General features: G+C 47.9%; 2 protein-coding genes across 3 annotated transcripts; both read left to right on the forward strand.

Moving 5' to 3' along the window:
* Positions 1–9023: 9023 nt before the first annotated feature.
* Positions 9024–36426, forward strand: CEP43 (centrosomal protein 43). 2 transcript variants are annotated; one of them, XM_043457232.1, is made up of 13 exons: positions 9024–9219; positions 10058–10111; positions 10700–10754; positions 11224–11312; positions 11747–11884; positions 15943–16023; positions 18647–18706; positions 28081–28307; positions 30375–30487; positions 32106–32174; positions 32778–32817; positions 33666–33762; positions 35231–36426. In XM_043457232.1, the coding sequence occupies exons 1-13, from the start codon at positions 9118–9120 to the stop codon at positions 35303–35305; spliced, it is 1200 nt and encodes a 399-aa protein (XP_043313167.1). In that variant the 5' UTR covers positions 9024–9117; the 3' UTR covers positions 35306–36426. The 2 variants fall into 2 exon arrangements, with proteins under 2 accessions (XP_043313167.1, XP_043313168.1); XM_043457233.1 differs by lacking the exon at positions 18647–18706 and having other exon boundaries at positions 9026–9219.
* Positions 36427–41012: 4586 nt separating this feature from the next.
* LOC122434109 (translation initiation factor IF-2-like) lies at positions 41013–55833 on the forward strand. The gene is made up of 3 exons (XM_043457276.1): positions 41013–41631; positions 42935–43000; positions 55379–55833. Exons 1-3 carry the CDS (start codon positions 41385–41387, stop codon positions 55417–55419), a joined length of 354 nt encoding a protein of 117 aa, XP_043313211.1. The 5' UTR covers positions 41013–41384; the 3' UTR covers positions 55420–55833.
* Positions 55834–70386: the final 14553 nt, after the last annotated feature.

Below are 70386 nucleotides of genomic sequence, written 5' to 3' on the forward strand. Positions count from 1 at the left end.
CGAAGCAGCTGGAAAGTTTGACCATCAACAGTAGAAACCAGTGAGGAGGGGCCTGGCTGGCTCACGGCTCATTGTGAAACATTGAGGAATCCTGCAAACTGGTTGTTGCTGTTGGTAACTTAAAACCAGCCCCAGTGAGCCATACACCACGGAGATCTGCAAATGTTAGGAATTAGGACGGCCCACCCCTCACCCCACCAGCATGCCAGCTGACAGTCGTATGGTAACAGTGGTCAGTTTCCTGATGAGAATCTCTCTACCGTGTGGGGAAAAGTTCTTATTCTCAGCAAGTCCACAGTGAAGTGTTTGAGGGTAAAGGGACCCAGTATCTGCTACTCACTCTCAAATGATTCCGAACAGATCAATGAACTGATCAATATATAGATAGACACTGATAGGTGATGGATACAGTGATACAGTTAATACAACAAAATGGTGACCATTGCTAAGTCTGGGTAAATGGGTCTGTCACATTCTGTAAGTTTTAAGTTGAAAACCAAAACCAGAACCCTCCGGCACTTGATATGCTGTCGGCGGTTAAGACGCGGATACTTTGCTGACTTAGCAAAGTCACAGAGGAAGCAGATCTTCCGTCTAAGGCTCTCAGAGCAACTTGAAGTGGCCTTTCTTAAAGCTGTAACATTTTCCTTAAAGTTTCTTATAATAAAATGAATGTGAATACCTTTCTATTTTAAAAAATAACTTGTTCCACATACATTTTTCTGTTAAAAGCAAAATTATTTTGCTTCCTTTTGGCTTTAGAGTCTCACTGGGCAAAGTTTCATCGGGTTCTGAACACAAAGCTACTAACAGCTGGCAGTGGCTTCAGCCGGTGAGGAAGGGGGCTTGTGTTAAGAGGCAAAAGGCATTTAACCTGGACCGGAAAACTTACAAAGGTCACAAGGTCGGTCACTTGCAGTTACATCACACTGAGGTTAGGGTGTTATTCTGCAATGTGATGTCTCAACACGGGCTTGACTGATGCTCTGATCCTGACAATGCTTTGCTGTGGGGTGCTCTGGGCACTGAAGGATGTTTCACAGCGTCCCTGGCCTCCACCCACGGGACCCCAGGAGCAGGGAGCCCTCTCCTCATCAACCAGAATGTTTGCAGATGTCCCCGAGGAGAGCAAAATCGCCAGTTGAGAACCACTATTTTAGAGTCAGGAGTATAAGAAAAGGCAAAAGCAAAAAGAAGAGGTTGGTATATGTATATAGACACATATATATATATATGAGGGATATTTTAAGAGGCTAGGATTTCTTTCAGTGAGTATATCCTGATCTTTGGATGTTGTGTATATGTTAGTCTTCTTGTGTATTTTTTAGATTCATCAATTTAATCAGCCTAATTTTCTGTCTCACCCATGTTTAGAAAATAAATTCACATCCATTTTGGACTTATAATAGTATCAATTTCTCTGTGTGTGTGTGTGTGCACACACGCATGCACATGCATGATCTCAGTCATGTCTGACCCTTTGTGACCCCACAGACTGTAACCCGCCGGGCTCCTCTGTCCATGGGATTCTCCAGGCAAGAATACTGGAGTGGGTTGCCCTTTCCTCCTCCAGGGGATCTTTCTGACCCAGGAATAGAACCAGGATCTCTTATGTCTCCTGCATTGGTAGGTGGGTTCTTTAACACTCAGTTCAGTTCAGTAGCTCAGTTGTGTCCGACTCTCTGTGACCCCATGGACTGCAGCACACCAGGCCTCCCTGTCCATCACCAACTCCCGGAGCTTGCTCAAACTCATGTCCATCGAGTCAGTGATGCCATCCAACCATCTCATCCTCTGTTGTCCCCTTCTCCTCCTGCCTTCAATCTTTCCCAGCATCAGGGTCTTTTCCAATGAGTCAGGTCTTTTCCAATAAGTCAGGTCTTTTCCAGTGAGTCAATTCTTCCCATCAGGTGGCCAAAGTATTGGAGTTTCAGCTTCAGCATCAGTCCTTCCAATGAACACCCAGGACTGATCTCCTTTAGGATGGACTGGTTGGATCTCCTTGCAGTCCAAGGGACTCTCAAGAGTCTTCTCCAACACCACAGTTCAAAAGCATCAATACTTTGGTGCTGGTCTTTCTTTATGGTTCAACTCTCACATCCATACATGATCACTGGAAAAACCATAGCTTTGACTATACGGACCTTTGTCGGTAAAGTAATATGTCTGCTTTTTAATATGCTGTCTGGGTTGGTCATAGCTTTTCTTCCAAGGAGCAAGTGTCTTTTAACTTCAGGGTTGCAGTCACCATCTGGAGTGATTTTGGAGCTCAAAAAAGTCTCTCACTGTTTCCATTGTTTCTTGTTTCCCCATCTATATGCCATGAAGTGATGGGACCAGATGCCATGATCTTAGTTTTCTGAATGTTGAGCTTTAAGCCAGCTTTTTCACTCTCCTCTTTCACTTCCATCAAGAGGCTCTTTAGTTTCTCTTCACCTTCTGCCATAAGGGTGGTGTCATCCACATATCTGAGGTCATTGATATTTCTCCCTGCAATCTTAATCTCAGCTTGTGTTTCATCCATTCTGGCATTTTGCATGATGTACTCTGCATATAAATTAAACAAGCAAGGTGACGATATACTGCCTTGACGTACTCCTTTCCCAATTTGGAACCAGTCCATTGTTCCATGTCTGGTTCTAACTCTTGCTTCTTGACCTGCATACAGATTTCTCTTTACCACTAGTGCCACCTAATTTCTATAATAGTATTAAATTCTATTTCCTTCAGTTACATCTAATGGTTTTAATTAATTAATCATAGCTCTGATATAGTGATCAAATTCTGAACTTCAGCATCAAAGGTATTTAACTAATGGGTTAAAATAATGAATCAAAATGGTAACAACAATTTACAGTAATTTTTAAAAATCTCAGCTCTTCAAAAAGCTTCTGAAACACAAAGAATGCAAGTTTCCAAGGTTTGAATGTACTATACACTGATAGGGTACCATAGCGATGGCTTTTTGTATCAACCACTTATGTGTAGACATGCACTTAGCAACAAGATAATTAAATTCATAAGGAGGGCTAAGCATTATAAAGCTAAATTAAAAAACCTCAGAGAAGTCCTGGGGTAGAAGAAAACCACTTTCATATTGTTCTCAGGACTGAAGGATATCTAATTAGAAGCCATCAACTAAGTGGGGAGTCCATTAACTCCCCATGATACGATTAGCTATCATATCTTTGAGTGATTAATGAAAATGAAAAATGGGATCCTTGCAAGTTGTTCTGGGGCACGCCGCCCCCTAGTGGCTGTGAGTGGTAGAAGCGCCTTCCCTATTGCCTGCACGCCGCAGCTTCTTCATCCAACCATTTTTCCTCTAGTTCTTTAATTCCATTTGATTTAATTAAGTTCCGTTATATAAATATTGAGAGGAGTATTTCCATAAAGTATCGTGCAAGCCAGGTAGACTTGAATTGTTCATCGTTGCTGCCGTATGACTGTGGGCAAGCTGCTTACCTTCTCTTGAGTATTTCTTGTCTCATCCGTAAAATGAGCTAAAAACAACAAACACAAAAAATCAGCTCAGAGGATCATGGAAAAGGGGGCCGCCCTGGTGGCTCCGAGCCATAGAATCCACTTGCTAAGGCAGGAAATGTGGGTTCGATCCCCGGGCTGGGAAGAACCAGAGGAAGGAAATGGGCACCCACTCCAGTATTCTTGCCTGGGAAATCCCACGGAACAGAGGAGCCTGGTGGGCTACAGTCCATGGGTTCGCAAAGAGTCTGACATGACTTCGTGACTAAACAATAACAAATCATGGAAATAAAAATGTCATGAGGCTGTATATAACAACTAATAATAGTTAATATTCTTATCGTGATTTCTGTGTTTCAGACCTTCAATATGATCTAAGCAATCCCTCTATACATATGCCCACATATGGAGACTTTGACCCTGTTTACAAATCAGAAACCAAGGCACAGCGAGATTAAGGAACGCCCCAGTTAGCTCAACTAGTAAGAGGATTTGAACTCAACATGGCTTAAAAGTCCATACTTTTAACCATGACACAAAACTGGTTAGTAAATCCTCATTGAAATAATGAATGAAGTAGCTTCAGTAACGTGATGAACATGCCGGGAGGGGAAGCCCGGCTTCCCTTTCCCAGGACATCAGTGTCTTTCGCACAATCTATGAAACATTTATAAGAGCTCACAGGTCACGAAGCACTGTACTTACCCCCCACCTCTGTCTAAACTATCCTGACTCTTTTCAAGCACAGGATGGCTGACCTTGAGAATGAAAGCATGAATACTCCCAAGTGCAGATGGAAAGAGGGGCCCCATGAGTCAGTATACATTTTCAGTGTTTTAATATTAAACAAACAGTGACTTTCTATGCCAAGAATATGCAAGTAGGAAATCAGAAGGCATTTCCCCTAGTCCAGCTCCTGAATTTATTATCAAAATCTAATTAAAGGGTTTGTTTCTATAACATATTCACATCTCTCAAGTCCATCTTGTCTGCACGCTCAGTTTGTTTGTTTTTTTGACCACATCGCAGCAGGTGGAACTGCCCTGACCAGGGATTGAACTCGTGACTCCTGCAGTGGAAGCCCAAAGTTTTAATCACTGAACCACCAGGGAAGTCCCTCTGCACCCTCACTTCTGCACTTCTGAGCCCAAGGTCCTTTTTCACTTTTTTTTTGGTCACATTATCTTTATTTTTAGGTGTCAGTAAGAAATACAGTGAATAATACATGTTCACACAAAGACTTGTACATGAGTGTTTATAGCAGTGTTTTTCATAATAGCCCAAACTAGGAAGCAATCCAAACGTCCACCGACTGATGAATAGATAAACAAGTTATAACCATGCAATGCAATATTACTGCATATTAATAGTAATAGGAAATGAAGTACAGATTCAAGCCACAACATGGATGAACCTTGAGAGCATCACACTAAGAGCAATAAGCCTGGCACAAAAGGTGACTCCATCTGTAGAAACTGACCAGAGTAGGCTAAATGCAGAAACCTGAAGTAGATCAGCAGTTGCCTGGGGCTGCTGGTGGGGTGGAGAGTGACTGCTCATGGGTGAGGGTTTCCTTTAGGGAGGACAGAAATATTCTAAAATTAGGATGTGGTGATGTTGCACAACTCTGCAGATGTACTAAAATCATTGACTTGTATGATTTAAATGGATGAGTGTATGATATGTGAATTATTTCTCAGTAAAGCTGTGAAAATTATGATAAATTAAATAACTCTTATAAGGAGGTGAATTAAACAATGCAAACTCATCAACTGTGCACTGGTTTTCTTAAACAGAACAGGGAAGCTAAATTAGTAAGTACAAGAATCAGCTAAATGTGAGCACATAATTGCCACATCTAAGGGCATCTTTTTTATTATTTCAAATATTTTTTAGCCTTTAATCCATCAATTTTGGTGATATGAAAATTAATACATGAATAGCTCTCTTATCTCCCAAGTCAAGTAAGAATGCATTTCCCATTTCTTTGTGCTTAATTTAAGGGTTATTTGGGATATTTAGAAAACGTAATAGTATGTTTCCTTTAATTATGAAAGTAAGCCGGGAAGGCTGGTGTGCTGCGATTCATGGGGTCGCAAAAAGTCGGCACAACTTATCGACTGAACAACAACATTAAAAATCCCACGTTTACAAATTATAAATAGTGACATTTTCTGCATTAAAGTGCTGAAGGAAATGAATATTTTAACAGAGCTTCCACTCTATGGACTTTATGACAGGAAACACCCGTACATTTTTAAGGTAAATTCCCCCACTGTATAAATGACTCCCTGGGAGCAAGTGAGGAGTTATATTAACTTTTTTGATAGAGTAGTAATTGAAATTCGGAGAAGGCAATGGCACCCCACTCCAGTACTCTTGCCTGGAAAATCCCATGGAGGAGGGAGGGAGGGAGGAGCCTGGTAGGTTGTAGTCCGTGGGGTCGCAAAGAGATGGACACGACTGAGCGACTTCACTTTCACTTCTCACTTTCATGCATTGGAGAAGGAAATGGCAACCCACTCCAGTGTTCTTGCCTGGAGAATCCCAGGGACAGCGGAGCCTGGTGGGCTGCCGTCTGTGGGGTCGCACAGAGTCACACACGACTGAAGCGATGCAGCAGCAGCAGCAATTGAAATTATACCCTAGTGACTTAGAAGGTTATCTTCGAAAGCTGCTAAAAGAATCGAAATGGAGAAGCGCAGCTCAGCTGAAACAGGAACTTCAGCTGCCGACCTGCCGAGGCCAAATAACGATGTGTACCGTGGCCTACCCACTGCCTGCAGGTTCCCTCTGCCCACGTTCATCTCGCCCCCGCCAACAGACCAGATCCTCGTCTATGTTATTTTAAATGACAGAATTCTGTGAGGTAGGTTAATGCTCTATCGCTGAGGAAACTGAGGCTTAGAAAGGCCAGGAGGCCTTGAGAATTAACAAGCAGTTGAAATCCTCAGGAAAAGGAGGAGGAGAAGGGGGCAGCAGAGGGTGAGGCGATGGCATCACTGACTCAATGGACAAGAGTTTGAGAAAACTCTGGGAGATGGTGAAGGACAGGGCAGCCTGGTGTACTGCAGTCCACGGGGTTGCAAAGAGTGGGACACGACTTCGAGACTTTACAACAACAACCACAATAAATCCTCAGACTCAGGAAGCCCAGTGAAGGGAAGGGAAATGTGCTAGGAAGTGTTTAACAACTGGTTTTTTCCCTTAAGCTCTAACTTATGTACTTGCCCATTTCCTTAGTGTTTTCTACCATAGTGGCTTCAAGCTACCAAAGTGATTTCATGGGCACACACTCTGGGCTGATGGTTGGCTGTCGTATTCTTCCTTCTGCATTTTTCTATTATTAAAAGAAAAAAGCAAACTGACTCCACAGTCTTTAAAATTACCATTGCTCCCACTTCCCCGAATGTAGGAGGGATTGCACAAGTCAGTACCCCCACCCATGCACCCCCTTCCCGCTTGGTCACAACCGCGAAGCTGTGGTACCTTTCCAGGGTTACCATCACCCCGCTTATCACCACGGTGGGTCCTCGCTGCCATCTGACTGATGAGGAACCGAATTCCAGACCCCATCCCTGTGTCTGCTTCGCACGACTCAGTCTGGCGGGACTGTCTTGGCTTGAGGGCCTTGGGAGGGGATCCCAGGAAACACCAGAGAGTAGGGACACCGGACCAGGCGGTGAAGGAAACTCATAAAGCCTGTTTCCATTTAACTAGAACGTGAACCTGAACACTGGGAGCTAGTGGACACACCTGAGATGTATCTCCTGCCCCCAGGGGTGACAGAGCTGGGGTTCCTCACCTGTTCACTGTCTGTGATTGCAGGCACTCTCAGGAGGTACAAATCCCCTGGCACCTCAGGCCTTCTCCCAGTGCAGGCAGACCAGGCTCTGGTGGCGAAAAAAGCCAAAGCTGGAGGCTGGCCCGGGGGCAGAAAAGGTTCATCTGAAGGGTATATGGGCTCTGCCTACAGACCTGATATACCCCGAATACTGTGAATGCTGCTGACTGTTTTCCATCAATTACAGACAAAGTTTGAAATGTAATTATAAGTACAGAAGGGAATGCAAGTTCTTGATGATATAAAAATAAAACTTGAACTAATAACATGGGTGGAAAAGAGTATAGATACACTAACTTCCTCATCTACCTTTGCAGAGAGCCAATAGGTAATATGTAAATTTATAAATAATAACTTAGGTAAATAATTTAAAACTCACAAAATCTTCCACTATTAGTAAAAGTATGTAATTTTTAAAACTGGTAGTTGAAAGAAAAGATGAATTTTTATTCTTTGAAAAGATTTTTTTATGGTTGATGGGTCAGGGTATATGTTGTTTGGAGTTAAAAAGAACCAGAAGAACTAAAAAAAAAAAACTAAAAACAAACTTAATTAATAGCTGGGGGAGACCTTGGTTCAATCCCTGGGTTGGGAAGATTCACTGGAGAAGGGAAAGCCTACCCACTCCAGTACTCTGGCCTGGAGAACTCCATGGACTGTATAGTCCATGGGGTCCCAAAGAGTCAGACAGGACCAAGTGACTTTCACTTTCAGTAGGGTATGGTAACAGGTGAGGCCTAGGAGAGTAGGGAGGATGTAGATACTTTTAGCATTTCCCCCTTTCTTTTGATTTTCAACCACTGGTATGAGTAACTTCCATAACAGACAAAACAAATGTAAATAGATCAGAGCCTAATTACAAAGAATAGCTGTGAACACCCTTAAAGAGAATACTACATAGGAGCTAAAAACAGAGGCAGAATGTTTATGTAACCGTCAGAAAAATGATCAGGATTTATTAAGTGAAGTTAGTAAATTAAAAGGTGGTAAGCATAGCATCCACATTAGGGAAGTGAGAAAAGGACTATGTGTATGTAACATACCCACATGTAAAAGGCTGTGTGGAAAGGCACATGTCAGTTTGAACAGACCTGCCAGGAAACCGCGCCTTTGCCTTTCTCACTCATTTGTATCTCAGAGGGTCACCTGCAGACAAGAGCGTTGGAGCCCCCAGGCTCCTGGGAAAGTAGACTCTGAGGACGGGCTGCAGACCCGCCGAGCGGGAGTCCGGGGATTCTAGAGTCCACAGCTTTCCCCTTGAACTGCTAGTGGTTTAGGATCACCTTCCTCCACACGTGACAGCGCAGCTGTGCCAACACGCAGGGTGGAACGCGCAGCAGCGCAGCGCTTGCACGTCCACACACCCTCCAGTGCACGGCGCGGGGAGGCCTGCGCTCCCGGCGAGCGTGCACACACACCAGTCCTGCACACACACTTCGGCCGCGCCTCGGGAAGCCACGGGGGGACCCAGGACTTCAGCCCTTCTTCCACAGCAGCGACCCTCAGGCGTGCACCTGACACCTTCCAAACGCCGCTGTTTCCTCCTGCCTCCCGGCTGAACACCACTCTCCACCGGTGGCCCCGCAAGCCTCCGGCCTCTGGGGACCGCGACGCACAGCCCACCTCACGGCGCCCGAGGCCCCGCCCACCTCGCGGCGCCCGAGGCCCCGCCCCGACGTGAAGGAGGGCTGCGCGCCGGCGCCGGGGGCGTGGTCTCGGCCGCGCGCCCTGCGGGCTGAGGCGACCGGCGGCCGTTGGCGCGGCTTGGGCGGTTGTCTTGGAGAAGCAAGATGGCGGCGACGGCTGCCGCGGTGGTGGCGGAGGAGGACACCGAGCTGCGGGACCTGCTGGTGCAGACGCTGGAGAACAGCGGGGTCCTGAACCGCATCAAGGTGAGGCGAGGGGCGGGGAGCTGGGGGCGGGCGGCGGGCCGCGCTCGCGGGCCGCGGGGCCCGTGTGGGCGCGGGCGTCACAAAGGGGCGCGGGGCGCGACGGACGGGCCGCCCGGGCTGGGGTCAGAGCCGCCGGCCGCCTCGGGGGCGGCCCGCGCGGGGGTCGGGGGTCAGTCACGGGGAGCCCCGGGCGGTGCGGCGGTGAGCGGACGAAGGGGCCCTGCTGGCTTTAGTCGGAGGACGCCGACCCCGGCGTCCGGGGTCCGGTCGCCTGCAGCCCCTGCACGTTTGAGGTCCAGCTACTCGCGGTCCCCTCTGATCCCCACGGCACGTTTGGTGGTCCAGTTGTCCACTGCTCCTCCGTGGTCCCCGCCCCGCCGCCGATGGTCCAGCCGCCCACAGTCCGGTGGTCGAGTTGTTCCCCACTCCTTGGGTCTCCCTCGCCCCTGGCCTGAGCCGCCGGTCGGCCAGCCCCTCCAGCTGGCTGTACCGGGCGGGTTGTGGATGTCCAGCAGCTTGTTTCTTGGAGTGTATTTCTCATTCATTCACAGTACTGGTGGGCATGATTAAGGACTGGACATCACAGCTTAGACCAGAGAGAAGGGTGCTGAGAGAGACAGTGCCTGGGGCACGAACAGTGGGCCTGAGAGCTTGCGTCACTCTTCAGAGTGTGTCAGGATGCCCTCTGACCTCTCTCTGCACCTGCCTCCTGAGCATTATAATCTTGCTGGTTTTCGTTTTGACTTTGGAAATTTCGGTGTTTGTGCTTCTTGCCATGAAAATTGTCTGGAGATAATTTTTTTTCCTTTCCTCCCCCCGCCCCCCACCCCCCTTAAAGGCTGAACTCCGGGCAGCTGTGTTTTTAGCACTAGAGGAGCAAGAAAAAGTAGAGGTATGAAATCTACAAACTTTAATGACCATGTTCATTTTCATTTAAGGTCTAATTGCTGAAAAACCATTCTGAAATGCTGTTTATAGTAGTGTATAGCTAGGGATAATTTTGAACTAAAGATTATGCTCCTTTACTGTTAGGGGAGAGTCAAGATTATCCTCTTTTCATGTATATTTTAGAGTTTTGGAGTAACCTAAAGAAAGTTATCACAGGAACTCTGAAGTCAGTACTAAATCTCATCGATTCCTTTTCTTAGGGGAAATTGGAAACACTTGAAGAAATGGTTTCATAGTCCCTTATGCTCCAGGGACCCTCTAATTCATTAACATTTAAAATCCATTACTATTACACCTAAAAATTTCTTTTGCTGCTGTCAGGACGAATCTCCTAATTCAGTATCTCAGTCCTTAGCTTAACAGAAAAACAGTTCCTGTAATAATCAGTAGTTACAGAATGGGTTTAACCATGATTTTTTGTGTGACAGTATTTTACTTAATATCTTGCCAAAAAATTAAACTTTAGTCTACATTTTGTAGTGGTTTTGGGGACGAACATGTAATGCTTAATGATATTTCATTTTTTTAACAGAACAAAGCTCCTTTAGTTAATGAGAGCCTGAAAAAGTTTTTAAATACAAAAGACGGTAAGATGTTTGTTGTTTATTTTGTCTGTCTCTGAATTTTTCAATCTTGACTCCATTTGAGATAAGTCAGGAATTTCAGATTATTTTTTGAAATGTCAATTATTAGAAGTTGTCGTTTTAAATTGTATATGATTGTACAACTGTTGATTTGCTATTGAAAATCTTTGGCTATGGAACATTATTGGTTAAAGACAGTTTTATTACAGAAAGCTGATGTACTGTAAAGTTATAAGCAAAATAGTCTAATCCATTTATGGAACGTTATATTGTCTTATTTATTGTTTCAGCCTGACAATCCTAATGAGGGAGACTGAGACATTTATCCCTTAATTGTATTATTCAGAGAGAAGAAATTGTAATTTAAAACCCTGAGAAACTTTATTCCCTTTAGCTATCTTACTTCCAGTGTCGGTGACGAGGCCTTGGGTTCCTAAAGATCCTCTCCCACCTTCTCTTTTGCTCTTTGCAGGCCGGCTGGTGGCCAGTCTCGTTGCCGAATTTCTTCAGTTTTTTAATCTTGACTTTACCTTGGCAGTTTTTCAGCCTGAAACTAGCACAGTAAGAATGATGCTTTTTAATGTCTGTCCTTGAAACCGCCTTTGACACAGATGGGTTCATTACAAGTTGAAAGTTAACAAAATTGGACAATTGAGAGTGTCTTGCATAAAGATTATTTTTCATAGTTGATTATGTCTTAGTTTCTTAAATGCCATTTGAGCTGTTAGACAGCTGGCACCAGTGTCCCTGCTTCACAGAACTTGACAGAATTGTTATTGTAGAGTACGTTTGTTCCAGTGTTAGCCTGCACCTGCTCATGGGGACTTTAAATGTGGAGATGTGTAGTCTTAAAAATGGAGACATTAGGAAAATGATGTCTTTGAGATTAGGGATGTTTTTAAGTTTGAAAATACTTTTCTTTCGCCTCTGAAAATAATTTTGCTATATTTCTGTGCATTTCTGTTTTACTTTCTTACATCTTATTTCTTTCCCAGTTTCAAGGTCTTGAAGGTCGAGAGAATTTAGCCCGAGATTTAGGAATTATTGAAGCCGAAGGTACTGTGGGTGGACCCTTATTATTAGAAGTGGTCAGACGCTGTCAACAGAAAGAAAAAGGGTCAACCAGTGGGGAAGTGAGTACAGTCCTGTCCTTTGTTATCTGTTTCTGTTTTCCACTCATTGCCTATCTAGGGCGGCTGTGCGGATTAGTTGACACGTGTTGAGTCAGGTTGAAATAAAAAGAGGACACTCCTTCAAATCAAACCAGACATACTCAGAGATTGTATAAGTGCACAATTTCATGAAAACTGTAGACGCAGAAGCTCTGGGGCTGCTGCTGTTGCGCCTTTTCTGGGGAGGGACCCTCAGAGGGCGGGGTTCAGGGGCCGCGTGTGTGGAGCCCCTGCCAGCTCCCCCGCCAGCCGAGTTTGGCCTTGGTCACGTGACTCCCCTCCCGGCGGCTCCTCTGTGGACGGGAATGGTGGACTTCACTCGGGCATTGGGAGGCTTACACGCATGAGTTGGTGCATGTGAGATGCTGAGAACACCCAACGGATTGCTGGTCGTTGTTTCTGTTACTGCTTCTAAACGTAGGCTGAGCTGTAGGCTTGTTAACAATTTTTTGAACTTAAAATCTTTTTAAAACTAGGCTGAAAACTTTAAACTGTTGATTCTGCAGTTTCCAAACATTCTTGTAATTTTTAAATTAGCCACTGTATTTCTGATTCTTAGCCTTTTTTTTAGAAATCACACTGATGAGATTAACAGTCTGATTTCCTTTACAAACAATAATTTTCCATCAAGATGCTGGTTCACTGACACAGACAACATTGTGAGTGTCTCAGATACCTGGTTGAAGAGAAGTGGGTAGGTGGGAACCTGGAAGGTTATGGGCTGCATTACTCCATTGGGAGAGTCTCAGAGTGTATTTCCCAGTAGAATCTTTGAAAATCATTAAAGCTTGACTGAATACCTGTAGCATCAAAGGCATACTAAATAGATTGTTTAATTAAAAGATAAAATATAAGCAAGTCATCTGTTCTAGAGGGGTTGGGAGCTAGTCAAGATGTGCTCACATAAGGAAATGGACGTTTAAATTAGGGCTTCCATGGTGGCTCAGCTGGTAAAGAATCCACCTACAATGCAGGAGATGGTAGAGACATGGGTTCCAATCCTGGGTTGGGAAGATCCCCTGGAGAATGGCAACCCACTCCAGTGTTCTTGCCTGGAGAGTCTCCTGGACAGAGGAACCTGGCGGGCTACAGTCCACGGGGTTGCAGAGAGTCGGACACTGCTGAGCACTGAGCACACCCAGCCACCACAGAGGACAGATCCCGTGGTCCGTGATGAGTTCCGCGCTTCTTAGGGGTGGTGATTTTAGTTAGCAGAGAGCAGTAGCTGTTTCAGGAAGGGCGTTGGAGAAGGCGGTGAGCCCCGACTGCAGCTCATGCGCTGGGGGCTCAGTCATCCGTCACAGTCAGGCAGTTTTTGGTGTGAACTTTTTCCATGAGGCTGCTGTGCTAGCTTCTGGTGAACTAAAAGGTGGCCTTGGTCCCTGCTGTCTCTGGGCCTCAGTCTGGGTGGAGGTGACGCGTCCTTGGCTTCTGTGGCCTGCCTGCTGGGTCTGTCCGCTTGCCCCTTTCGTCCTGTTTCTCTCTGCTCTCTGGCTCCCCTCCTGCGGTGCTGGCTGCCCGCTGTCTCTCTGGCTCGCTCTCCCTGCCTCAGCGCCTGGCAGTAACCTGGGCTCTGGGGCCAGACTGCCTGGGCGACAGTGTACCTCGTTTCATCCTGTGTGTGCCTGTCTCCAGCCACTTAACCTCCGCGTGCCTCGGGTCCCGCCCCTGTGAGATGTAGAGAGTCAGGTGTGTTTGTGGTCGCATCGAGGACTAAGGCTTCCGCGCCACGGAGCTCTGGGAGCCGTGCTGGGCAGGCCGTGACCACTGTTCCTGTTCCTTCCTTTGCTGTTAGGACTGAACACAGGACTCCCAAGCCCAGCCCAATCGTTGTCACAGGCTTGAGACCAGAATTTCCAGCCCTTCACCTGGTTAACTCACTGGCCTGTGTGAATCTTAGTGTAAGAAAACTGACTTTGTTGTCTTTACGTCTAACACAGTGAAAGCTGCACCAGACCAGAAGTGACCCCCACCCCCAACCCGCCTGGCCCTTCTGCACGTCCCGTCTCAGTTTCTGTAGGTTCTGTCCCTGTGACGTGGCTCGGGCCCGGCCCCGTTTCTCAGTAAGAGTTGTCGCTGTCCTTCCTGGGCCCTGTGGCTTTGGCAGCAGCTCCTGAAAGAAAGGCTGGTTCCTGGAAGCTCTCTGTGCCCTGCTTGGCAGAATGTCTGCCTCAAAGACCCAATAGGAGCTTTCCTGTCTGGTTGGTTAGATTTGGAATCGAGACTCAGTAAATGCGTTTTCCATCTGTAACTCTTGACAGGTGGGTCCAGAGCTTCCCACTCAGTTTGCCTGGTGTGGTTGAGGTCTGTCCCGTGGACTGGGCGTGGGGTCTCTGTGGCTCCAGAAGCGGATCCCCCCTCAGGACGCAGAGCCTCCCATTGGGCTGGATGTGTCAGCTCTACTGCTGGCTGGTTTTCCCCACTTCATACCCGGTGTTGTCTTTTAGTAGTTCATGGGTGTACATACACGCACACACACAGTGGGTTGACACTTAAAGCAGGGCACTCACAGGTATCTGCTTTGGCCCTTTTGTCATTTACTAGTCCGTACCACTTTGAGGGGAAACATTCTGTTATTTTTATAGTGAAATAAAAAATCGTAGGTTTCATTGACCTCATTTTGACTTTTGATGCTGGAGAAGAAAACTAGCTGTGGATTAGCCCACTGTACTCAGAGATGCTTTCACCAAAAGTGCACTGTGTGTGTGTGTGCATGCCAAGTTGCTTTAGTCGACTCTGTGTGACCCCTGGACCATAGGCTGCCGGGTCCTCTGTCCATGGGATGCTCCAGCAAGAATACTGGAGTGGCTTACCCTGCCCTCCTCCAGGAGATCCTCCCAACCCGGGGATGGAACCTGCATCTCTTATACCTCCTAAAACGCGGGCAGGTTCTTCACCACTAGTGCCACTTGGGAAACCTCAAAACGTGCATTTTAAACCTTCCTTAAGACCAGGTTGCTGGGCCCACATCTTTTCAGTCTTTTCTGTTCATGATTGCTGAATTAATTCTAAAATTCAGCCCTTTGTCTATTTTGTCCCTATTTTGTCCCTCTTTAAACATTGCAGTGAGTATGGAATGACACTGCATAATCTTCAGGTTCCTCAGCTGTGGGCTTCCCCAGTGGCTCAGCTGATAAAGAATCAGCCTGCAATGTGGGAGACCTCGGTTCGATCCCTGGGTTGGGAACATCCCCTGGAGAAGGGAACGGCTACCCTCTCCAGTGTTCTGGCCTGGAGAATTCCATGGACAGAGGAGCCTGGAGGACAACATGCATGGGGTCACAGAATCAGACACAACTGAGCAACTCTCACTTCCTCAGCCATAAGACCCTGCATGATGTGCTCCCACCCTGGCTTTCTAGCCTCATGCCTGGTTTTGAAATCTGGAAGCTTGTACTTAGGCCAGACAGAGCGTACCCTAGAGTGGCCCTTGCTTCCTTGCCTTGTCCTTTTTCTCTTCTCTTTTCCACCTGAAACGGCCGTCCTCTTCCCCCACCCAGCTGTGCAGTGTGCGGTCCCCCTTCTCTCCTTCCTCTCTCACTCCTGGCAGCCCCTGTAACTGAGTGCCTCATCCTGCATTCTTGAAATAGTTACTTGTTTTTATGAGTTTGTTTGTTTGTTTTTTTTGAGACCAAATGAAGTAAAGAAGTAAGTCCAGGGAGGGAAGAAAGAGACGATCTTTGAGAATCAGAGGACAGTGTTTTTGTGGAGAGCAGGGAAAGCAAAGTGAGAAGGTTCACTTGGAAAGAACGCTAGGGGCGTATTTATTAATACATGTGGTCTGAGGAGCCTGTTCCAGGTGCTTGAGGGAAATACTCAGCAGGTAATTAGAATCCTAAGTCTGTTTATTTGTGGTTTTGGTAAAATTTGGAGAAAATCTAAGGATATTTATATTAATAGGAAGAAAAAATGGCAACATTGTGTAGTGGTTTTAAACGTTTAAATTCTATTGAGGTATAACTAGTATTTCATGCTTTGTTTTTAAATGTGTCTTAATTTTCAACCATGTAATATTTCAGGGTGCACTGGACCTGTCTGATATACATTCTCCACCAAAGTCACCAGAAGGAAAAACAGGTGCACACACTCCTCCCAGTAAGGTGAGTGGGCCAAGGCTCCTGTCTCTAGTCTTGGTACGAGTGTCGTTGTTGAAAGTGCTTTTTATCCTTTGTTGAAATCTTTATTTATGAGGATCTTCTGAAACTTTAATAAGCTCCTTTGGGACCATTATACAAGTCAGTAGGTTTTTTAAAATGCCATGTAAATATGTTCTTAAATTGTTTCATCAGTGATTTATATGCTGAGCCATATGAGATTTGTATCTTAGTACTATGCATTTTTAAAATACTGAATTTACTTTTTCTAATGAAAAATTTTTTTAAATTAATTCTTTTGCTTTGTTGATAGTGTTTTGAATATTGTACCATAGAAAGAAATATGCTCTTAAATAACAGAATTGTAGGATATTTGGATTCATTTCATACTTTGAACATTTGGTCCAATTGACAGAGGAAGTTTACTTATTTTTCACTTTTAAATTCCTATAATTTCGGAATATTAAGTTCCAGAATATAAAATTGTTGTGTTAAATAGTATAGACAGGTGCTCAGATTTGGAATTGTACATTATTATGATTTTTTATATTGATGAGCTATTTTGAGAATTTACAAGAACGTTTATGTACTCTGGTTATCTTTGTGTGGGTGTGCATGCATATGCGTGTGAGTTGTGTGTGTCTCTGTGCATGTGTGTGTGCGTCTCTGCACATGTGTATGTATGAGGGGGGTGTGTGTGTGTGAGTTGTGTGTTGTCTATACGTGCATGTGTGTATGAGTTGTATGTGTGTTGTGTGTGTGTATCCGCACACGTGTGTATGTATGAGTTGTGTGTCTGCGTGCATGTGTATGAAGGTGTGTGTCTCAGTGTGTGCATGTGTGTGAGTTGTGTGTATCTATGCGTGCATGTGTCTATGAGTTGTGCATGTGTGTGTGTGTGTGAGCTGTTGAAGTTAAGACCTTCTGACTTCAGGGATTTGGATAATGGAGAAGAAACGGAGTGGGACCACTGCTGGAGTTTAGACTCAGGGCTGCCCGTCCTAGCGGGGTGGATGGCAGGGTGACCGTCAGGAAGGGCGTCCTCCCCTGCGCTGGGTGGCGCTCCGCCCGTGCGGTGGGCGAACCCGCTGGTCCTGCCCCGCGGGGCGTGGGTCTGCAGTGCTGTGTGCGTGCCTCTGGTGGAGCACGTCCTCCCCGACGGCCCTGGTGCCGTTGTTCACGGTACCAGCTGTGTCTTTCTGAATCAGGTGAGCTTCTGGAGAGCAGCGGTTTCACCACCGGATTCCTTTCTTTTCCGGATGCCTGGGAGTAGACACCAGTGAATGGTTCCAGTTTTTTGTTGCTGGTTCTTTGATTTTGTGGCTCCTTTTTATTTTTTAAATTCAGGAGTCCGAGGAATGTTGTGCATTATTCCTGATCAGGAATGAGGCCATCATGCTGGTGGTAGGTGTCCTGTTCCCTGAGGTCCAGTTAGCCTTTCCTGGGGCGAGGGGCAGGTGTTGGTCTAGGAAGGATTCTCCCACGATGCTCATCAGGCTGGAACTGCTGTGCGGGGAGAGCGAGGTTGTGAGTCTGATGCTTTCTTCGGGTTAGGTGCCACACAGAGCCGCAGGGAAAGAAAGCTTTGCTTTCTGTGGGAATATCTGGCTTTAGTGGGGTTAAAATTAATGCATGTTCCAAAATACTTACTAGTACCTGTAACACTGAGTTATTTGGAAGTTCTCTTTTTAGATATTATTTCTTAAAGCATGTTAGCAATACGGACTTTCCACATATTATATGTCTTCAGGATGATATATTAATGTCTGTTGTATGTATTATGTATTTGTATTCTCTCTACATAAAAATGTTTTAAGCTGTATCATGAGAATGATCATGAGACTCTTAAGTTTTAAGTCAGGAAATGAGAAGCGATGGTAATTTTTAAGGTGAACCTGGAGACACTTGATTGTTTCCAGGTGATCCCCATCCACCTTCTGATGGTCCTCAGCCTTGCCTGAGCTCTCCCTCAGCACCTAGGCCTGTGGGGGCAGTGGGCACTTCGGACACCAAAGCTCGTCTCTAGTGGGGCTGGCTGGGGCTATTTGAAGACAAGGCATTCTGTTGGCAATTAAAATGAGGTTCCTCTCTAGTCCTACAGGATCTTGATTCGGGGTCCCAGTACTTTGCCCATCCCTTTCTGGCCAGCTTCCTTCTCTCTCTGAGGTCTCCGAGTGTCTGGGGCTCGAAGAAGGGCACCTCATCAGCCTGAAGAGCTCTAGGAGTCCCAGGAAGCTGTGGCCAGGCCCAGGGTTCAGCCTAGCCTGGACGCACTTGCTCTGCATCCCCCTGAGAAAGTTGGTTCCTAAAGGAAGCTGCGAGGATGGAAGGCTGGCTTTCTTGGGGTGCCACTGTCCAGAGTGGGACGGAATGAGTCTCACACAGGGAGCCAGGCGGGGTGAGGCTGCGGGCCCTGTGTGTGACCCTGTGACTGCTGGACATGAACTGCAGCGTGAGTTTAGGAAGAGTGTCAAGAAAAGGCAAAAAACTGTTTCAAAGAAGAATATATTAATTAGATTTTCCATTTTTAAGACATTTTCTATAGGAATCTTATTTAGTTTGGTATGAATTAGTTTACTTTTAAAGATTTCTATTTTGTGGTAAAATGTCATTTTATTCTCATGCTCAGATACCAAGGTATAGAGGACAAGGTAAGAAGAAGACAAGCGGGCAGCAGTCTGGTGCCAAGGTAACACGCGGGAGGGTGAGGAGGAGGGCGGCTGGGCGGGCATACCGCCAGCCCCCTGCGGGCCTCCCCAGGGGTCCAGTTCCCCTTGGCCTAGGGTTATGTTTCCTTTTGAAATACCGCTTTCTTTGTCTATGAGCAGAATGTGCCAAAGTCATGGTGACATAAAAGAAAAAGTAGTTTGACTTAACTTTCTATCTAGGTGAAAATCATATTGTTGTATTTTAAAATTCTACTCTCAGTTTTGCTTTGAAAATTCCTTGATTTGTCGGCAACAGAAAAAGTTGAAAATACCTTCCGTTTACTTTACTCTCCTCTTAAGTGGATGCTCACCTATGTGTTCTTAACCCGATGATTTTTATCTGAGGTAAATAGAGCATCAGACTGCTTTCTGGATAAGCTCTAGTTGGCAACTGAAAGGCCAGCCCTGGTGTCTTTCAGGACACTTCTGCTCATGTTGAACAGCTCTCAGCCCTGCGCGTCCGTTAGCCTCTCCGAGCCCAGGCTCTCCAAGTGCCAGCCCGCAGTGGACTCGGGGACCCTCCATGTCGCTGCCTTGGCTGCTTTTTTTCCTCCCCAAAAGGTCTCAGACTTTGAGTAAGTTGGTAGATGCGCTGCTTATAATATTTAAATATTAGAGTTCTCAGGAGAATTATTAGTTGCCAGTGTAGTTCTTACACTTATTTAGAGTAAAATCAAGTTATTTAACATTCAGTTCTGAGAATCACTAGTCCTTGTTGAGTCTTAGTTTATGTACAGATTTTTTTCACTAAGTTCAAGAGTTCCAAAATTGAAGGATTTTGAAAAATTGTGTTGGCTATGTTAGCTGGCTTTAGTTCTAGTGGTTTCCATGGTAAGCTCCTATTATTATATTTGTTCACACTGTTCTTTATGCACTGCTACATGAGAAGATGTTTTAAAATGTATTGGAGTATGTTTGAACATTTACATAGTGAAAGTTTTAGTGTTGAGTGCTGAGAGCAAGACAAATTTAACATGGGTCCTCCCTTAAGCAGTTTATGATCAAATGGCAGAGGTGAGACAGACCTTAAGAAAAATAATTGAAAGTATGAATTGGAATTTTTTTTAGATGTCTTAAATCAGCTTCTTGTACTTTTTGAAAAGTATATTTCATAGTATCACATTTTAAAATCGTGTTGGTGTGGTGAGTTTTAGAGAAGCTGAGACGTTTGAAGGAAGTTGATACGTAGAACCAGAGCCCCTCTCACGCTTCACCTTGTGTGCTGGTCGCGGCCTTGGGGCCCCAGGCCTCCCCCTTCCTCTGCTCCGAGCAGGGCCTCGTGTGCTCTGAGGAGTGACGGGAGAGTCTGTCCGCCCGGATGCTGGAGTTGCAGGCTGCAAGTTAGCCCCTCCTGAGCCCAGAGCACTTGCTCAGTTTCTTGGAAACTGCTTTCCCCTCTCCCTCCTGCTCGTGTCTCTGAGGCGCTTTCACAGGGAGCCTGTGCTGTCCCCGTGTTGCCTGCTTCCAGCCTGAGAGAGGAGCCTGTCCCTCTCCCGCCCTGCCTTCCTGCTCCGCCCTGTGCATGCAGCAGGCGCCCAGGGCCCTGGCGTAGCCCAGCGTCCTCCACACCCTTACAACCCAGATCCCAGGCTGCCTCTGGTCTGGGCTGGTCCGCAGCTGGGCTCCAGGGGGAGCCCTTCACACCGTAGGTGGTGGCATCTTCGTCTGGGAGTGCTGCCCTGGCCGTGAGGAGCCCGTGCCCTGGGCGCCCTGCAGGAAGAGCTGCTCTGCCTGCGGTGAAGCATAGGTATTAATTGCTCATTCAGAAACTTTCGGCTATTTTCAGAGAAGCTATAGTCATATCAGAAATAAACTTTAAAAAATCAGTTATATGGATAACTAATTTGTACTTACTACTCTTGTAAACCTGTTAATGTACATAGCAAAATCTAAGGTTTTGAACTAATCTAGTAGAAATAAAAGTTATGTTCCTGTTTTTGTTATGTTGTGAGACAGGGAAGGATGGATATTGGAGGTGGAATACAAGGTGCATAAATTCTGGATGGGAAGGTGTTTCTTTACTCAGACATTTTCAACGTGTATTAACATTGCCAACGTATCTGTAATAATTTGTTTAATTGTAAACTGTTTTGTTGTACCAAGCATGGTGCTAGTTGTCTGAAAAAAAATACCAAAAATTAAAATTGACTTGTTACGCTCCACAAAGGTTTTTACCATTCAGATGAAAAAACTGAATAAGTTATTAGATGGTTTGTTGGTTTTTAACATTAAGCAGTTTTAATCATCACACTAAATGGAGCATCAAAGGTTATCCTTTCTGTCCATCATTGTTTTCACGTGTTTTAAAGCTAATTTTTGTTGAGATTTTTTTTTTTTGGCCTCAAGTTCTTAATAAATGACATTTCTTAATTTGTTCCTTGTTTTTGGAATTCTGGGATAAGCCCAGCCTTATGTTGATGTGCCTCCCCAGGTGGCCCAGTGGGAAGACCCCGCCTCCCCGTGCAGGAGAGGCAGGAGACACAGGAGACACGGGAGTGGGGGAGCGGAGATGAGGCGTGGCACAGAAGAGAGTTAAAATCCGACAAATGCTTCTGAATGTTGCAGAGCTGGGATGGTGCTTAACCTTTATGTTTCTCTCAGGAACAGTGCTGATTAAGCCTTTAGTTTAGAAAAGCAAGTTTTTGACCCCCCCCCCAGGTTTTTAAGACCTGGAATTAATGATAATTGAGTTTTCAACTACTGGAAAAACAGTAATTTCTCTCTGAAACTTCTCTATGATGCTAATTTTCTGTTAATCTAGAAATGATTAAAATCTTGAATGTGTAAGTGCACTAGAGAAACTGAATCATCCACTAAAGCTTTCTCACAGTTTTGCTGTAGTTCACCTTAAAGTGTGTTAATCCTGACATTCACCCAGGGGCGCTTAGTGACTGCCATGGTGCTGTGCAGTAGGCCTCTCTCTGTTAAGAAAAGACACAACTTCATTATGTTTCAGATGTTTATTATATATACCTCTTAGTTCCCAGGGCTGCTGTAACAAAGTCCCCCAAACGTGGTAGTTCAGAACAGTGGGCGTGCATCGTCCCCGGCTCTGGAGACTGGAGTCTGAGCTCAGGGTGTCTCAGGATTGGCTCCTTCTGAGGTGGGAAGGAGAGTCCTTGCCTCTCTGCAGCATCTCGTGGCTCCCGGCTGTCCTGCATGCTCCTCGGTGTGTAGACACGTCACCCCCATTTTGCCGTCACATTCATGGGGCCGTCTCCCTGTGTTTATCTGTCCTCTCTCATCAGGACACCAGGGGTATTGTGTTAGGGGCCTATCCACCTCCTCCATGACCTCCTCATAGCTGGTTACATCTGTAGTGAACCTGTTTGTAAATGAGGGCACATTCTGGAGTCCTGGGCGTTAGGCTTACAATGTCCCTTTTTGGGGGACAGTGGAGAATCAGTGGAGAAATAACTCCAGAAAGAATGAAGGGATAGAGCCAAAGCAAAAACAACACCCAGTTGGAGATGTGACTGGTGGTAGAAGCAAGGTCCGATGCTGTAAAGAGCAGTATTGCATAGGGACCTGGAATGTTAGGTCCATGAGTCAAGGCAAATTGGAAGTGGTTAAATAGGAGATGGCAAGAGTGAACGTCGACATTCTAGGAATCAGTGAACTAAGATGGACTGGAATGGGTGAATTTAACTCAGATGACCATTATATCTACTACTGTGGGCAGGAATCCCTTAGAAGAAATGGTGTAGCCATCATAGTCAACAAAAGAGTCCAAAATGCAGTACTCGGATGCAGTCTCAAAAACGACAGAAGGATCTCTGTTCATTTCCAAGGCAAGCCATTCAATATCAGGGTAATCCAAGTCTATGCCCCAACCAGTAATGCTGAAGAAGCTGAAGTTGAACAGTTCTATGATGACCTACAAGACCTTTTAGAACTAACACCCAAAAAAGATGTCCTTTTCATTATAGGGGACTGGAATGCAAAACTGGGAAGTCAAGAAACACCTGGAATAACAGGCAAATTTGGCCTTGGAGTATAGAATAAAGCAGGGCAAAGGCTAATAGAGTTTTGCCAGGAGAACGCACTGGTCATAGCAAACACCCTCTTCCAACAACACAAGAGAAGACTGTACACATGGACATCACCAGATGGTCAGTACTGAAATCAGATTGATTGCATTCTTTGCAGCCAAAGATGGAGAAGCTCTATACAGTCAGCAAAAACAAGACCAGGAGCTGACTGTGGCTCAGATCATGAACTCCTTATTGCCAAATTCAGACTTAAATTGAAGGAAGTGGGGAAAACCACTAGACCATTCAGGTATGACCTAAATCAGATCCCTTATGATTATACAGTGGAAGTGAGAAATAGATTTAAGGGACTAGATCTGATAGAGTGCCTGGTGAATTATGGATGGAGGTTTGTCACATATAGGGATCAAGACCATCCCCAAGAAAAAGAAATGCAAAAAAGCAAAATGGCTGTCTGAGGAGGCCTTATAAGTAGCTGTGAAAAGAAGAGAAGCAAAAAGCAAAGGAGAAAAGGAAAGATATTCCCATTTGAATGCAGAGTTCCAAAGAATAGCAAGGAGAGATAAGAAAGCCTTCCTCAGTGATCAGTGCAAGGAAATAGAGGAAAACAATACAATGGGAAAGACTAGAGATCTCTTCAAGAAAATTAGAGATACCCGGGGAACATTTCATGCAAAGATGGGTACAATAAAGGACAGAAATGGTTTGGACCTAACAGAAGCAAAAGATGTTAAGAAGAGGTGGCAAGAATACACAGAAGAATTGTACAAAAAAGATCTTCACGACCCAGATAATCACAATGGTGTGATCACTCACCTAGAGCCAGACATCCTGGAATGTGAAGTCGAGTGGGCCTTAGGAAGCATCACTATGAACAAAGCTAGTGGAGGTAATGAAATTCCGGTTGAGCTATTTCAACTCCTAAAAGATGATGCAGTGAAAGTGCTGCACTCAATATGTCAGCAAACTTGGAAAACTCAGCAGTGGCCACAGGACTGGAAAAGGTCTGTTTTCATTTCAATCCCAAAGAAATGCAATGCCCAAGAATGCTCAAACTACCGCAGAGTTGCACTCATCTCACACACTAGTAAAGTAATGCTCGACATTCTCTAAGCCAGGCTTCAGCAATACGTGAACTGTGAACTTCCAGGCGTTCAAGATGGTTTTAGAAAAGGCAGAGGAACCAGAGATCAAATTGCCAATATCCACTGGATCATCGAAAAAGCAAGAGTTCCAGAAAAACATCTATTTCTGCTTTATTGACTATGCCAAAGCCTTTGGGTGGATCACAACAAACTGGAAAATTCTTCAAGAGATGGGAATACCAGACCACCTGACCTGCCTCTTGAGAAACCTGTATGCGGGTCAGGAAGCAACAGTTAGTACTGGACATGGAACAACGGACTGGTTCCAAATCAGGAAAGGAGTATGTCAAGTCTGTATATTGTCACCCTGCTTATTTAACTTATATGCAGAGTACATCATGAGAAATGCTGGGCTGGAAGAAGCACAAGCTGGAATCAAGATTGCCAGGAGAAATATCAATAACCTCAGATATGCAGGTGACCCAACCCTTATGGCAGAAAATGAGGAACTAAAGAGCCTCTTGATGCAAGTGAAAGAGGAGAGTGAAAAAGTTGGCTTAAAGCTCAACATTCAGAAAACTAAGATATGTCACCCGGTCCCATCACTTCTTGGCAAATAGATGGGAAAACAGTGGAAACAGTGGCTGACTTTATTTTTTGGGGCTCCAAAATCACTGCAGATGGTGATTGCAGCCATGAAATGAAGATATTTACTCCTTGGAAGGAAAGTTATGACCAACCTGGACAGCATATTAAAAAGCAGAGAAATTACTTTGCCAACAAAGGTCCGTCTAGTCAAGGCTATGGTTTTTCCATTGATCATGTATGGATGTGAGAGTTGGACTGTAAAGAAAGCTGAGCATCGAAGAATTGATGCTTTTGAACTGTGGTGTTAGGGAAGACTCTTGAGACAGTCTCTTGGACTGCAAGGAGATCCAACCAGTCCATCCTAAAGGAAATCAGTTTTGGGTGTTCATTTGAAGGACTGATGTTGAAGCTGAAGCTCCAATACTTTGGCCACCTGATGCGAAGCCTCTTTGGCTACCTCTTTTGAAAAAACCCATATGCTGGGAAAGATTGAAGGTAGGAGGAGAAGGGGACGACAGAGGATGAGATGGTTGCATGGCGTCACCGACTCAATGGACATGGGTTTGGGTAGACTCCGGGAATTGGTGATGGACAGGGAGGCCTGGCGTGTTGTGGTTCATGGGGTTGCAAAGAATTGGACACGACTGAACTGAACTGAACTTTTTGGAGGATCACAATTTAACTCATAATAATCGCCAGGGCCTCTGGGGCTGTCCTGGGATGAATTCTAAACCATTGTCAGAGGATTGTTTTTCTGGTCACACGTCATTTTAAACAATTCTTAATCTTAGCTGTTAGATTCATCCACATCTAGGTGATAGAGACCCAAGTAACTGAAGTTTATAAGACTTGTCTTAAACCATGATAAAAGTTTTTTTAAACAGATCCCAGGGTATATACATCGTGAGTTGATGTTGCTCAAAAAGTGTGGGCTCTCTTGATGAAAATTGCTCTTGAAGTTTTGCAGTACTTTTGTTTTAATCTACAGAATGTTTTGATTAATGTTTCTCTTGTTAGTGTGGATTTCTTTTTTTGTTTAATAGCAAAAAATACTTGGAATCAAGTTTAGTGAATTCATTAGTGACCCAGTTAGGTAATGGTCTTTTTGGTTTAAAAAAAAAAAAAAAGAACCAGTTATAAAGTAATGACACATTCCTGTGTGATTTAGAAATTTATTTTGGAAACACTTCCAAAGAAGTTTGAGTGTTTTTAAAGTTTAATTTTTACTCCATAGATAAATAGAACTATAATGTTAAAACAAGTTACTATTTTTAAAAGTATGTATTATGTTGAGCATCATAACGTGCTATGCCATGAAACTTGTCTTCCTAAAACTAGTCTTTTGTTTCATAGCAAGAATATTGCTAAAACCTGTCAAAAATAATCATGGACATATTAGTTATTCAGTTCAGATAATTCAATGTATGAACTTACGTTATGTTGATGATGTGAATTCATGGGAAGAGAGACTGAAATGACGATTGTTTTTTGTAATGTGCTTTTACATTTGTGTTTGTCTGTCTCAGGTCAGGCATCCTTTTGAGATTTCTCAGGGGTGTTTTGAAGGAGATACTATCTCAGTATCTCTAATCATAAATGTGTTTAAAAAGCACAATAATTCAGGGTATTTATTTCCAAATGTATATTCCTTTGAAAAGATATAAATCTTTTAAAACATTTGTAAATCAGAAATTATAATGGGAATGAATCTTATTAAGAAATACATAAGTGGTTGGTGTGTCTGTAACTGATGATAACAGGAAAACTTCAAGAGGGTTGTGAGGAAATTTGAAAAATGTCTGCTTCTTTGAAAATATCCTATGTTGTCTGAAAGGGTGATAACTTGGTATTTATCTCTCCAGACATCTCTTTACAACCATTTATTTCTTTGCATTAATAACATGGAATGTACAGCGTGTGTCTTACCCGCTGTTACTAATCATGGCTTCTAGCTCGTGTGAAAATGTCGGCGTGTATCTTACTGCACCGTCCCCGCCATACCCGTGTCAAAAGTACAGCCCTCCTAGTGTCTCGCGGAATCAGTTATAACACGTGCTGTCACTGCCCTGCTTCAGCAGTCAGCGACTTTTCCCCAACCACGTATCCCCTTTTTCTTAACTCCTCGTGGTAACTTGACTTGGAAAAGACTACTCTGGTTCAGTTCTTGAGGGAGTTCATGCCTGAGAACATTAAATTTCTTAAAATTACATAGTTAGTAGTAGAGTACAGGGCCTTCCCTGGTGGTTCAGTTGGTAAAGAGTCTGCCTGCAATTCCAAGAAACCCGGGTTCAATTCCTGGGTCAGGAAGATCCCCTGGAGAAGGGAATGGCAGCCCACTCCGGATTCCTGCCTGGAGAATTCCATGGACAGAGGAGCCTGGCGGGCTCCATGGGATCCATGGGGTTGCAAAGAGTCAGACACGACTGAGCACGCACACACACACACAGTACAGACTGCATTACATGTTCCGTGTTTCAGGACAGCGCTCGCCTCACGCTCCTGGCGTCTTACTCAGTGCTGCTCTCTAGTGTCGGGGCTAAATCTCTGACCCATACGAACTGCAGTTTCATAGGACTCCACTGAGTGGAGAGTATAAGCCTTTTGCGCTAACCTCTGGAATCAGACTTTGATAGCAGACCCCTTGACACCCCCCCCCGCCCCGGAGGCCTGGGCAGGTGACTGAGATGCCTCTGCATTTCCTTTTCTGCAGAGGAGACAGAGCCCGTCCACATACCATAGAGTTACTTTGAGGATCAAAATCAGGTAATCATGGGAGACATTTGAAGGCTTTCTGTAAATGCTCCTTTTATTATTGCTGTCCTGGTTTTTTGGTTTCATTATTTCTATTGTTGACATAGAAATGTCTAAAGGCAGAAAGAAATCTGACCAAGAATAGAACACAATCTGGTTGTGAAGGGCAGAGCTGACTGAAAACACGACCCACGCTTTGTGCTAACATCCCCCGGTCAGCAGAACAAGAGTGAGAATGGATGCTGGAGAGAGTTGTGCTTTGCTTTACGGTGTATAGAAACAGGGGACTCCCCTTGTGGCCCAGATGGTAAAGAACCTGCCTGCGATGTGGGACTCGAGTTCCATCTCTGAGTGGGGAGTATCCCCCAGAGAATGGAATAGCTATCCACTCCATTATTCCTGCCTGGATAATCCCACGGACACAGGAGCCTGGTGAGCGACCGTCCGTGGGGCCGCAGAGTCGGACGTGGCTGAGCAATTCGCACTTTAGCTTTCACAGAGACACACATACACATGTGTCCTGGGTGCACAAGGAAGGTGTGGGTTAGGGAGTCACTGAAAGTCTGAATTAAGACCGGTAGTTTCGCTTGCAAAACTTTCATCTTGATGCCCTTGGTAGAAAATTGTGAGTTTTCCTGACGAGCACTCTGTTTATCTCCTGGGTTCAATTATGTGATGTACTAATGATGATGCTCCTCCTTGCCTCTTTATTATGCTCTCCATTTGCCATTTGAAAACATAGTAAGGTAATTTATGAAGCAATGATACATATGTAGGAGGAAATGGGAGAGTTTATGAATGGGCCGGGTAAAGGTATTTCCACGGAGGGAGGGAGGAAAGGGATGGTATAAACATGTTTGACATTTTTCCCCTTCAGAAGTTAGTTATAAACTAACTTTCATGTCACCAAGAACTTTTGTCTTTTCCTCTGTTTTCTAGAAGGCCAGCAATGATGCCAGTCACAGCGATACCAGTATCTCATCATCAGAGCCAAAGAGCAGAAGTAGTCTTCACTTACTGGCCCATGAAGCTAAAATCGGGTCCTTGTTAGGCAGCAACAGTCTCGATGTCAACGCCAAAGCGGGTCCCAGTCCAGATGAAGATGACCTGGAAGGGGATTCTTTCTTTGATGACCCTGTTCCTAAACCAGAAGCAGCGTACGGTTGGTGAGTAACCTGTGCTTTTATGTTATCAGACCAGAGGCTTAGAAATGGAGTTTCTACGTGTTTTATTTTGTGTTTAAGAAAATGAGCTACCAATGGTTTGTAATTATTGAATTCGTAAGTCTGATTTTGTGTCCTGAAAGCCATTTAGGGCTTAAAGAGTCCAGGTTTTGAAAGACCTGGACATTAACGATTTCAGCAGGTAGGTGTGTGGTGCATGCCGGCTGCGTGCCAGGTGCAGCAGTGATGAGGCAGGCAGGCTCTGCCTCTGGGAACTCACACTCGGATGGCAGCATCAGCGAGGGCCCGTCAGGCGCCGCCGTGTCTGGGGGACGCAGCCGTGTTGGGGAACTGAGCTTTGAGGGCAGGAGTGCGAGTGTGGAGGGCCGCTAGGTCTCGAGGTGTCAGAGAATGCTTCAGCCCCAGGGTGGGCTCTCGGAGGGGAGAGGAGGCCAGGCGCGGGCCAAGGCGCCTGTGGGAGGTGGACTCGGGCCGGGGGAGCGACATGGCCAGGCCTGGCCCCACTGTGAGGGTCCCGGAAGCCCTGGGGTCTGAGAAGCAGAGGGACCAGAACACAGCTGCTCTGTGACGGGATCTCCTGGCTGCTGGGTCTCCAGATGGAAGCTGTGGGGTTAGCCAGGTGGAAGTGGTGAGGATAGTTGGCTAGGGATGTAGTCTAAATTTAGATCCAAAGGGATTTGCTGGTAATTTGCTTCGTAGCATCCCTTGCTGCGCCTGTACCTGCAAATCCCTTCCTGGGCTGAGCCACTGGTGTTGCTGCTAAGTCGTGTCAGCCCACCAGGCTCCGCCGTCCCTGGGATTCTCCAGGCAAGAACACTGGAGTGGGTTGCCATTTCCTTCTCCAATGCAGGAAAGTGAAAAGTGAAAGTGAAGTCGCTCAGTTGTGTCTGACTCTTTGTGACCCCATGGGCTGTAGCCTACCAGGCTCCTCCATCCATGGGATTTTCCAGGCAAGAGGACTGGAGTGGGGTGCCATTGCCTTCTCCGGCTGAGGCACTAGAAGGTTGGAACTGCCGTCGCTGAGGTGAAGAGTGGAGGGAGCCAGGCTGGCTGCGCAGGGGGCTGTGTGACCGTCCAGCCTCACTCCCACCCGCTCTTTTAAGAAGGTTGTCAACAGGAGGAAGTCTGTTTTCAGGTGTGAGTGTGGGTGTGAAGGCAGAGGTCTGGGCTAGAGGAGACAGGAAGGACTCATCCCTCTGAGCTGAAGGGCCCCTGAGGCAGGGGCGCGGCGGGAAGGGAACCTGGAGGAGGGTGGACGTGTGCTCAGCTTGTGCAGGCCGCCCGGGGCCTTCCCGGGCAGTCTGCTCGAGGGGGGCCGGGCCGGGGCGGGTCAGGCTGGGCTCGAGGGCCCGAGAGTGGAGGGTTGTGGTGACGAGTGGTTTCCTGGTGAGTTGACTAGGGGCGCAGGGGACGTGGTGACGGCTGGAGGGGACACGGGTGAGAAGCGTCCCGGTGGGAAAGCCAGCAGCACGCGTGTGTGTTGTTAAGAACCGAGTTTTAGAGAGGAAATCGGAAACGAGGTCAGAGAGGGATGGGGCTCCTAGAGCGCTGGAGCGGTGAGAGGCGCAGTGTTCGAGTGCGAGGAGGCGGGCCAGGCGCGCGCTGTGTCAGCCGTCCGCCGGAGGGGGCGGTCCGTCCGCCGGAGGGGGCGGTCCGGCTCCGAGCAGGGCTCAGCTGGCGGGTCGTCCGTGGCCTGGCCGGCAGGGCCGTGTCTGCGGTGCTCGTTGCCTCTGCTCGTTGGCTCCTGCGCTGTCCCTTGCCTGCATCTCTGGGCCCCTGAAGCGACTGCCAAGGCAGCACAGACAGTGAAGCTGATGAGGGGCAGGTTTGTTTGTGGGAGAAAATTCTGGATAGGGATAATGTCCTACATGAATTTGCAGTGATTCTTAGTCTACTTTGCCTTGCAGGTACACATTTTGGCTTCAATCTGTGACATGTATATTCTTTGTTTTCCAGCGCCTGTTGTTGCCTGTGAAATGTATTCAAGTTGCTTAGGTGTTAGGGGCAGCGGGTAAGAACGCCATTAACTGCATGCTTGTTTCTCGTCAGGAGAAGTGAACCCAGTAAGCAAGCAGGAAGCCTTGCATCGCTCTCTGATGCGCCCCCCCTAAAAAGTGGACTCAGCTCCCTTGCTGGAGCCCCTTCATTGAAAGAGTCTGAAAGTGAGTGTCTGAAAGTTCTAGACTTGCTGATTGAAGACATGTACTTCTAAGGCTGCTGCTATTTTTCCTCTAATTGTATATGATCATTTATTTTTTTCATAAAAATATATGTAAAATTATAACAGCCTATAATTTTGCTACTCAGTGATATTTTCAGTTAATATTTTGTTACTTTTAAAATTTCTTTTGAGTCTGGTCATATCTTCTATACTGTTTGTATTCTGCTTTTCCTGTGCCATGAAAATACTTTTAGAAAATTGAGTTTATAGCTGTCTTATATAATAAATAGATAAAATTTTAAGCCATCTCTGTTTTGCTGGACATTTAAAATGAGTTATGTAGGATTTAAGTACAATTAATTTTTTAAAGTTTGCATCAGAGATTCTGTACATACCACAGTAATCATTGTAAGAATGTTAGAATGCTCCTCTGCCTCTGGCAATCTGGATCAGCTGTATGTTTTTATATGTAGCCGAGATGGGGATTGATCGCTTGACGCGGAGTGGCCTTGATGCACACAGATGGTGACAAGACCAAGGATTTAAAGGCATAGCCTTAAACATGTAGTAAGCATGCAGATGAACTTTGTATACTGTATCAGAGTAAATACAGGATTTAACTGCCAGTGTTTAGAGCGTATATGTGCTCTTTGAGTAGATCTTTGTTAGGAAATTGCTCTGGCATTTTGCATAATCTTGTAGTGCTGCCCAGCTCCCCAGGTGGCGCCAGAGGTAAAGAACGTGCCTGCCTGCGCAGGTGACGTCAGAGGTGCTCGTTGGATCCCTGGGTCAGGAAGACCCCTGGAGAAGGAGATGGCAGCCCACTCCAGCATTCATGCCTGGAGAATCCCCGGACTGAGGGGCCTTGCGGGCTGCAGTCCCCGGGGTCGCACAGAGTCGGGCACGACTGAGTGTGCCCGCAGTGCCGCTGAGCCCTGGTGAGACGGGACACGCCTGTAGGTGATTCCCCGGGGCACGGAGAGCAGGCCCCTGTGGCTCGTCTAGGCAGCTGGTAAACTCGCCACGTGTCTGTTAGACCGCCACGTCCGTTCCCCTCCTTTTCTCCTTTCCTGTGGCCTTGTCGCCCTCAGGGAAGGAGTCCAGAGTGCCATGGTCGTGCCGCTCTTAACACTGACTTGGGAGTAGTGACTCAGAGAGGCCGTTGAGAACGAGGGCTGAAAAACAGAGCTGCGAGGAGCTTAGCTTCGTCCACGAAATACCATTAAGTTGGAGCGGAAGGCAGAAGTTTAACGGAAAAATAAAACTGATGAGAATAGTTGTGGTCTGTGAATTCATACCCAGTAGGGCTTCTTATGGAAGGTTGACATCCGATGGTTGGGTAAAAATGGTTTCAATTGCCAAGTTCCAGAAAAGAACATAGTATGGCTACAAAAGGTCTGTATATTATAGTAGTGTGTAGTTAAAAGGGGTGTGTAATACAAAATGTAAGCATATTTTATTGTATAATGAATAATGCAGTGTATTTAGTCACAATTCGTAATTTCTTATTAGTGTTCAGTTATTATGTGTCAACAGACCCTGAAAAAAAAGTTGACATGGTTTAGAGACTACTGTATTCTAACAGACAAGTTAATGTGAATATTTTTTCCTGTTCACAGGTAAAAGGGGAAACCCAATTCTAAAAGATGTTAAATTGGTCAATGATAAAATTGGATCACTTGGATTAGGTAAACTAAATTTCCAGTTTCAGTATTGATTCCTTTCCGGTGATTGTTTTTTAGAATGAAGTCTTCAGTGAAGGGTCAGCCAGCCTATCTGGAGCTCCTTATATTATCAGAGGTGCTCGTGTTCACAGATGGGCACTTTGCATGTTTAAAGCACAGGTCAGCACTCTGCAGAAGGACAGAGTGGGCACTTCCGGCCTGTGGGCCATGTGCAGTCTGTGTCCAGTGTTGGTGTGTTTACAGTCACTGAAAACTGTAAAAGTCACTCTCAGCTCACAGGCTGCCCGGAAACGGGTTATAGGCAGATTTGGCCTGGAGCTTAGCTCTCCGTAGAACCAGGCGGTCAGCAGCTGATGGCCGGCTCCAGCCCACTGTGTGGTGGCCGTTTTGTCCTGGAATCGGCTGCAGAAGCTGGAGGCGAGTGAGGGGGTGGTTAGTTTCCCCAGATTCAGGTGCAGCCCAGCGGTCCCCACTGTGTTAGCTGGGTTCTCACTCTTTGCTCGGTCTGCCTGGGGTAGTTTCTGAAGGAAACGTGTATGTCTAATTGTCGATATGGTGAGGTGTGTTTATTGTAAATATATATGTATGTTTTCTTAAACTTACCAGGGACTGGAGAAGAAGATGACTATGTTGATGATTTTAATAGGTAAGAAAAATGGTTGGACAAGAAATATATAAATTGTAAACAATTTCTGAACAGGACAGTATGACAAAAATCACATTTGTGCTTATTTAGTGTCTTTCTTCTCTTTTTTGTGTTGATTGAACGTGAGTTAAAGAGAGTTAATCCAGAATTGTCCCTAGACTGTGAAGCATGTTTCTGATGTTACATTAGAATGAGGACTTCTTCATCATGTTCAGGGAGCTTATGAGACACAGAAGAGGAACCAGCGGTGAAGGGTGGACTCAGAGGCCGCGGGAGCAGTGTGGTCACGATCGCCAGTGCTTTGCCTCCCCTTTCTGATCTCAGTGGTGGGCATTGTCCACAATTGGCGTAAACAGATCACCCTCTCAAATTGTTTTTCTGATCCAGATGACATTTCTTGATATTTTGTTTCAAATAACTTCTTTATAAATGTAAAGAACATATAATCTATGACTTGGCTAATAATTAATTAGGAAGTAATTAAATCAGTGTGAGGATTTTATGCTATTGATAGTTTTTCTTCCAATTTAGGACTCATGTTTACTTTCTAGCATACTTTTGAGAAATGAAATTTTAAAAATCTGGGTTTTCTTCTTTCATGCCATTGTGACCATAGTCACTGTTGTGAACCTTAGTTTTCTCATCTGTTAAATGGATTGGACTGTTCTTGCTGCCACTGCTAAGTTAGCTTAGGATCAGGTGAGATGGGATGTATGGAATGAATGACATGAAGTATTTTATTCTATTTTATTTAAAGAATTAAGATACCTGAAAAACGAAAGAATGGTAGTTGCTCTTTATAAATGCTTGTAATCAGAGTTGTTATTTTTCTTTTTCCCTGAAATTAGCACCAGCCATCGCTCAGAGAAGAGTGAGCTGAGTATTGGGGAAGAGATTGAGGAGGACTTCTCTGTGGAAATGGATGACGCCAACACCAGTGATAAAGTGCGATGCTGTTCCTTCCCTGGGGCGTGCCGTCTGTGCCTGTTGCCTTGAGTCACTGGCGAGCTTCAGAAGCTAGGAGAAGAGCAGTTGAAAATTAGGAAAGGTTTATGGTGGAGTTTCCTGCTCCAGATCTGGGATCGATACCTGTCATGAGTGTTTCCAGTTATGGCCCGCTTTGCTTGTGAAATGCCTGTGTGTCATTACTGGGACTCCCACTGCTGTGGGCGTAGGTCCACTCCAGTGGGTCAGGACTGGAGTCAGAGCCCACTGCCTCAGGGTGTAGACGGTGTAGGCAAGGGGTCCTCGCCAGAGAAGTCCCTGGGGGGGGCGGTGGCTGCAGAGGACCCCCGTGAGTGCCGGAGCCGAAGCAGAGACTGGCCGCAGGGTGTCGGCGAGCCCTGAGCAGGCCGGGGGACGAGACTGCGCTAACAGGCTCTCAGGGGTAAAGCCATGCCTTGGTTTTGGAGATCCACACCTGAGCTGTCTGTCGGCAGAGAGGAGAGTGCCCAGGTGTGTGTCGGGTGTGAGACCTCAGGTGTGAGACATCAGGTGGCACCTCAGGGCTGGGTATTGGTGCCCACGGTAAACCGAGGGAGGCTGCCACCTGGAGGTGAAGCTTGCTTTGCCGAGTGAGGTAGGACTCTGCCCGTCACAGACTACCACGGGGGAAAGGCCTTTGACACAGGCAGCATTCTGTAATGAATCTTACTCTCTGATGTGTGTTTGCTTCTGCAAGCTTTAACCTTCGATCCTCAGTTTCCTTATTCCTGAGATGGGGGTGTTAATGCCTCCCTTATAGAGTTGTTCCGAAGGTTACCTGATAGTATGTGAAATGCCTTCTTTGGTTCCTGATACAGTGTACTAATAAGTTTGTAATAATTTGTTTTCTCTTACCTTTTCGCCTTATGTCATCCTAAAGAGTTCTGAAAATACTGCTTTAAAGTTACCAAAAGAACTACAAATTGGTAATTTTAGCAGTCAGTCGTCTTGTTAATGTCGAGTTCATCTGGCAGCTCAGCTTTTGTTATCCTCGCCAATTTCAAAATAGGAAGAAGGAAGTGAGGAAGAAGACTTTTTAAAAAAATTGTACACTTGGAGGATAATTGCTTTACAGTGCTGTTTTCTGCTGTAATCAGTGTGAATCAGCCATGGGTGTAAATGTGTCCCCTCCCCCGCCCCTCCCACCCCTGTAGGTCTCAGTGTGAATCAGTCATGGGTGTAAATGTGTCCCCTCCCACCCCTGTCGGTTGTCACGGCACTGAGCTGCGCTCCCTGGTCGATGGCAGGTTCCCGCTGGCTTGTATTTTACATGCGGTAGTGTATGTGTTTCCACGTCAGGACAAGGGCTTTTCCCTGTGAGTCAGTTGGCAGAGTCTAAGATGATACTGTAAGTTACAGCAGTATGCTGAGAATCACGGACACCTGTCTCTTGCTGACACCGATCCTCTTCTTTCTTCCGAACGACCAGCTGGAGGACCTGACGCAGGACCTGACCTTGTCGCAGCTCAGTGACGTCGCCGACTTCCTGGAAGACGTGGCCTAGGCCCGCGCGGCAGGGCGCTGTCGCAGAGGACGGGACGCGGATCAGTTCCCTCCAGACAATCGCCCTTTGCTGGAATGTCTGCTCCCTGTTGGTGCCTTGTGTTTCAAAGGATTACAGATATTTTAAAAAATTAACTTTTCCTTATACTAAACAAAATAATTCCTATTTGAGCCCATGTGTGGAAGATTTAATATTCCTAATTTGGTCTAGGTACATGCTTCTCTATGAAAGTTGATTAGGCTCAAATTTACCACAAGGAGGGAGCCGGCACAGTGCTGGCATTAAGCGCATCGCGAAGGTGGCACTAGAGCTGTGGGTTCACGGCTCCACGCGCCTGCCTGCGGCCGGCACCAGGGCTCAGGCGGTCGGCAGCAGGAGGGGCGTCTGCAGTCGGTGGGGGCGGTGGTGGGTGGTTCCACAGCGAGCTGGCCCGTGGCCTGGAAGATCAGCAGCCTGGAGCCTCTCACTGTAAGTTACACTTGATAGGTTGACTTGGCTTTGCATTTCCTTCCATTTGGGAGGTTTGTTAGACCATTAAGGTTATATTAAAATCCTTGTGTGTGTCCGTCTTAATTTTGCTCGTTTTAAAGATTTAAAATCTGGAGGTGCTTGTGATTTTTTATTTGTGGAATTGTCCCTGATGAATTTGAGGTCACCATCCTGGGTCTGTGTAAGCAGTTTTATTCACAGGTTCTCCTCATTGCAGTTATTATTTGTAAAGATGCTTTGAAACATATTAAATACCAAAATGCATCTGAAACCATGAAGTAGTGCTTTCATTTCAGATCTGTAAGTTGGTTGTATTTAAATCCATTGGACTGACCCTGGTCATGGCCTAAGACCAGACCCAGACGACCAGCTCTGCACACTGCACAGTCTCACTGGGGCCCTCGGGGTCGCGCCAGGGGTGGAGTTTGGGGCAGTTCGCTGTGTCTGCCCCCACGCTGCTGTCCGCATAGGTGCGGACCCCCGTGGTCCTGAGTGTTACAGAGAACTGCAGAAGTGAGGCGTGCTTGTTCGTAAGCACAGCTGTGACCGAGGGTTAAATTCTGTACTTTTTAATTTCAATTAAGAGTTGACTTTGTTAATAAAAGGAGCAAATTGGAACTTAAACTCATTGATCTCAAGAAGTGAACAGACTCTGTGGTTTGTATACCGGGTTTTCATTTCATACTAGTCTGTATACTACACAAATGTTTACTGGGCTCTGAAATGTGAAGGGAAACGGTAATTAAGTATTTAGGTTATGTGACATTAGAATCCGATTTTACAAAATTTCAGTGAAACTGAGCCATGAACCCCAAGAGGAAGCAAGGCAGAATGTGGGCCGGGGCGGCCTGGGAGCCCCTCTGTCATCCCCCAGCTGTGGGCGCTGATCTTGGTCTGGGTCATGGCTCACCACGGCCCGTGTGAGGACAGCGCTGCGGGAAGATGCAGTCTGCTGTCAGAAGTCCCCCAGTGTGCTGTTACAAAATGCATCTCTGGGATGTCATCTCTGTAAACAGTCACTTTCTATAAAGATTATAGTTCTGTTCTGGCCCTCTGGAATCTGTCAAATATATGATTTATTTTTTGTATTGTTTGATAGAAGGTAGATTTCTGTGAAATGATTTAAAATCATTTCAGTGGGATAGTCATTAATCTTTAATCTTGTGGGAAACTTGCAGATAGTGGCATGTGAAATTTGTCGTTTTTCTGTTACCCCTAGAGTGATCTTTTGGGGGGATGGGGAGAAAGATGTTTAAGTAGGAGACTGTCGTCACACGCTGCGTCCGTCTGATGCAGTAGATTTAGTAGCTTCAAATTGCGCTCTGAAAAAGCTGTTTCCACATGTGTTCCTTGATTAGACCAAGTTTTGCTTGTGATTAGTATTTTCTTTTTGTTAAGAAATACATGGGAGAATTCCATGGACAGAGGAGCCTGGTGGGCTATCGTCCATGGGGTTGCAGAATGGGCCCAACATAGTGACTAAACAGCAAGAAATACACATTGAAATACTAAGCCAGGAAATAGCATTTTTACCATAAAGCTTGTATTTTACAATGGAGTTTTTCAAATTTTTTTTGTCAGATGCCAATAAAAGTCTCGCTTCATTGATGATGATTAAAATAGGAGCTCACACTCATATTCTGCAGTGACGGTGACCAGCCGCCGCCATCCCCGCATTGCCCTTGTCCCGATCTGATGCCCCCGGCCCCTGGCCCCTTCACGCTTACTTGTTCTCACCCCAGTGCACGCTGGCACCTGCCGCTCGAGCCTGTGTGCCGCTGCCGGCTGCCCAGGCGGCCGTTTCGGGGTGTCCTCGCCTCCTTCCCCCGGAGCCCTGCCGCTGCCTTGTCTGTCTCGTTCTCAGAGAAGCTCCAGCCTGAAGGGGGTGCGTTTTCCTGCCGCCCTGTCACAGCCCTGTTTGCCCTGGGTACCTACTCCGTGCCGCCTGAGCTGTGCCGAGTGGGCATCTGTAAGCTCCGTGGGAGCTGGCCTGCTAACCAGCGTGCACCCTGGGTCCCTGGGGCAGCGTTCAGCCTGCGGACAGCTCAGTACGAGGCCAGGGCAACAGGAGCAGGCTCTCCTCGCTCGGAGCAGGGGTGGGGCGGGGCACGCAGCGTGCGACCCGGCGGCTGCTGCCCGAGGAGAGCACTGCGCGGTTTGGGGGGCGGCCGTCCTTCCCCGGGCCCTGCCGGGGCTGCCAGCCTCAAGTCTGAGCCGTGGGCTTGTGTTCAGTAGAGGTGGGCTCCTGGACACTGGGCCCTGGCTGCACCCCCCGCCTCCAGTGTTGGAGGAACATTGCTTGTGAAGGATATAGACAGCTGTTCTGAGGCTCAGCGTGGACACTGGCACAAGAGAAGCAGGGCTCGAGGTAGCTGGACTGACCGCCCGCTGGCCGTGCCAGGGGAACAGGCACGGAGGACAGCGCTCGCTGGAGAGGCGGGCGCCCTGCGGGGCAGCGCTCACCCTCCAGGGTCTGCCTGGGGCTTGCGGGGACCCCACCTGGTCTCTGTCCCTGCACCTCCACCCACCTCACCTCCTGACACGTCCGCACTGCCGGCCCCCGTTGCAGGAAGGGGCCTGTCTGGGGAAGCAGCGCAGAGGGAGGGAGGGCAGCACCTCCATGGACCATCCACACTGGTCCCAGGTCCCTGGCGGGGAGGAAAGTGAGCAGTGTGGGACGCAGGCTGAGATGGACGGACAGAATGGCTCATCCTGGGACAACAATTCCAAGAACAAAGAAATTGTAAAAACCTGATTGGAGATTTGAGGCCGTTTGTATCTAAAACTGCTGTGGAAAAGGAACAATGGATTTTTTTACTAAAAACGGGTCAAATCATTCGGCTGAATGATGGGAGAACTCCATCAAAAAGATGAGTAGCCTGAAAGGCAAAAAAGCTCTGCACGCATGGCAGAGGCGACCAAGGAGGAAGCAGGATGGTCAGGAGGCTGAGGACGCAGCATGCTCGTGTCCATCCACAGGGCTGCAGCTGAGGCAGGAGACGTTGGCAGAAGCGCGCTTCTGTCAGAGACACGTGAGTGTCTGGGTGAGTGGAGCCAGGCCCACGGCCGCGTGGACCCTGATTAGTGTGGAGAAAAGTCCCCCAGGATCATTTTAAAGGAGTGAGAATGAAACTGCCTGACTGGATGCTGGAAGTAACAGAGCAATGACTACAAAGTGAGGAGGCAGGATGAGTTTTGAACATAGACTTTCTATCCTGATTGGAAAAGGGAGCCTTCTGCCTGTTGGAAATCGACCCCACAGCCAGGTGTGAAGTGGGCCTGGTGTCTCGGTCTCGTGGACCCGGGGCGGTATGCGCTGCTCCCGGCAGTGGGGGACGACCTGGGGCCCCGCCCTTCCTTGTGGAACGCGCGGTGCCCTAGCCATGGCTTTGCTTCTAAAGATGGTGGCGCTGGGGAAAGTCAGCCTGCTTCCGCAGAAACGGGAAGAAGAGAGGGCTGGGGGGTCCCCGGGCCTGCAGCTCAGGGCGGGGGGAGAGGAAGGAGGGATGGGGCGGTGGGTGGGTGGGGGCCGCCTCGCCTACGGGGCTCTTTTCTGATAGTTCAACCCGAGTGCTTCATTTTATCAGTTTACGAAATCTTCAGATTTGATGAAGTTATTTTTCCTGTGAACGTTTTAATTTTCAAACACTGAGTTCCTGCAAAGGCCAGTTTGCTTCATTAATCACTCAGCTATTGGATATGGACCCTAACCTTTCTTTGAGGTCATTTATAGCTTGTGAAGCTGAGTAGTAGCTCTTCTGAAACGGGGTGTGTTCATGAATGGAACACCCTTTCCACTTGAAGCATTTAGCGTTTCTCTCTCCCTCCTCTCAGTCTGTGTGGCGCAGATGTTTTTATCTGACTACAAGTTTAAATTGTGGTAGGGAGAGCGCTGAGCGGCGCCTACCACACTGAGTCTGGGGTTGGGCCTTGATGGAAGGCGCTCCTGCAGCCCTGGCGTGTTGGTGCTTTGGCTGGGAGCACCACCTTCCCCAACTCCCCTTCCCCATCACACACACCTGGGCCCCTCCGACCCTTTCTCCTCTCTCAAGGCCCAGGTTAGAGGAAGCAAGTGTTTTGTTTGCTCAGTATGCCAGTGTTGACTCCCTGCATGCCCTGCCGTGGGGGGAAATAAACCAGCGTTCCTACGGATACTGACAGTGCCGGGCGCCAGGCGTGCACAGGTCTCTGCAGTTGGTGACGGAGACGGGGAAACACGTCTGTGCCACTGCATGCCGAGGGCTCCACAGGCTTAAATTTACAGGGCGAGCCTCTTTATTCAGTCCCGCCGCTAAGGTCTATGTGATGAGCCTGAGGATGAAACATCAGAAGTTATCCCGACATTAAAAGGTACTTACTGTGACAAAATACTTCTTCAGATTATACCAAAACAGTAATTCATGAGTTAGATTTTGAATACAAATAAATCACTAGGCTATTGTATTGTTTAATAATCCAATGAATGAAGAGGAGTGAATCATAAACACACTAAAACCATTTAGATTTACTACTGATGTGACATTATTGCCGACCACAGAATACTGTGATATGCCATTTATGACAAGACCATTAATGAAAAACGTGAATGAATAAAGTTGAGAGCATTTATGTTCTTAAAATGTTGCTAGTCACTGAAAAAAAATTGAAGTGCTATAAATCCCAAACTCATATGTAAAAAAGAACTTGAAAATGGTTTCCAAAAGATGGCAGTTCTCAAACTTAACACACATGTCATTTGCAAAATGAATTGTAATTCATCATTCAGTGAAACTTCTTAAAATATATCAGTAGTTGAAAAACCACTTTGATCAGTCATTCTAGAGTAAAATTATTTTCTTATCTCCATAGATATTTTTAAAAGTCATTCTGATATGAAGAGGCGATATCAGCAAGTATGCTGTTAAAGCAACGTAGGGAAAATGTGAAAATACATCAAGCACCCAATGAAAATACTTTCCTATGTTTTGTGATGTTTGTGGTATTCATCAGATTGTTAAATTTTGTAATTTGTTGTGATTTTGTGTCTATTCAGAGTATGTATATTTATAGCTCGTTTTGCATAAGTAATTTCGTGTCCCTTCGCTAAAAGAAGGTAATTCCAAATGTTACAGGCCGCTAAACAAGGCCCTGCCCTGGTGAGTAGGCTAGAGTCTTACCGAAAACAGTGGAGATGGGAAAACAGTTTAAATCTGTTACCAGGTAGCGCTGGCCATTGAAAGTACGTCGGTGTCTGAAAGGGGAGCAGATTCGGTAGCTCAGACAGCTGAGACACTGCGAGTTTCCCCGTGAGACTCGGGTCCTGAGAACCTGTGACGGGGCCTCTACCGCGTCCGATGTCGCCGTCTCTTCCCGGGTCCCCACCAGCCTGGGGCGGTGGGCGTGCGGCCTGCGGCGCTCATCCGGGGTCGCAGGTCCGGTCGTCCATGGGCCGGGGGAGCCCAGCGCCTTCCGGCTTCAGCCTGCTCCAGGGGCTTCGCGGCGCGGAGGCGCTCGGCAGCGCGTCCGCCGCCGCATTGTCGGCCTCTGTCGTTGAATGCCGCCCGTTCTGGTTACAAGTTGCAGACTCAGTCTCTCCCCAGCTTAGACAGAGATGCAGTTTCTTAGAAAGACCCAGGGTGCAGAATCAGGGGTAAAACACAGGCAGGAACCTAGGCAGGCGGGTAGAGAGGAGGCCCCTGGTGCCCTTGCAGCACCCCCGACCCGGACGCCCGCCCCCAGCGCCTGGCCCTGCCCGCTCCCACACGGAGCCCCCCGGGCCGCAAGGCCTCCTCCTGCCCTCGGCCCTGGGCGGGCGTCCAGACTTCGTGGTGGAAAGCTCCCCAGCCCGCTGGACAAAGGTGAGAGCGTGGCGGTGGCCGCACAGGCGCTCCTCTCGGACCTGCCCTGGGGTCCTTGTGACGGGGAATGCCCGCACTTAGCACGTGTCAGCGGATTCCCTGCTGTGCGCGGATCCGCTGATTGTGTTCTCTGACTTAACCCTCCTCCCTTGATGAGACAGTAAGTCCATGCTGTAATATCAACCATCGCAGGTTGATTTTTCACTCATGTTAAGTCCACCGTGGCCCCGGGTGGCCGTCTCCCGTGGGGCAGGTCAGCCCGGTTTCCAGACACCCCGCAGTGGGTCCGCTCCTGGGCGGCTGCAGGCCGCGGCTCCTCTGTCTCGGCTCGGTGCCGCGGGGGGTGCTGCCAAGCGTGGGGCCCAGCTGCCCTGCACCCACTGTCAGCGCCGCAGCACCCACAGCATGTCCTGTTGACCGGACCCCACTGGGGACCTGCTGGACTGCAGGGGGCTAAGGGCACTTCTCTGCATGTGGGGCTGGGGGCTGAGACGGCAACACTGCTAAGAATTCAGCTGGTCACCCCCCTGGGTACTTAGAGCACAAGGGACCACCGCAGTCTGTAAAAAAGTGGCCCTTGCGTGACCAAATTTGACATTTTTGGATTCAAGTCCTTTATTAGGTGTTTTGCATATATTTTCTCCCCACTTGTGGCTTGCCATTTTATTCTATCAGTCTTTCTCAGAAAAGATGTTTTAAATTTGAATTAAGTTCAGAGTATGAGATTTTTCTTCTATTTGTATGGATTGTACTTTTGGTTTTATATCTAAAAACTCATCACCAAACTCAAGGTTCATCGAGATTTTCCCCTCTTTTTCTTTACACCTTTTGAGATACTGTGATTTACATGTAGCTCTGTGATATGTTTTGAGCTGATTTTTATGAAAGGTGTAAGATCCGTGGCTAGCTTTACCTGTTTACGTATGGCTGTTGAGTTGTTCAGCACCACTGGAGAAACAACTGCCCCTTCTCCACTGAATTGCCTTTATTCCTTCGTCAGAAATCAGATTGTATTAAACTTGTATTAAACTTTATAAAGAACCCTCCCCCAAAGTCTCTTGGCCAGCAAGACTGTTCAGTACATATCAGAGAAATTTAAGGAATGATAGATGTATTCTCATTTGTTTTTACCTTGCCTCTTAAAAGAATAATATGCATTGGGAACTGTTACTAAAATAACTGCCATTCATAGTAACAGCTGCTTGTGACCACAGCCTTCTCAGTTCACAGAGTGTTCTCCCAGGAGACGTAAGCTCCGTAAGGCAGGTACTTTGTTCTTCTCACTGCTGTGTCCTTCCGTCAGAGACAGCCGTGACTCCACGTGATGCGCCCAAGAGCTTGGTGGAAACGACACAGCCCTCTCTTACAGGTAAGACTGTGTAGGTTGCAGAGGCGGGACCTCAGCCTTTCAGACAAGACGTGCAGAACGCACGGCTTCTATACGCCAGCAGAACCGGGATGTGGTTCAGAGAGCAGGTTGGGCGGATTGAGGAGGGGCACTGCTCACTGCGGACAGACCAGGTAGTAAATTTGCACTGACGGTTTGGTTGAAATCTGTACAGGGGCCTAGACTGGGTGCTGAGGTGGTCAGGGCAGGAGTGGACACGCCTCGGTAATCATGCACGCCCATGTTTGTTTGTGTCGTCCTGAAAGTACACGTGGGTTTCCTGGGCAGGGACCGGTTGTTTCTGAGAGCAGTAACCAGGTTTGCTTCCTTTGTTCTAGCTCTCCCCTCTGCAGTGATGTGGTGGGGGCCAAACTGCCATCATCGCACCCATTTCTGGGGGCTGTGTTGTAGGTGAAGTGAAGTACAAGTTGCTTGGTTGTGTCCAGGTCTTTGCAACACCATGGACTATACAGTCCATGGAATTCTCCAGGCCAGAATACTGGAGTGGGTAGCTGTTCCTTTCTCCAGGGGTCTTCCCAACCCAGGGATTGAACCCAGGTCTCCCACATTGCAGGTGGATTCTTTACCATCTGAGCCACCAGGGAAGCCCAGGAATACTAGAGTGGGTAGCCTGTCCCTTCTCCAGCGGATCTTCCTGACCCAGGAACGGAACCAGGGTTTCCTGGATTGCAGGCAGATTCTTTACCAGCCGATCCACCAGGGAAGCCCTATGACACTAAACCAAAGGTATATTCTAGGAAAATTTCTCTCTTTTAAAGTAGTCTATGGAGGGCTTCTCTGGTGGCCCAGTGGTTAGGAATCCTGCCTTGCAATGCAGGGGACATGGGTTCAATCCCTGGTCCAGGAGGATCCCACATGCCACGGGCAGCTAAGCCGCAACTACTGAGCCCACATGCCCAGCTACTGAAGCCCCAGACCCTAGAGACTGCACTCTGCAACGAGACAAGTCACGGCAACAAGAAGCCCGAGCACCGCAACTTGAGAGTAGCCCTCACAGCAACAAAGACCAGGCACAGCCAAAAAAAAAAAAAAAAGGAGTTTATGGAGTTTTCCTGCCTGATTTTACTAGTATTTTATATATATATTTTGTTGTTTTCAGAAGCTTTATTAACCCTTTAAACCCTTAGGACCAAACTGCCCTTAAATTTTTCTAAGAAGGTAGATAGCCATCCAGATTTTTGCAACATTGCATCTTTGGCCCCCCTTTCTTCAAAAGGGTATAATAGGTTCAGTTTAATTAACACTGAATTTTTAAATGTGCAAAAATCTACCTCTGCTTTTTTTTTAAAAAAGCAAATAAAAGGAAAACTATGGCATCATTCCAATAATCAAATACCAATAAAATGGCAACAGTACAAAGATCTAAGCAAATCTCAAATACATCAGATTCATAATTAGAATATCACATAATAATTTTAACAAGAAAAAGCTTAATAATAGGTAAAGGAAAGCAAATAACTGTGTTAACTGTAATTAATCTTACAAACTTTGCAATATCATAATTGCTTGCTTTTGAATAACTAAATGTAAGCCTCATTTTTAAAATTAAATGCCTACTCAGCAAAACTAATTGGAACAAATGCATTTATGCAAATTTATATCCTAGAATACCAGAGAAAACAGGAGACGTCTGTCAAGGATGAGCAAGAAAGTTCTGTTCTTTCTTGTCATCTGTGTGATCAGGTGGCAAAGGACATGCTTTTCTCTTTGCTTTTCCCAAGCCACCGCTTCCAGCCTCCTCAGGAGTCCTGTTCTCTTTTTCTGAATCTTTAGGGGACAGTCTGAAGAATTCTCCAATTCCTTTTTGCCTCTTGGGAGTTGTAGGTGAGAAGCCCCCCAAATAAGGATCTGCAGGCTTTATGAACATGGATCTTTCCCCTGAGACAGGGAAGGGAATTTGATTCCCTCAATATAAATAAATTCTCAGGGAGAAAGGGGAAAGACTCCTGGGTTCTTGTTCTTTGGGATGCAATTAAATGTCTCCAGGAGGAGAGACCCCTGGAATATCTTCATGGCTCCTGGGGCTCAAACCCTTTTGAAATATAAGCACAGACCATGAGAAAGGCGAGTCTCTATGCAGTAACATCTAAGGCCTGTCCTTTGTCCAAGGTCCCAGTAAAAATTGCTCAGAGAGCCCTAACCATGCGAAATACAAAAACATTTTCTCTGAGGTTTAGAGTCCGATGCCCAGTCACTGGCGTAACTCAGCCAAGAAGAAGCGGGCAAGCAGTGAGCTGGAATAGCTGAGACACTTTGGGCCAGAGAAAGGGTGCGGTGTGCCCCTCAGGCCAGAACGTGCCGTAATGCAGGGCCCGGCACTTCCCGGAGTTATCGTAACAGCTTATCAAGACACTCACACACCACAAAGGGCACCGTCTGCTCACGGAGTTGCTCCACACCACCACCATAATCAGTTCGGAAACATTTCCTTCTCCACCAAAAAGAACCTCATACCCTCTGGCAGTCATTTGCCCTTTTACACACCCCTCCAACCTTCCCCCAAGACAGCCACTTCCTGTCTACCTACTCTGGGCCTGTTCTTAATAAGTGGGATTAAGCAGTATGTTGTATTAATGTTTTCTTTTGTGATTGACTCATTTCACTTAGCATAATGTTCTCAAGGTTTATCCATGTGGCAGCATCTGCCCACCTTCTTTTCATTGTGAAATAACATCCTGCTGCGTGGGTATCTGGATATAACATGTCTGATGTGTCAGTTTGTAAGCTGATGGACATTTGAGTTGTTCCCACTTGTTGCTGTTATGAATAACACTGCTAGGAGTATTCACACACTATTCACATGCAAGTCTTTGTGAGGACATGTTTTCTCCTGAGGACATACATGGACGTGGAATTTCTGAGTCATGTAGGAAGCCCATGCTTAGTATTTTGAGGAAATGCTAAACTGCGCTCCGAGGAGCTGCAGCGTTTGACGTCCCCAGCAGCTTCTCCACGTCCTCTCCAGCGCTCGTGAGCATCTCTCTGTCTGAACGAAGCCGTTCTGGTGGACACGGAGTCGTATTGCCCTGGGGTTTGGGTTCGCATCTGGAGCGTGGTTCATGTTCCCTTAGGAAGCTGTGTTCTGCTGCCGTTAGCTAGAGTGTTCTACGGACGTCTTTAGGTCTAGTTGGTTAGCAGTGCTGTTCAGGTTTTCTGTTTCCTTGATCTTAGTTTTTCTGTCCGTTACTGAAAACAGGGTGTTGAAATCTCCAACTGTTACTGTTTAACTATCTGTTTCTTCCTTCAGTTCTCTCATCGGTCCAAAACGCCTATGTGCCAGAATTCTTCTCTTAGGTGATTGTTACATCTTCCTGAATGGACGGGCCTTTTATCATAAAATGCCCTTCATCTCTAGCACTTTGTCTTTGTTTGTTTTAAGATCATTTTGCCCGATACCGGTATAAACTTTCTTGTTCCTATGGTAGCTGTTTGCATGAGATACCTTTTCCTTTCAGCCCGTTTGTATCTCTGAATCTAAATAACCTCTAACTTTTGCTTGGGTTGTTTAATCCGTCCACATTTAGTGTTATTATTGATATAGTTTGATTTACGGCTACAAGTTGCACTTTTTTGTTTTTTATATATGCCATGAACTTTTTGTTTTTCTGTTTTTCTGTTCTTTCTTTACTGCTTTCTTTTGAATCAGGTGATTCTTTCCTAGTGTGATAACTTAATTCCTGCTGTGCTCACTGTATATGTGTGTGTCTTTTCCACATACATTACTATGTATGTTTTAGGTGATCAGTCCAGCATGATGGTTTGATTTACATCCTGCATCATAAAATAATGATTACCACAGTAGGTTTAGTAAATATCCATCATCTCATATAGATACAATAAAAAGAAAAATAATTCTCCCTGTGATGAAGAATTACTGTTAGGATCTGCTCTCTTAACCACCTTCCTATGTATTGTCAGTATCTTTTGAAAGTTATTTTCTTAGTGGTTGCCCTAGGGCTTACAATGTACTTCTTAAAAGCATCTTTTTTGGGTTTATCCTAAATTATTTCCACTGAATTATCTCTCCTACATAGTTTTACTCCCTCCTCCCTTGATTATGTTCTATTACTGTTATTATCTCTATGCTTGTTACAAATCCAAGAATTACCTATTATAAATTTTACTTTATATCATTTTTATGTCTTTTAGAGAACCCATGGCCATAAAGTGAGGTGGGGATTTGGGAAAATCGTATGAAAAGGGAACTGTGCCTCTCAGCGGACAGGGTCCCCGGAACTGTTGCTAGAGGGGGACCGGTGAGCTTCCACTTGACGACTCTGCAGCGAATGACACCCCCACCCACCTCTGTTAGTTGGCAGCGTATCCTGATTCAGCCCTTTCCTGTTCCCAGGCCACTTGTTCCAGGGGCAGTGTCACGGAAGGACTCAGGGCGCTCTCATTTCTCCTTTGTTGAAGTTGTCATATGCTGGGCTGTGTACTGGGATTTCTCTCAATTTGGACTCCTCCACTTGAACTTAAATAAAGTGTAGGCAGGAACCTTCCATAGCTGTCTGTGATTGTTCAAGAAACTGTGAAATGTCCAGAATGTGATGAGTTCAGAAGGTGGCCTGGGGTGTGTGCTGCGAAGACTCAGACCAGGAAGCAGAGTTGAGACTGAGAGTTGGGCAGTGAGGAGACTTTTGGAGCTTGGTCCCTTGCTCTCTACACTTCTAGACACGTTTCTACAGGAAGATGAATGCTAACCTCTGACTTATGTGAAGTTTTTGAAATATCTTTCATGAGTGGAAGCTTTAGTAATTTTATTTGGTTTAATTTAATTTTATTTGGGCTGAGGAGGGGGCAGTGGAAAGCTGCTCCCCCCCCATAATATATAATCAAGCTCTGAAATTTGAAAAGAACAATTTTCCTTTAACACCTACCTTGTTGGGAGCTGCTGGACTGGGCACCTCTGTTGTTGGGGTCAGCATGCTGCCCAGAAGGTGTAACCAGCTGGCACAGGAAAGCTGCGCTTTGTAAAGAAAGCAGAGGGGGCATCTCTGCCCTCAGCCGACATGCTCTGAGGACACATCAGGGCCGCACACTGTCGTCTGGTGAGTCTTGCTCAGAGTTACTGAGAGTTACTACTGAAATTAATGTGTTAAAAGCAACCTTCTCCCTAAAAAACCCACCTGCCTAAAACTGAGTCACGTTTTTCTGTTCGTGTTTAGGTATTAAGCGGCATCATGTGTGTGATATGCCTAGTAGCAGCAACCAGTCAAACTAGGTCACTTACCCAGTGTGCATTTTGAAGTCTTACCACTGGAGCAGGAGGTGGTATTTATCTGCCGCTATTTCCATTTCTTTGAAAAAGGAAAAAACAATTGCCATGGGCTTATAAAAATATTTGGCAACGGATCTCCTCAGAAACAGCAGAGAACATTTAAAAATTTTTTTTTTCTGAGAAAATAGAGGATGCAGGAAACTTGGAAATAGAGTGTTTAAGCAAACATTATTTCTGCTTATTTGCAAACATGATTTTGCAAAATTTAAAAGTCTGTAAAATGGCTAACTTTCTAAGAACAGAGAAATACATATCCAGTTGATTCATTATGGTCAAGTAAGGGTGGAGCAGGAAATCAGAGGAGAGACAAAGGAGAAAGTGAAAAGAGAAGTCGGTCAGGAGACGTGTGGAGGAGAGGGAGGGGGCAGGGCAGGGAGGGTGAGGGCTGGGAGGACCGGCTGGACGTCGGGGGGCGGCGACCACGTGGGACCAGTGCTCCCCGCGGTGGAAGAGCTGTGCTCCCTGTTCCTCTGGCCTCTTCTCGGAAGCGGGTGGTCAGCTGGGGTTCATGGGTCAGCCGTGACCACCACTCACAGTTCTCTCTTCTGTTGGCGACTGACGTTTCTGGATCAGCTGGCCACGGAAGCTTCCTGGGAAGAAATGTCCTCAACTGCTGCGGTGTGGACACATCAATTTCCTAAGCTGCTGGTTTGCAGCAGACTTTCCCTGCTCTGTTCTGAGGTTACTAGAATATGAGAGGCAGGGAGGGGGATGTATTAATGTGTAAGGTTATTTTCACCAGTGATGGCCACTCCTCAACCTAAGTAATTCTCAAAAAATGAGTTGATTAAAAAAAAAATCTTCAAAATCCTCAGAGGTCTATATTTGTGTATTGAAAAAGAAGTGAAATCTATCCTGTTAATACTTTAAATATCTCACTAGTGTTTAAAACCTGTCTGTGATATTAAATCCAGAGCCAAAGAGGCAAAATCTTTCCAAAAATGTACATTTTTTTTTTCTCATAGAGACTAGCTCTTTAATTGTGTGGACTTTAAGAAGCATTAGAAATATAGGCCACTGTCGAATGCATACCTGAATAGGAAATTTTGCAGAAGATAATTTTGCTGTTTCTCTCCAGAGTAGCTGAATTTTCCACTGTGGTTTGGCCTCTGTGGTTTTAGAAATTATTTATACTCTAAGCCTGTGTTCAGTTATGTAATAGCAATCATAGTGTAGGTGTTCTTGTCCATCGACCTTTATTCAGCCAAACTTGTTTGAGGTAAAACCCCACTTAGTAAGATGATTCAGAGGTGGAGTGCTCTTGTTAATTAAGTTTACCTTTATAAAAGAGATATGGAAACTTTAACATCGACAACGTCTCAAGTGTAGACCCGTTGGTTAGTAATCTCAGTGTTCAGCCTAAGACGTCAGAGTGGCTGCAGTGATAATGCTTCCTGAGTGGAAAGACGGAAATTATCAGCCAAGAAAGAGAAGCACCAAGGAAAAGTAAACGAACGTCAGAATTGAAAATTTCAAAAATGGAGACAAAGTTCTCACTGAATGGGTTCAGTAGCGGAACAAGGACAACAGAAGGAGTCCCTGAACGTGCGAACAGTTCTACAAAATTATCTGGCTTGGACGACAGAGAAAAGACACAGGAAAACATGAACAGGGTCAGGGAACTTTGCGATATCACCAAAATCTGTATCATAGGAATACCAGAAAGAGATGAGAAAGAGTGTAACAGAAAACATATTTGAAGAAATAATGGCAAAACCTTACTGAATCTGGCAAAACATGGAAGCCTACAGGTTCAAGAACCTCAGGAAGCTTCAAACTGGACACCCTGCAACCTCACACCAAATTCATATTCTAGACCCATGATGATCAAACTACTGAAAACTCCACAAAAGAAGCCTCGAGGGCAGCCACAGAATGCAGTCTTTATCGCGGATCAAAGGTTCAAACACGTGCAGATTTCTCATTAGAAGCGATGCTACACACAGTGACAGTGTCTTTCAGGAAGAAGGGCGAAAGAAAGATCCCCTTAAATGAAGGAGAGACAGAAGACCCGTTGGTAGGAGACCTGATCTGAAAGACTCGCTAAAGGAAGTTTTTCAGACAAAAAAGATATAGGATACCAGAGGAAAACAGGAAAAACCAGGAGTAAAGGAAACATCAGAAAAGGCAATTGTGTAAGTAATATAGTAGACTAGGGTTTTTGAGTTTTTAAAATGTTTATGATTAAAAACAAAAAATAAAGTCTGTTGTATGTGTGTGTGATGTATACAGTCTAGTGTATGTGATGTATACAGAGGTGTAATACATAATTACATAAAGGCCAGGGGTAAAGCGGCCTCTGTGGCCACTAACTTTCTCCACACAACTGGAAGTGCTAAAAAAACAAACAAACAAACAAAAAAAACCCAACCAAATTGACCAATTTAGCTAGGTTGACCAAGGAAAAGAGAATATTCAAATTATTAGATCAGAAATGCAAGAAAGGACATTACTTCTGATTTATAGGGGAAAAAGGATTGTAAGCAAATATTAAGAACAACTGCATGCCAACATGGGAAAGGCAATGGCACCCCACTCCAGTCCTCTTGCCTGGAAAATCCCATGGACGGAGGAGCCTGGTAGGCTGCAGTCCATGGGGTCGCAAAGAGTCAGACACAACTGAGCGACTTCACTTTCACGCATTGGAGAAGGAAATGGCAACCCACTCCAGTGTTCTTGCCTGGAGAATCCCAGGGACGGGGGAGCCTGGTGGGTCGCCGTCTCTGGGGTCGCGAAGAGTCGGACACGACTGAAGTGACTTAGCAGCAGCAGCAGCATGCCAGCAAATTAACCTCAATTAAGTGGGAAGTTTCCTAGAAACACATTCACAAGACTAACTCAAGAATAGAAAATCTGAATAGACCTGTAAAAAATGAAGAGAATGAATTATTAATTTAAAAGACTCCCCAAGAGAAAAATCCAGTTAGGTGGCTTCACCACTGAATTCTACCAAGTATTGTTTTAAAATTAATAACAATTCTTCACAAATTTCTAAAAAAAGAGGCAAGAGCACTTTCCAACTCACCTTTTGAGGCCAATTTGCTGACACCAAAGCCAGACGAAGATCTCACAATGTATTGACATGAAAACGACTGACGGACATCTCTTGTGAATATGGATGCAAAAACTCTCAGCAAGGATTTAGCTTTGGTTCAAACTAATGATTTCTTGATTCTTAGTTAAAAGTAACCATGATAAAAATCCATTTGATTTCCCATTTTTGAAAGTTTATTCTCCAGCTGAGTGACCTTGTGTTCAGAAAGACAGGGAGAACAGAATTGGGGGGAAAACTAACTGTAGTTGTTCAGTTGCTAAGTCGTGTCTGACTCTCTGTGACCCCATGGACTAGAGCCCGCCAGGCTCCTCTGTCCATGGAATTCTCCAGGCAAGACTGTTGGAGTGGGTTGCCATGTTCCCCTCCAGGGGATCTTCCCAACTCAGGGATGGAATCTCCCGCATTGGCAGGCAGATTCTTTACCACTGAGCCACCTGGGTAAATAAAACTTCACCAGTTTATCCGAAAAAGCAGTTAAATTTCTGATTTTTCCTTAAAAGTACCTAAACACTCTGACTTCAGTCGGATCTGAGAAGGAGACAAAGCAGCTTTGTTCCGGCCTAGGCCTGGCCTTGGACAGGATGACAGAGCAGGCAGCTTCCTTCAACTCCCTCTCTGGTGATTTTCCTCCCTACTGTCCCATGGCCTTATTCCTCATGGACATCTGGCCAGGCTCTGGATCTTTCTAGCAACCTCCAGAAAGGCTCGCCTTGCCTGTAGTCCCATTCTGAGACCCCTTGATATGGTCACATAGGGGAAGAGCATGGATCACTTGAAGGGAACATTTGAGTTGAAATCTAATCCTCATATGCACGGCATGTATTAGGGCCAAGTTTCATCTCCCCCGGGCCTCAGTCTGCGCATGCGTAGAATCGGGGTAGCGCCTTGCTGGTGGAAAGGCTGGGAATGCTAAGCAGGAAAGCAGCGTGCAGCGCCCAGTTAGGGTCTCCATACTAGCTCATCGTCTCCCTCCTCACCTCTGTTTCCGGAGGCTCACTGTCCCCGGGCAGCACGTGTGGATGTTAGTGAAGGTCTGTGGGGGTGCTGCCGTAAAGCCAGCGGCTCTGGGCAGTACGTCTTCCAGACACACTGGGTCTGGAGTTAGGGCTTTATGTTTACTAAGCGCATGAAGGAGTCCTGGGGTCCCATCTCGTTCCATCGCTTCCTGGCCGGGTAACCGTGGGGCTCCTCGCTGTTCTCCTTTGTGACTTTGCCTCCTCCCAGGTGCGTGCGGGATTGGCGGAGGACCCACGCGAGTGCTTCCAGCGCACTGCTGGGGCAGAGGTCGGCGCCCAGACGTGGGGCCTGGAAGTGAGAGGGCAGCCTCTCACACCCTCTAGAGAGTGGAGCCCACTCTCTTCAGAAGGCAGGAGAGGGCTGACATAGCCCTGTTTTTAGCGCCATCAAAACACACCTCTTGAAGAACATTTCTAAGAAGTTAAATGTTTATACCGTTTCTCTTTAGGGAAATCTTCGCTTGCCTTTCGAGTTTTTGAAACCTGTCACTATGGTCAGCCAGCCAGATCATGCAGGGTAGGCTAGATTCTGCCATGTCTCTTGTGTCTTCCAGACCCGTGTCCATCCCAGGCCTGCCCCCACAGCACCCCCGCTCAGGGAGGGAGCTGACCGCCTCCCCCCAAGTCTGGAGAATCTGGACAGCAGACCGTAAAAGGACTCACCGGGACTTGCAATAGATCTCCCGTGTCCACGTGTTAACTAAAGCAAGTGTTTGGTGACACCAGCTTGGTGGAGACTTGGCATCTACTCTGAGCGCGTGAGCCGCTGTGAGCCCGAGCAGGGCGTCTGAGCAGGCCAGTCCCATCTGACCCACTAAGGACGCTGCCCACCCAGCGATGCTGCCCTGGGGGTGGCCGGGAACACGGTACTCTCCCTTTCCCAGAAGAAAACTCCAGACAAGACCTACCATTTTGGAGTCAAATCTCGAGTGATTTATAGGAACAGCTTTTTTTAGGAACTCATGATCAGATAAAGATGGATTTGAAACCCTATAGACTCAGAGCCTGTGGTTTTATCTAAAAGGAAAACCTGAATATCATTGCTCCTAATAGAAATTATTATTATATTCAGTTCAGTCGCTCAGTTGTGTCTGACTCTGCAACCCCATGAATTGCAGCACGTCAGGCCTCCCTGTCCATTACAAACTCCCGGAGTTTACCCAAACTCATGACCATGGAGTCGGTGATGCCATCAAAACATCTCATCCTCTGTCATCCCCTTCTCCTCCCGCCCTCAATCTTTCCCAGCATCACGGTCTTTTCCAATGAGTCTTTGCATCAGGTGGCCAAAGGATTGGAGTTTCAACTTCAACATCAGTCCCTCCAATGAACACTCAAGACTGATTTCCTTTAGGATGGACTGGTTGGATCTCCTTGCAGTCCAAGGGGCTCTCAAGAGTCTTCTCCAACACCACAGTTCAAAAGCATCAATTCTTCAGCGCTCAGCTTTCTTTATGGTCCAACTCTCACATCCATACATGACTACTGGAAAAACCATAGTTTTGACTAGATGGACCTTTATCGGCAAAGTAATGTCTCTGCTTTTCAATATGCTGTCTAGGTTGGTCATAGCTTTTCTTCCATGGAGCAAGCATCTTTTGATTTCATGGCTGAAGTCACCATCTGCAGTGATTTTGGAGCCCAGGAAAATAAAGTCTTTCACTGATTCCATTGTTTCCCCTCCATAGGCTGTGAAGTGATGGGACTGGATGTCATGATCTTCGTTTTTTGAAAGTTGAGTTTTAAGCCAACTTTTTCCCTCTCCTCTTTCACCTTCATCAAGAGGCTCTTTAGTTCCTCTTCACTTTAAGCCATAAGGGTGGTGTCATCTGCATATCTGAGGTTATTGGTATTTCTCCTGGTATTCTTAATTCCAGCTTGTGCTTCACCCAGCCCAGCATTTCCCATGATGTACTCTGCATATAAGCTAAATAAGCAGGATGATAATGTACAGCCTTGATGTACTCCTTTCCCATTCGTGAACGAGTCTGTTGTTCCATATCCGGTTCTAAGTGTTGCCTCTTGACCTGCATACAGGTTTCTCAGGAGACAGGCAAGGTGGTCTGCTATTCCCACCTCTTTAAGAATTTTCCACAGTTTGTTGTGATCCATACAGTCAAAGGCTTTAGGGTAGTCAATGAAGCAGAAGTAGATATTTTTCTGGAATTGTCTTACTTTTCCCATGATCCATCGATGTTGGCAATTTGATCTGGTTCCTCTGCCTTTTCTAAATCCATCTTGAACATCTGGAAGTTCTTGGTTCACGTATTGTTGAAGCCTGGCTTGGAGGAGTAGGTTTGAATAATGAACAGTAGGTTTGAATTATGTCCCAGGCTTATGGTAATACATTCGCTTGTTCAGGGTGCATTGCTGTGGAGAAGTAAGTAAATAATGAACCCTGGGGTCGTAATGTAGCTAAGAGTGCTTAGCTTGGTGTCTGGCTCAGAGTGGGTGCTTGATAAACGAACATTTAAGGGGGCTGCTCTCAGTGCTCTGCGGTGAGTTCCCTGTGTCCTGGAAGCCCGGGGGAGTCCCGGCCGGGACAGTGCAGTCCTTCTCAGAAGACTCAGTTTCAGGTCCTCACGTTGAGCCATCATCTCCGTCAACCTGTGGGGTTTCTAACTGCGCCCTCCTGCCCCTGCCAGAGCTTAACGAATGGTGAGAGCTGTGGGCTGCCACCCCTCCCGGCATGCCTGGGGATCCGGATCAGCTCCTGGTGCGAGTTCCGGAACATCACCCAGCGAGTGGTCCCCGTACGCCGTCAGCGCCGCGTCGGGAGTGCTGACTCTCGGGCCCACCCGGGGCCGCCGCACCCGTGTCTGTGCGTCGCAAGACTTCAGGGGATTTATGTGCTCGCTAGAGGTTGAGAGGTGCCAGACTTTCAGAATTAGAAATGCTGGTCTGCTGGACTCTGAGTTCAGAACAGGCAGTTACACAGCTACTGGTTGAGGACTGCTTCACAAGCTTGAACCTTAATCTTCTGGCAGGAGGAGAAATGGCCTGGTTTCTTCCTCGCTTTGATCGCTGAAGACGCAGTCGGGGCTGCTCGTGGGACAGAGATGGCACGAGACGCCCACTTGAGATGCCCTCATCTCTGCTGCCCGGGCGCGTCTGGAGCGTCCACTCCGGCCGTCCTGACTCCGTCCTGGCTCAGGGTCCAGCGTTTGCAGCGTCCTGAGTAAGGGCAGTGGCGGTGCCCGCCTGCAGCAGCAGCGGCGGGAGGGAGTCCAGCCTGAGGACGCGGCCCTTCCTTTCACCGTCTGCTCTGGGCTCTATTCTCTGCTTTGTTTTCTCACTTTATGCAGATATCTTAAAATTTCTTCATCCCCTGCTCCTATTTTGCCCCTCCCTGTTGCCCCCTTCCCACTGGTAGTTGTTGGTTTGTTCCCCACAGCTGTAGATCTGCTTCTTTTTAAAATAAATATTCACTAGTTTGTTGGTTTTTCAGATTCCACATATAAATGATATCATACTGTATCAATATTTGTCTTTCTCTGTTTGACTTATTTCCCCAGCATAATGCCCTCCAAGTCCGTTCATACTGCTGCAATTGGCAACATTTCAGTCTTTTTTATGACTGAGTAGTATTCCATTGCATGCATGTGCATAGTACATATACTACATATATGCATATGTAGGGGCTTCCCAGGTGGCACAGTGGTAAAGAACCCACCTGCCAATGCAGGAGACGTGGAGTCCATCCCTGGGTCGGGAAGATCCCCTGGAGGAGGGAAGGGCAACCCACTCCAGTATTCTTGCCTGGGGAATCCCACGGACCAGAGGAGCCTGGTGGGCTGCAGTCCACGGGGTCAGAGAGTCAGACACAACGGACCAGCTGAGCACAAGCCCAATGTGTGTGTGTGTGTGTGTGTGTTCACATCATGGAGTGGTGTGTATATACATCCCCATCTGCTCTCTTGGCTTTTCCCCAGGCCTTCGGCCGTGCCCAGTCTCACCTTCCGCCCGCCCTGGGCCCCAGCCTCCGCTCACTCCCGTCAGGGGACTTGGTGGCCCCAGCTCCCCGAGGCTTTGATGCCGGTGCGTCACCTGCTCAGTCTGGTTAGGGCCGTTCTGCGTTTTACCTGGAGCCCTGAATGAGGGAGATTGGACCCGTTCTTCGAATGTGAAGCAGCTGAGTGTGTGCATCTCAGCCTCTGGAGTCACGCGGTGTGCTATAGTAAATGCCAGTTGTTAGAAGCCACTTCCTCTCATGACTCGAAGCCTCAGGAGGGGCTCATTCCCCCCGGAGCAGCAAGGAGACCCCAGGTCGTTTATAACGTCACAGCCCTTCTCAAGCCTTCAGAGAGCTTCGTGTGCAGGACAGCTCTGCGGCTGAGCCCCGCGGAGAGGACAGCCCTTTGGGCGGGATGAGCGGGCATGCACCCGCCAGACTTGGCAGAGGAGGGGGAGAGGCAGCTGCCAGCCCACGGCGGAGAGAGGCTAGCGGTAAAGGACGCTGAAGGCCAAGGTGGGCTGGGGGTCAGGCTGAAACAGCGGGGCCTGGGACACAGGCAGGTCCACCCTCGCCTGGGGCTCCTCTCTGCAGCCTCCCCCGGAGATGGCAGGGGTGCCTGGGGGCAGGACTCAGGGGCGAGCTCCTCTGTGGACGGTCCTCCATGGGGCCCTCGGGCTCTGGGAGGCAGACACAGCACTCTCTCCCACCCCATTACCCTTTCCTGCCAGTCAGCAAAAGCCTCAGGCTACGGACAGACGAGCGGTCCGGCTTCTCAGCCGAGGACAAACAGTGACCCACTGCAGCTTGGGACGGAACAGAAACCGTCTCCCACCCGGGACAAGCCACGGCCACAAGGCAGAGTGGGGATTCCGTGGGAAGGAGGGGCAGGAGTGCCTTGAAAACCTATGTCAAAGCTCAGATTCATAGGCTTACGTCAGCCTTGGGACAGCAGAAAAATCCCTCATTCCACCACCAGGAGCTGAGCACAAATCATAAACAGTAGCTGCCTGTTTCTGCAGGAGAAAGAAACTTTGGAACGAGAAGATGGGCAGGAACACGGAGAAAAACCCAGCGGCACTTGGCCCACTGTGATGCGCTGAAAGTCACGATTAAAGACAAACACCCTGAAACCCAGCTCAAGCCCTCATTAGATAGATGACCTCCTCACCCCTGGAACCTATTAAATGATTGTTTTATGAACATAAAAGCTACTTACTGTGATTTCTTGCATTCTTTACGTTCTTTATGCATAATTTTCAGCAGTTAATCCAAAGCTGATACTTTAAAAAGCAAAGCAAAACCCAATCAAATCATTGCCAACAGATAAAGCATTCAGCAGGACTAGAACTAGCAATGACCCAGATGTTGGAAGGCTGAGATCGGGACTTGAAAATAACCATGATAAGTGATATAAAAGGGTTCTTTTAGCAGGCTTCTCAGTAGACTAGTCTCAGCTGAGGAAAGCTGATGAACTTGCAGGTAGATCAGAAGTCATAAAAAATGATACACAAAAAAAGAATAAAAGGCTGAAAAAAAAAACCATAACACAGAATCTAAGATCCCTGGGACAATATCAAATAATCCAACACAGTCAGTTGGGTTCCTAGAGTAAGAGTGAACGAACAGAAGAAATGTCTAAACAGACTGTCCTTGCTTATTGCTGTCATGTCCGATTCTTTGCGAACCCGTGGATTGCAGCACGCCAGGCTTCCCCGTCCTTCACCATCTCCTGGAGTCTGCTCAGACCCATGTCCATTGAGTCGATGACGCCATCCAACCATCTCATCCTCTGTCTTCCCCTTTTTTTCTTGCCCTCAATCTTTCCCAGCATTAGGGTCTTTCCCAATGAGTCAGCTCTTCCCATCAGGTGACCCAAGTATTAGAGCTTCAGCTTCAGTCCCTCCAATGAATATTCAGGGTTGATTTCCTTTAGGATGGACTGGTTTGATCTTGCTGTCCAAGGGACTTGTCAAGTATCTAAACGGATCATGGCTAAGAATTTTCCAAAAATAGGGCAAGGTAAAATCCAGGTCCATCAAGTTCAGGGAACTCCAACAGTGTAAATACAAAAATAAATAAACTCCAAAACTGAAGGAAAAAATCCACCCAGACATATCATCAATAAACTCCTAAGACAATATTTTGAAATTTTCTGTAAAAAAAAAAGGTTTAAAGAAGCAATTTCTGATTAGTTGCTAGTATCAATACTGTGGTACATAAGCGTAGGACACATGGATTAATCCGAGGCTTGAATTTTGAAGGGGAACAAAAAGCTTGTTATTTAGTTCAGCAGTTCTGGGCTCACCGACATCAGGAGCACTTGGGAGAGTTGAGGATGGAACTTCCTGGGCACTGTCCCTAAAGGCCTGGCACTCCGGGTGCCACAGACCACCCCGAGGGGCGGCTGCCCATTTCACGTGGCCCCTCCCAGCCCGCGTCCCCCGCAGCCCAGGGAGGCGACCCTCGGGGAGGAGGTGCCGCGTCCTCGGTCACGGAGCCGAGTGGGGTGGGCCAGACTCAGTCGGGGCGAGTGGCAGTCCTCGCTGCTGACAGACTGCAGCTGGGGCGAACACCACAAAGCGCCTCCTTCCCGCGAGGAGCGGTGCTCCTGCCGCGGTCAGTGAGCAGAAATCAGAACCCCTGGGGGCAGCGGGGCGTCCTCGGTAAATCCTCGGACCTCCCACTCCAGGAACTCGGGGGCCACAGAAATTGTGGGCCAGCCTCTCGGCATGGGGCTCCGTGGGGCTCAGAATAGGAGGCTTTGGGTCACGTGAGACCCCCAGCCTTCCCCCTGCGGACAGAGGTCACAGGTCAGCGGGGTCTCCCCGGGGACCCAGGGTGGCCCCGGCCTCATGCGCGGCGTGTTTCCTGGGGCCAAGGTTCCCGAGTCAGCCGTGGCTTTGGTCTGGAGGTGAAGAGGGGGTCGGAGCTGCCATCAGAGGTGGGTCAAATCGGCAAGAAGCCGGACCAGCCTCTGGTCCTCAGGAGGAGAACAGCGTCGCGAGGGGCAGCTGGGAGGGGAGCCGCTCAGACAGTCTGGCAGGGCGGGTCCCCCACCGGGACCTCGGGTGGGAGCAGGGCTGGGACTGGCAGGGAAGGGTCTTCCTTCCTCTCCGGGGACACATGCTCTGGGAGACGGTGACGGACAGGGAGGCCTTGCGTGCTGCCGTCCACAGGGTCACAAAGAGTCGGACACGGCTGAGCCACTGAACAATAAGCAATAAAGGGATCAGAAGCGTGGAAACTCCGGCGTCTCCTTAATTAGCCTTTATTTCCTCCAGGTGACAGGAAGGGGAGCGGCCGCCCCGCCTCTGCGGGCTGGTTTGTTTTTCCCTTCTTTTCTGGTTCCTCCAAGCCCACTTCCTCCGCCTCGGGGGTTCCTGTATGTAAAGCAGGGACGGACACAAGCCCGTCTCTGCCGCCCTCACACCTGGCTGAGTCGTCTTCCTCTGCCTTCTACCAGGGGCTTCCCAGGACGCGCAGTCCGCAGCGGGCCGGGGGCTGAGGGTCAGGGGCTCAGTGGGAGGCTTTCACAGTCTCCTGACAGGTTGGATCAGCATAAGACTAGACCTGCCATTCATCCCTTAGGATGGCTTGGGCACCACCTACCTGTCCCTCCTCCCCTGAGCCCTTCCCTCTTTAAAATGCACCACCTGCCAAATGCTTCCCAGCAAGGCGGCTGCACCGCCCTCCGTCACACACCCAGAGAGATGATGTGACTTACACAGCTGATAAGAGCTCCCAGCTGATAAGCACCTGAGCCCAGCTTCAGATACCGGTCTAAATCCACGGTCTAGTGAACTCTGTTACATTCTAGTCCTGGGAGATGGGAGGGAGGTCCAAAAGGGAGGGGGTACATGGCTGATTCGTATGGAGGTTCGACAGAAAACGGCAACATTCTGTAAAGCGATTCTCCTTCAATTAAAAAATAAATAAATTTTTTTTGAAAAGCCTATGTCTCGGCATCTCTGCCCCCAGTGGCCCCACTCACTGCACTCACACCCTCCAGTGTCCCACTGGCCATGTACTTTCTCTCACGTCCTAGGCTTGTAGTCTTTGATAGTTTGACCGAGGGAGAATCTCAGACTTAAAAGGCAATGCAGAAGTATGGGTAATGTGCCCGGGCTTCCCTGGTGGTCCAGTGGGAAAGGATTCACCTGTGAATGCAGGAATCATGGGTTCAGTCCCCGGTTCTGGGAAGATCTAAGTCTCTGAGCCACAACTGCTCCCGGAGGCGCAGCTGCTAAAGCCCACCTGCCTACAGCTTGCGCTCTGCAACTGGAAAAAGCCCCCGATGAGATGCCCACATGCTGCCGTTAGGCGGGAGCCCCTGCTCACTACACCTAGAGAAAGCCTGCAGGCTGCAATGGAGGCCCAGCGCAGCTGTAAATAAATACAAACGCATCTTCTGTATGGCCCAGTGTGAGGTTCCAAACATTCCCTCGAGGGGTGTTTGTCCGCCGGCCAGAGCACCCGTGTGTCCCGTCAGAGCAAGGAGCTCCATCTGGCAGGACGCGTTGGCATCCCCTCTGGCAGGGTGGTGGGCGGGGGGTCCAGAGGGAGAAGTCCTGAAGGAAGTGGCCGGGCCCCGTGTGCTTCGGGTGAGTGTCCCACATAAAGGCCGCCTGCTTTTATTTCTCTTTCAAGTCGAAACCTCTTCCCCTTTTGAGATGACAAATCACAAGCTCGTCTCGCCCCAGATTGCGGTGGGCCCCCTGTGATCAGGTCTGAAGATGGATGCGTGAGGAGATAAGCTTTGAAAGCCCACACTCCTCAGATTTTCCACGCCCGTCGTGACCTCCCTCGCTCGTTGACTCGGCAGGCCTTCCTGGGGCCCCTGCCCGCTGGGGAGGCGTCCACGGGAGCCAAACAGAAGCTCCGTCTCTCCGGGGCGTGCACCCTGGGGGCCGCAGACAGGAGACGTGGCCCGTGGGGCGATGAAGCAGGGCTGGAGCCGGCCGGCGGGAGCCCCGCGGGTGGTCAGGGAGGCAGGCGCTCTGGAGCAGGCGCCTCAGGGGGAGCGCCCGCCCGAAGTTGTCCGGGGCGGGGGGCACTTCCTGGCAGAGAAGTCCGAAGGACAAAGGCCATGAGTCAGGAACATCCTGAGCAAACTCCAGGAGAGGCCGGATGTCAGGATCCTGGGTGTTAACAATGGGGGAGGTAAAGCCTGGAGGGGGAGGGCGTGGTGGGCCCCTCCATGTGAACACTGTAGGTCACGGTCAGGATGCAGGCTGGGGCTGGGGGCGCCCTGGAGGGTTTCCAACAGAATCCAGACCTGACCTGAACAGTCTGAAAGGCCCACTGGGCCTGCCGAGTGGAGACAGGAGTGGGGCAGGGCCACTTGGAAGATGCGAGCGCCAGTCCCAGTGATCGGTGGTCAGCAGGGGAGGAGTCAGGCCATGAGATTCGGGATACAGGGTTCAGGTTAATCCCGAGGACACAGCCAAGGGGATTCACTGGCGTGCATGATGGGGACTGGGAGAGAATTTGGGCGCCTTCGAGGTCTGTGACTTCCCCGAAGCTCAGATGGTAAAGAATGCCTACAATGCAGGAGACCCGGGTGCTCTTCCTGGGTCAGGATGATCCTCTGGAGAAGGGAAGGGCAACCCACTTCAGTATTCCTGCCTGGAGGATTCCACGGATGAGGATGAGATGGTTGGATGGCATCACTGACTCGATGGACGTGAGTTTGAGCAAGCTCCGGGAGTTGGTGATGGACAGGGAAGCCTGGGGTGCTGCAGTTCGTGGGGTCACAAAGAGTCAGACACGACTGAGCGACGGAACTGAACTGAACCAAGGTCTGTGGCCTGAACCACACGGGTTGAAGGGGTTTGGTTGCCTGGTGCTGAAATGAGCTTGTGGATGCGCAAATTTATGGAAGGGAAGCTGAGTTTGATTTTAGACAGGAAATGCTTGAGATCCTTGTGAATGTTCTGAGTGGGAGTCCGATATCTGGGGTTCCAGAGAAGGATCTGGGCTGGAGATAGAGTTTCAGGGTGCAGTTAGTTGAATATAGTCTCACACAAACTCATGCCTGCCTGGAACCTTAGCACGTGACCTCGTCTGGACATAGTCTCTGCAATGTGCATGCTAAGTTGCTTCAGTTGCTTCAGACTGCAGCCCACTAGGCTCCTCTGCCCATAGGAGTCTCTGCAGTGGGTTGCCACGCCCTCCTCCAGGGGATCTTCCTGACCCAGTGATGGAGCCCTCATCTCTTGTGTCTCCTGCATTGGCAGGCAGGTTCTTTACCACAGTGCCACCTGGGAAGCCCCTGTCTCTACAGATTAATAACCAAGTCAAGGGCCTCAGATCGTCTTGGCATGAGGGTGAGACAGGTGCCCGCCCCACCCCGCATCAACATCCCTGAGAGGAGAGGATCCAGGTGCAGAGAGGTGACGTGAGGGTCAAACAGAGAGCGGAGCGGTGTGTCCGTAGGGCAAGGCCCCCAGGGGCTGCAGGCACCTCCCACAGCTGGGAAGGGCCCTGAGGCGGTTTGTATTCAGACCTACGGAGGACCCAGCCCCGATCCGATCCTGCACTTCTGACCTCCCCAACTGTGAGAGGTTAGATTCCTGTAGATTCAGGCCTTGGGTTTGTGGAACTTCATGGAAATGTCCCCAGGAAGCTAACGCAGGGCTTTGGAGCAGAGACAGAGTTGAGGTGAGGTCCAGGTGAGTCACGGAGGCCCCGCCCAGGGTGGCCTGATGTCTAGGGAGGGCAGGTGAGGGGCCCAGCGCAGGAGCCTGACGCATCTCTCCTTTCATCATTCCAGCAGAGCTTCAGTTAAGTTCAGTTCAGTCACTCCGTCATGTCCAACTCTGTCACCCCACGGACGGCAGCACGCCAGGCCTCCCTGTCCATCACCACCTCCCGGAGCTTGCTCAAACTCATGCCCATCGAGTCAGTGATGCCATCCAGCCATCTCATCCTCTGTCGTCCCCTTCTCCTCCTGCCTTCCATGTTTCCCAGCATCAGGGTCTTTTCCAATGTGGGTCTTTTCTTCACATCAGGTGGCTGAAGTATTGGAGTTTCAGCTTCAGCAACAGTCCTTCCAGTGAATATTCAGCATTGATTTCCTTTAGGATGGACTGGTTGGATCTCCTTGCAGTCCAAGGGACTCTCAAGAGTCTTCTCCAACACCACAGTTCAAAAGAATTAATTCTTCGGTGCTCAGCTTTCTCTATGGTCCAACTCTCACATCCATACATGACTGCTGGAAAAACCATAGCCTTGACTATCTGGACCTTTGTTGGCAAAGTAATATCTCTGCTTTTTAAAATGCTATCTAGGTTGGTCATAGCTTTTCTTCCGAGGAGTAAGTGTCTTTTAATTTCATGGCTGCAGTCACCATCTGCAGTGATTTTGGAGCCCAAAAAGATAATCTTTCACCAGCAGATCTTAGAAGTAGTAACACTGGAAAGCGGCAGGGAGAGCCTGGGACAAGTTTGCTAAGTCACTCTGACTGACATTTTGGCCTTGGAATGACGGGCATTAGGCCTCAACCCTGCCCCTGGCCCAGACCTAGGAGTCAGCCTGCACACACTTCTCCTGCTTGGGAGCGGCATCATGTTTTAAAAAGTCTACTTTATTGAAATAACATACATACCTTCTGAGGGCGACAGAGGATGAAATGGTTGGATGGCATCACGGATTCAATGGACACAAGCTTCAAGAAACTCTGAGAGATGGTGAGGGACAGGGAGGCCTGGCATGCTGCCGTCCATGGGGTCACATAGAGGCCAACACGTCTTGGCGACTGAACAAGGAAAAGAGATTCATACACAACAGAAAGCAGTCATGGTCGGGACTGTTTCAGTGAGTTTTGACCAATTTACACCAGCGTATCCACAACCACAATGAGAACAGAAAATATTCCCACCCCTCTGAAGGTTCCCGGAGTCCTTTCCTGTCCGTCTCTGCTGCATGCCTCTCTGCTTGACTGCTGACCACTGGCTGTCGCCGAGTCCCAGCTGATGGTTTCCCCCTTTACGTGTCCGTGCGGTCACCCGGGACGTCCTCCTCCTGCCTGCTGCTGCCCGAGTCCCTGGGGATGGTGGCCTAGCGCCTGGTTCTCCTGGAGGCGTGGGGGCTCTCTTCCCAGGCCTGTGCTCAGTGACATCAGCTTGGCTGCCGGACACCGGCCAGGGTGGGGTTCTTCACTTCACAGGAGTGGGCAGACCTACTCATCAGGGCTCCTTTAATCCTGGGGGGGCCAGTGACAAACACTTCCGAGTCTGCCATCTGCATGCTGGTTCATAGTCAGAGCTACTTCCGGGTCAGCCCCCCCGGGCGCTGGAAGGGAGCCCTGAGCCCACGGCTGCCCCTGCCCCTCCCGGCTCACACCATGCCCCAGGAATCCTGGGAGCTCGTCCGTGATGGCCTGTCCGGCTCCCAGAGGCGCTGCTGAAGAGGGGAGGGAGGCTCGGATATGTCCCCTCCCCGGGAAGGGCGGGGGGCATTTTCTGTGGTCACTGCTTCTGTGCCTCGGCAAGTGGGCCTTGCGGGGGGCAGAGCCGGTGCCCTGCCGTGTCGGTCTAGGACTGCACAGGCCAGGGGGGTTGTGAGAGCAAGCGATGCCCTCGCCGAGAGTGGGGTGCTCTCTGACCTCCTGCAGGCTTGACTTTGTCCCCGGGGCACTGCACGGGTGGGGAGCCTTGGACTCATCTGGTGGGGGGACCGTGAGGCCCCGTCACCCGGCCACTCGTCAGTGAGGGGGGACCCAGCCTGAGACCGGTTTCTGCCTCTTCTCCCCAGAGCCTCAGAGTTCTGGAAACCCAGAGGCCAAGAGAAGCCTTGGCGAGCCACCCTGGCAAGATCTCCCTCGCTTGCCAGCCTGTCCTGCATTTATAGGGCTTCCGAGAACCAAGGAGGGCTGGGTTTGGGGCTCCTTACTCTTTGTGCTGAGACAGAGGGAGACGGTCCACCTTAAAGTGGCCGCGTCTCCAGCTCGGTCCTTCCTCCGGCGTCCGCCATGGTGGCCTTGGATCCGCAGCAGGTTCCCTTGAATTCCTCCCAGGTTCCTGGCGTTTGTACCTGCAGGAAACAGGGACAGGTCTGCGCGATGCTCCTGCCGCTCCCACAAAGCCCTCCGCGGCCGCAGGAGCAGGGCGACTGCCCCGGGAGCCCAGGCGCGGGACGGTGTCTCGGGGCTGCGGCCTGGGGACTGGGCGAACTGCGCGGGTCAGCACCCGCAGCCGTCTCGCTCCCAGTTTATCTCGTCATCCCACAGGACCTCCTGTACCCTTTCACCCTTTCCTCCCACAGAACAAAGGACCAGACACCAGGCGACTTGGGGCTGCCTCTAACGCTGGTCGTCCATCACTGGTTGGGGCACTCTGTGGCTCTGCATGTGTCTATGGGCACGAAGCATGTTCCACGGGGTCCCCACGAATCAAACAGCCAAAATGTCTGGTGGGCCTCGAGAGCTGAGAACCGAGGGCCCCTCTGAGGGCACCCATGTGGCCCACACTGGGGACGGGACTCCCCTGACACAGCCCCCAGCTTCAGCGCTCACCTGCGGCAGGTGAGTTATCCGGCTGTAACGATTCTTTCCATTTATTAGAAAGTTCTCCAGGGTGAGCTGGTATCTACGGAAACTTCCCTTCTTCTACTTCTGTCTCTGCATCCGGCCCAGTTCCTGGCATAGAATTAACCCTCACAACCTCTTTGGGGAACTGAGAACAAGACTCTTCCTTCCCTCCCCAGGTTTGCGCTTTACAGTTTGACGACAGCACTCGGGTTGTCCGCCGTCTTCTCGCTTTGGAACCAAATGCAGAGCGTTCCCCTAAGTCCTGATCCAGGGGCCCAAGCCCACGGGCTCTGCCGTCCACGCGGCCTTCCTGACCGCACCGCCCGTCACTTCTAAGACACGGTGCCCAGGTCTGGAAGGAGTGACCCCCGTCTGCTCGGCACACACACCCGTGACGCAGCGCCTGAGAGGGCCCGACGGCATCAGCACCCCCAAACATCAGGCTCCAGCATCCCTGGAGTGATGTGGTGTGATGTGGTCTCACGCACTCCCCACCGGAAGGCAGACTCGGCTTCCCGGCCGGTGAGCCTGCCTTGGCGCATGTGGTGAAGGGACGGAGTGCAGTTCTGAGCCCAGCCCCTGAGACGTCCTGTTGGAAGAGTCCCCTCCTCTGCGGGCGGCTTGGGCTATGCTGGGGAGGACGAGAGGACACGCGGGTACCTACGGGCAGGCCGGCCCGGCCGAGGCCACTCTGCGCTGGTCGGCAGTGTCTGACCTCTTGGCTGGACGGGCGTGGCTCGCTCACCTCGGCTGTCTGGCCCCGTCAGGAACCAGCTGGCTGACCTGAGGCTTGGGAGCAATAATACACGGTTAGTGTTACATCCCCCTGAGGGTTCAGTGCGGAGTTTTTTACAGTGTTATTTTGGCAATACATAGTTAATACACCACATAACTAGCATCACCCAAGATTGGATTACCTGTTATAGTGGCTTACATTAAACATGTGATCGGTTACATGCTTTTCCCTTGGGCCGGCCTTGTGGCTCAGACAGTAAAGCGTCTGCCTGAAATGCGGGAGACCTTGGTTCGATCCCTGGGTCAGGAAGATACCCTGGAGAAGGAAACGGCAACCCACTCCAGTACTCTTGCCTGGAAAATTTCATGGACAGAGGAGCCTGGCGGCCTACAGTTCATCGGGTTGCAAAGAGTCGGACACGACTGAGTGACCTTGCTTTCACTTTCACATTTTTTTCCTTTGGGCTGATCTTGAGGCTCAGCTGGTAAAGAATCCACCTGCAATGCGGGAGACCTGGGTTCGATCCCTGGGTTGGGAAAATTCCCCTGGAGAAGAGAACGGCTGCCCCGTCCAGTATTCTGGCCTGGAGAAGTCCATGGACTATACAGTCCATGGGGTTGCAAAGAGTTGGACATGACTGAGTGACTTTCACTTTCACATTTTTTTTTTAATTTCAGATTTTCGTGATTTTTTATCATTGTTTTAAAAATTTTATTTATTTTTAAGGTCTGTCTATTCAAAACTATGGTTTTTCCAGTAGTCATGTACAGATGTGAGAGTTGGATGGTAAAGAAGGCTGAGCGCTGAAGAACTGATGCTTTCATACCGGTGTTGGAGAAGACTCTTGAGAGTCCCTTGGACTGCAAGGAGATCCAACCAGTCAATCCTAAAGGAGATCAGCCCTTAATATTCATTGAAAGGACTGATGCTGAAGCTGAAGCTCCAGTACTTTGGCCACCTGACTTGAAGAGCTGACTCACTGAAAAAAATGCAGATACTGGGAAAGATTGAGGGTGGAGAAGAAGGGATGACAGAGGGTGAAACAATTGGATGGCATCACCGACTCGATGGACATGGGTTTGAACAAATTCTGGGAGATAGTGAAGGACAGGGAGGCCTGGCGTGCTGCAATCCATAGGGTCTCAAAGAGTTGGACACGACTTAGTGATTAAATAACAACTTTTAATTAGAGGATAATTGCTTTACATGATCAGTTACATTTATTTGATAACTTTTACATGTATCAGTTTCTTGACTTTCAGTGGAACATCTGAAGTGTGGTTAGTCTAAATTTGAGATGTGCTATAAATATCCAATGCACATATGCTTTTGAAGACTTAGTACAAAAATGATAAAATATTTCATTAATTTTTATATTGGTTACATGTTGGAATAATTATATTTTGGATATACTGAGTTATAAATTATTAAAAAAAATTTTTTTTGATGTGGACCATTTTTAAAGGCTTTATTGAATTTTTTACGCTATTGCTTCTCTTTTATAGTTTGGTTTTTTGGCCACAAGGCACGTGAGAGCTTCGTTTCTCAACCAGGGATTGAACTGACACATTCTGCAGTGGAAGGCAAAGCCTTAACCGCTGGGCCACTAGGGAAGTCCCTAGAGTTAAAAATTTTGAAGATTGCTTTTCCCAGTTTCCTTTGACCTTCTCAAGGGTGACTACTAGAAAGGTTTAAATTATGTATGTGACTCACATCACATCTCTGCAAGACACCAGTCAGGACGTGGCCTGCAGCCCACGTGTTTATCATCTTCTTCTGTGTCTTGCTGCTTTCAATGCAGAATTCCAACCACATGAAATAACACAGAATCTTGAGCATTATCTACACTAGTACTTACCCATCTCAGATCTTACAAATCAGCAAATTCGATGTGCTTCTTTCCTACCTGTATCTGAGTCATTGATTGACAATAATTCTGAGTGAAAGATCTGTGTACCCCCATAACATTTCACTAATCAATTGTTTCCACACCGAAAAAATCACTCCCTCTTTCTAGGCGTACGTAGTGATTCAATCAGCCAAGAATCTACCTAAGGGTAGTATTCATTCACCTACATTTTACCAGTTAATTCAGAAGGGCATTCAAACGTTTTGCTAACATCAAGGTGTATTTGAGAAAATCAGGATGTGCAGGAAGTCAGATCAAGGTCTGCAGAGTGGGAGGTGTTTCCCGGTGCGCCAGCACAGGAGCGTGTTGAGAAGGACGACAAGGCCGGAGCCAGCAGAGGCGGCGACGTTGGAGACTCCTGACTCCCGTCCTCTCGCAGGCACACCAGACTCGCAGCTACTCGGGGGGCAGTTCCCTTGGAAACAGGTCCAGAGACTGGTGAGGGACGCCTGTTCTTTAGGTAAGTGAGAACATGCTGCTGCTGCTGCCGAGTCACTTCAGTCGTGTCCGACTCTGTGCGACCCCATAGCCGGCAGCCCACCAGGCTCCCCCGTCCCTGGGATTCTCCAGGCAAGAACAGTGGAGTGGGTTGCTATTTCCTTCTCCAATGCATCAAAGTGGAAAGTGAAAGTGAGGTCACTCAGTTGTGTCCAACTCTTAGCGACCCCATGGACTGCAGCCTACCAGGCTCGTCCGTCCATGGGACTTTCCAGGCAAGAGTACTGGGGAACATACCCACTTCTAATTTGGTAGAAAAGGCAAGACCCTCTCGTCTTTGGTCCCGGGCCATACGTTCTGGAGGGAGCTCCCACCTCCCACCTTCCCCACGAAGAGGAAAAGGTTTAGATTCCACATCTGGTGCCCCAGCTTTCAACACTCCCACTGGAGGCCCAGGCCACCAAATCAACTAGTCCTGAAAGTCAACAGGACCTGTGCCCTTGAGACCCACAGAACTTTAGCGAACAGAGAAGCAATTCTTAATGGGTGAGCAAGGACTCACCTGACTGTCCTCCTGGGCTGAGCACAGAGATCAAAGAGGAGTAAAGACACGAGGGAACACAAAGCAACCAGAAAATAATGAATGAATGAATGACAGCAGTAAGTCCATATTCATTAATGATTACTTTAAATGTAAATGGATTAAATTCTTCAATCAAAAGACAGAATGACTGAATGGCTTAAAAAAAATAAGGTCCAACTGTATGTTGCTTCCAAAAGACTCATCTCAGCTTTAAGGACAGAAGTAGGGTGGAAGTGAAGGGACAGAAAAAGATACTACATGCAGTGAAAACTTAAAACCAGAGGACTTTATATATACACGTGTCAGAAAAAATAGACATCAAGCCAAAGACTTCAATGAGATAAAAAAAGGTCATTATATAATGATAAAGGAGCCAGTTTATCAAGAGGACATGACCGTTGTAAATATTTATGCATCTGACATTGGAACAACTAAATATATAAAGCAAATATTAACAGATCTGAGAGGAGAAATAAAGAACAATACAATAATAGTGTGCAATACTAATAATATTAATACCAGCAATGCCTCACTTTTAACAACAAATAGATCACCCAGACAGAAAGTCAATAAATAAATATTGTGCTTAAATTGCACATTAGACCTGGTGGACCCAAAGGACATGTATTTCAATAGAACATTTCATCCAATGGCAGCAGAATACACGTTCTTCTCAAGTACACATGAAGCATGCTTCAGGATAGATAAATCAACAAAATAGGTCAACAGATTAAGAAGATTGAAGCTGCATCAATTATCTTCTCCAACCACAGTGAAATGAAACTGTAAGTCAATTGCAAGAAGAAAATGGAGGATTCACAAATATATGGAGATGAAACAGCAGG

Source organism: Cervus canadensis, chromosome 33, assembly GCF_019320065.1.
Source record: "Cervus canadensis isolate Bull #8, Minnesota chromosome 33, ASM1932006v1, whole genome shotgun sequence".
In the NCBI taxonomy this organism is placed as follows: domain Eukaryota; kingdom Metazoa; phylum Chordata; class Mammalia; order Artiodactyla; family Cervidae; genus Cervus; species Cervus canadensis.

What these genes read in the sequence shown, in the direction of transcription:
- CEP43 (XM_043457232.1), top strand. Translation starts at nt 9,118, where the DNA reads ATGGCGGCGACGGCTGCCGCGGTGGTGGCGGAGGAGGACACCGAGCTG. An exon ending in CCAGAAGCAGCGTACGGTTG is followed by an intron (nt 28,308 to 30,374) that starts GTGAGTAACCTG and finishes GTTTCTCGTCAG; the next exon opens with GAGAAGTGAACCCAGTAAGC. An exon ending in ACGCCAACACCAGTGATAAA is followed by an intron (nt 33,763 to 35,230) that starts GTGCGATGCTGT and finishes CCGAACGACCAG; the next exon opens with CTGGAGGACCTGACGCAGGA.
- LOC122434109 (XM_043457276.1), top strand. Translation starts at nt 41,385, where the DNA reads ATGCAGTTTCTTAGAAAGACCCAGGGTGCAGAATCAGGGGTAAAACAC. An exon ending in CCCCAGCCCGCTGGACAAAG is followed by an intron (nt 41,632 to 42,934) that starts GTGAGAGCGTGG and finishes TCCTTCCGTCAG; the next exon opens with AGACAGCCGTGACTCCACGT. An exon ending in GACACAGCCCTCTCTTACAG is followed by an intron (nt 43,001 to 55,378) that starts GTAAGACTGTGT and finishes ATCTTCTGGCAG; the next exon opens with GAGGAGAAATGGCCTGGTTT.